The sequence below is a fragment of the Silene latifolia genome, chromosome Y (assembly GCF_048544455.1).
Source record: "Silene latifolia isolate original U9 population chromosome Y, ASM4854445v1, whole genome shotgun sequence".
Lineage (NCBI taxonomy): Eukaryota > Viridiplantae > Streptophyta > Magnoliopsida > Caryophyllales > Caryophyllaceae > Silene > Silene latifolia.
In genome coordinates, this window is record NC_133538.1 from 367458114 (window position 1) to 367530202 (window position 72089).

Consider the following 72089-nt stretch of genomic DNA (forward strand, 5'->3'; position numbering starts at 1 on the left):
GAGTTTGTCTTAGCTCCTAGGACTCCTAATGTCCCACTCAAGGTCCTCTTTCCACTATTTTATCACAAACTTGTGGCTGCTTCAGGGGCCGAGTCAACTACGGTTATCCCCACTCCCATGGAATGTAGCAACCTGAAGCTTGTTCCAGGGGCCAGCTCCTCTGCTGTGTCGCTTCTGACTGCCCATGAGATGTCTGTTCTATCCGAGCTTTTCGCTCAAGTCGACTTAATGAACACTAAGTTTGCTTATGACTCCTCTCATTTTAACTGCAATGCAATTCTGAACGAATATGAGGAATTTGACTTGAGTGACTACCTACCACACCTAGCCAAAGAACTTGACAAACGAGAAGATATAACCTCCATCATTGAGGAGACCGAACCTATTAACGTAGGCACCGATATCACACCTCAAGAACTTAGGATAGGGACAACCCTTGAACCCTCGGAAAGACGGCAGTTCATCGACCTCCTGCACGAATACAAGGACGTATTCGCTTGGTCCTACAAAGTCATGCCTGGGATCGACAGAGAGATTGCAGAACACAGGATAACCATTAAACCCGGAGCTAAACCCGTCAAACAAAAGCTGCGCCGAATGCGCCCTGAATGGGCCGTGAAAATCAAAGAAGAGGTAGACAAGCCGTTCAAAGCTGGATTCATCAAAGTGTCCGAATACTCTGACAGGGTGGCCAACATTGTTCTTGTACCTAAGAAAGATGGGAGAATTCGGGTTTGCATCGAATTCAGGGATCTAAACAAAGCAAGTCCACAAGACGACTTCCCTCTTCCACACGTTGACATCTTGGTGGACAACACCGCCGAGCATGCCCTGTTATCATTCATGGACGGGTATGCTGGGTACAACTAGATCAAAATGGTTGAGGAAAACATTCACAAGACTGCATTCACTACACAGTGGGGTACATACTACTACACTGTCATGCCCTTCGGTCTAATCAACGCCGGAGCAACTTATCAAAGAACCGCCACCACACTCCTACATGATATGATGTACAAGGAAGTGGATGTATATGTCGATGACATGATCGTCAAATCAAAAGAGCGGGACGGCCACATATGCGCCCTTCGGAAATTCTTCGCTCGCCTTCGAAAATATAACATGAGACTAAATCCTCAGAAGTGTGCATTTGGGGTCACCTGCGGAAAACTCCTAGGACAAGTCGTCAGTAAAATGGGCATCGAGATTGATCCTACCAAAATCAAGGCTCTTCAACAAATGCCTTGGCCTAAGAACGAGAAGGAGATTCGGGGATTTCTCGGTCAAGTTCAATACATCAGCCGTTTCATAGCCAAACTCACTATGATTTATGAACCAATCTTCAAGAAGCTTCGCACCTCCGATCACACCAATTGGGACGACGACGGTCAAAAGGCCTTCGACAGGATAAAGGAAATCCTATCCAAACCTCCTATCCTCATGCCACCACAATAAAGAATTCCCTTATCCCTATACCTGACTGTCACCGACACAGCCATGGGTGCAATGCTAGCACAAACAGTCGATGGCGAAGAACAAGCCATCTACTACATCAGCAAAAAGTTCATCGAGTATGAGACAAGGTACACCCAACTGGAAAAGACATGCCTTGCCCTGGTCTGGTCAACAAAGAAGCTGCGACACTACATGCTCAGCTACACGGTTCATATCTATTCCAAGATGAACCGGTCAAATACATGTTCGAAAAACCCGTACTAAACGGAAGGTTGTCTTGATGGACAATCATGCTATCTGAATTTGATCTCAAATTCGTACCCCTCAAGGTTATCAAGGGAATGGCAGTCGCCGATTTCCTAGAAAAAAACCCCGTCAATGAAGATCGAACGACCGACACATGGTCACTTCCTGACGAAGACATCCATTGTGCCGACTCCGACGCATGGGACCTATACTTCGACGATGCATCAAATCTGAGAGGCTTCGGGGTAGGAATCCTTCTAATATAACCAGAGGGAGAACATGTTCCAATCTCAGTCAAGCTAGACTTCGCCGTCACAAACAATGCCGCCGAATACGAAGCATGCCTCATCGGCCTACAAGCAGCCATAACACTTGGCATCAAGAGACTGAGGGTCCACGGCGATTCCTCACTCATCATCAATCAGGTGTCCAGATCATGAAAAATCCGAAGCGACAGCTTAGCACCCTACCGAGTAAAAATCAATCAGGAGGCCGAGTTCTTCGACCAAGTCGACTACTTCCACTTGCCACGGGAGGAAAATCAATTTGCCGATGCCCTGGCAAAATGATGTGACCATAATTAGATCATATTTAGTCCCCGAATTAGCTTTGTTCCCATGCTTTTTAGTGCATATTTGGGTCATTTATTGTCTTTAGTTCTTTGTTTTGCATATTCTTTGAGGTTTTGATCCCTTGGTAGAAAGGAGTGCAAACCTTGCATTTTCATGGCAAAATGAGGCTAAATTGATTGAATTCGATGACCAAGCATCAAGGAGAGACAAGATTAGAAGGCCTTTGTATATACTATAGTAGATGGGCAATGATGAGAAAAGATCCTTACATCCCCGAGGAAATCCTCAAGGATTTTATGAAGAAAAAGGAAGAAAAGAAGAAAGAACAAGACTGCCTGACAATCCTTGCGGATTGCCTTGAATCCGCCCGTCCACTAAGCCACAATCCAAGCGGCTTCTCCAGAAGACGCCCGGGCAAAAGCTCCAGAATCCGCCCGTCTTCACCCCCTGGACGCCCGGGCAGAGACCGCCAAATCCGCACGTCCCGTGCTAAAGACGCCCGGATTCCCAGACAGTCCCATTTCGTCTTCTTCAAGCTTCAAGGAAGGATACACATCTTTTTCTAGAGACCGGAGTCTTCCAAAAGAGACCGGCGTTTCCTCAACAAGGGACTTAATCGTCATTTAAGCCCTTAGTTAACCCTAATTCATACACCTAATCCCCACTATAAATACCCCCATTAGTCTAATTAGAAGAGCATGTTATTCTTAGCAATCCTTAGAGTAGTTAATATCAATCAAATCTATCTTTAATCTTGTAATTAACATTTAATCAAGTTTTAATACAAGTTTTATTTCCTTAATATCTCTCTTGTTCATCCTTTATTTTGGGTAATTGAAGATTATTTGGGTTATTATTGGGAGATTGGCAACCTCTCAATCAAGCATTCAAGTACTTCTTTTATTCTTTGCTTTATTATTGGAATCATTAGTAGGTATAATTCTCTTAATCCCTCTTTAATTATTGTTAATCACTTTCATTTATTCATCATGTTTCACTTTGTTGGTATGATTGACAACCTTGCTAGCATGTTCAACATGATAATGACTGAGTAGTTTCCTTAGCTAGGGTTAATGGGTGATTAGGGGAAACCAACATGGGGGATGATTCATGCTTAAATTAATATGCTTTCATAGTTTATTTGCTTGCTTGTTGTGATCTCAACTTATGCAAATGTTATGTTTGATGAAATGTGAGCCTATGAATCCTTGCATTTTTTATCCATCACCTATCTTTTCAATGAGACTTGTAAGACATAAACCAACTCGAGTCTCATTAGACCATGCATATTGTTGAGTAGGGAAGATTAAGTCGGCTTCTAGGTGTTGTACAATCTAATCGATTCGGCTCCGGGACCCAAACTTTCCTAGGATTGTAAGATATAAACCAACTCGATCCATCACAACAATAATTGCTTGCTTATAACTTGAGAATATGTTTATATGATCAATTCCCAAGAATCCTCTATGACCCCATGACACCCTAGTACCTTTTATCAATTGTTTACATCCCTTTTTATTCATCTTGCTTGTTTACTTTCATTGCTATTTAGTCTAGTGATCTTCTACATCAAACCCCAATTGTGACACCCCTTAAGACACCACTAGCTGCAATAGAAATCTCATCTCAATTCCCGTCCCTTGGGATCCGACCTTTACTTGCCTCTTTACTAATTGTAGAGTTGTTTGTGAAGTTATAAATTGTGTTTTGGTCTAGGTGCTCCTAACGAAAAGTAACCGAAAAATATAGTCCGACCAAAAATGGCGCCGTTGCCATGGACGGTGTTAACTTGATTTAGATTTTCTTGTATTGTTATTAGTTGTGTCTTTCTTTGCCTCGGGGAAGTAAAACTCCTCGAGGTTTGTTCTAACTATTTTCAAGTTGTTTGATATTTTGCAAGATGGACCTTATAGATTGTTTTGTAGAGGACCACTTAAGTATACCTTTCTTCAAAGATCCCATGCAAGCATTGGAAGCCTTGGAAGCAAGTGAGGCTAAAAATATGTATTGGGAATTGGAGGTAGATCTTTTTTAGGCCGCTCTAGCTAACAAAGAACTCACTCATGCACAATCCGAATTAGTGCATAACATCCTTGTGGAAGCATGTCAACCTATAGAAGATGAGCAATCCATCCTAGAAGACATCTTACAAGCTCAAGAGCAAGAGGAATTCGTCATGGAATTCGAAGGCGATGAGATTGATGAGAATGAAGAACAAGTTAAATATGCCATGAGAATGGAATGCCTAATGGAGATGGAGCAAATTCTCAATGAAACTCTAAAGGAGGAAAGTGAGGTACAAATCCCTACTCTAAAACCCCTTCCCCCAAATTTGAAATATGTTTACCTTGATGAATCAAAGACCAAACCCGTGATTGTTAATGATAGACTTGATGAGAACCAATTGGGAAAATTGCTTGATGTGTTGAAACAACATGAGAAGGCTATAGGTTATAGTGTAGATGACCTTAAGGGGATAAGTCCCAACTTTTGCATGCATAGAATTCATATAGAGGAGGACCATAGACCTACCATTCAACCTCAAAGAAGATTGAACCCCCACATGCAAGAAGTTGTCAAAGGAGAGGTTATGAAATTACTTGATGCTGGAATCATATATCCCATATCGGATTCTTTGTGGGTTAGCCCCGTTCAACTGGTACCTAAGAAAGAAGGTACCACGGTGGTGACAAACGAAAAGAATGAGCTAATACCCACAAGGAAGATCACCGGTTGGCGTATGTGTATTGACTATCGAAAATTGAATTCCGCAACAAGAAAGGATCATTTCCCCCAACCATTCATTGACCAAATGCTTGAGAGGTTAGCCTCCAACAAATTCTTTTGTTACCTTGACGGGTAATCAGGATTATTTCAAATCACCATACACCCGGACGACCAACATAAAACCACCTTCACATGCCCTTATGGTACTTTTGCATATACGAGGATGCCTTTTGGCTTATGTAATGCCCCCGTCACTTTCCAAAGATGCATGATGAGTGTCTTCTCCGACTACCTAGAGACCATAATGGAAGTTTTTATGGATGATTTTAGCGTTTATGGAAAGGACTTTGACTCATGTTTGCATAATATTTCTCTTGTATTGCAAAAATGTGAAGATGTTAGTCTTGTTTTAAATTGGGAAAAGTGTCACTTCATGGTCAATGAAGGAATTGTTTTGGGTCATTTAATTTCGGAAAAGGGCGTCGAGGTCAATAAAGCTAAAGTTGAGGTGATAGAGAAACTCCCACCTCCCGTGAATGTTAGAGGAGTGAGGAGTTTTCTCGGTCACGCGGGTTTCTATCGCCGTTTCATAAAAGATTTTTCAAAAATAGCGAAACCCCTCACTCAACTCTTGCTTAAAGATGCCCAATTCCATTTCACTGATGAGTGTGTTGAAGCCTTTAATAGAATAAAGGAAGCACTAATCTCGACACCGATCATTCAACCTCCAAATTGGGAACTACCGTTCGAGATTATGTGTGATGCTAGTAACTACGCCGTTGGAGCGGTTCTTGGCCAACGGGTAGGAAGAGCTCTTCATGCCATCTATTATATAAGCAAGTCTCTTGATCCCTCCCAAGGGAATTATGATACCACCGAGAAAGAGCTTCTTGCCATTGTTTATGCTTTAGACAAATTCCGTTCCTACTTACTTGGATCCAAGGTGATTGTCTTTTCGGATCACCGTGCTCTCCGGCATCTCTTGATAAAGAAGGTGGCAAAACCAAGATTGTTGAGATGGATTTTGCTCCTTCAAGAATTTCACTTAGAAATAAGAGACAAGAAAGGAGCCGAAAATGTAGTGACGGATCACTTGTCAAGGATCCGGTTTCATGATGAACATGGAGAAACACCGATCAATGACTCATTTCCCGATGATATCTTGATGGCCATTCAAACACAACTTGAAAGGCACATCACCCCATGGTTTGCCGATTATGCCAACTATATTGTTGGAAGAGTATTCCCTCCAAATTTAAACCACAATCAAAGAAAGAGGTTCATATTCGAAGTAAAAGGGTACTTTTGGGATGACCCAAACCTCTACAAGGAGTGTAGTGATATGCTCTACTGGAGATGCATCCCTCAATGGGAGGTCCAAGGAGTCTTGTAAGGGTGTCACTCATCACCCTACGGTAGGCACCATGGAGCAAGGAGGACCATTGCAAAAATTCTTCAATCGGGCTTCTATTGGCCTACAATGTTTCAAGACACAAGAGAATTCATCATTCATTGTGATTCTTGTCAAATAACGGGGAATATATCTTGGAGGAACGAAATGCCACAAAGGGGCATTCTAGAGGTAGAGATCTTCGATGTTTCGGGGATCGACTACCAAGGTCCGTTTGTGACATCCAATGGGAATAAGTACGTCCTTGTGGCCGTAGACTACGTCTCAAAGTGGGTGGAGGCAATTGCCACTCCAAATGATGATGCAAAACCGGTCACCAAACTCTTCAAGAAAATAATCTTCCCAAGATTTGGAGTTCCTAAAGCAATCATAAGTGATGGAGGAACGCATTTTCATGAAAAGAAACTCGCATCTCTTTTGACCAAATATGGTGTTCAACATAGGACCGGCTTGGGATATCATCCTTAAACAAGCGGTCAAATTGAAGTTTCGAATAGAGAGATCAAGCAAATACTTGAGAAAGTTGTGAAAAAGACCCGAAAATATTGGAGCACAAAGCTTGATGACGCTCTTTGGGCTTATAGGACGGCCTATAAGACTCCCATAGAAGCCTCCCCTTACAAGCTTGTCTATGGAAAAGCATGCCACTTGCCAATCGAATTGGAGTACAAAGCTTTTTGGGCAATCCGAGCACTTAACCTTGATCTCAAATTGAGTGGTCAAAAGAGGATGATTCAAATTCAAGAGTTGGAGGAATTCCGACTACAATCCTACGAAAATGCCAAGATCTACAAGGAAAGGAAAAAATTGCTCCATGACAAGAGGATTAAACAAAAAGCCTTGCACAAAGGGGATAAAGTCCTTCTATTCAATTCCCGCTACCGACTCTTTCCGGGAAAGTTGAACTCTAGATGGATGGGTCCCTATGTGATAACCGAAGTTGGAAAATATGGGGATTTTGAAATCAAGGCGGATGATGGAAGCAAGTTCAAGGTCAATGGTCAAAGCTTGAAGCCATACTATGAGGGAGCGTTTGTTGGAGAGGTCGAGGTCACCTACCTCGGGCCTTCTCATCCTTGAAAGAACAATCAAAGGGAGAGTTTGGTGGAGTCCTCCCTAAACCACCACTTGTAAATATACTAACCCTCTAACTTGTATTTATAATTTTATTGCATTCCTTTAATTATAAACATAAACTCTTTCCATGAGAGTAAGTGAGGGAGGGTCACTAACGAACTCTGAATGAAGGAAGGAACCAATCTTCAAGTGTGGGGGAAGCATAAGTCAAAGTTAAGGAAAACAAAGAAAAATCCGCAGCAAGGAACCCAAGCGTCTTCCCTGGAATACGCCCGTCTTGCTGCAATCCGGGCATTTTAGGCAGAATTCGTCCGTCCTTTTAGGCTGTGAAATTGAAATTTTGGGACTGTTGAAGAATCCGAGCGTCCTGAAAAAGAAGACGCTCGAACTGAGTAATCCGCCCGTCTTTGCAAAAAGACGCCCGTCTTTTTGCCCGTCTTTTTGCCAGTACATTTCAAGAAACGATACTATCTCAGAATCCGCCCGTCTTTGGGAGAAGACGTCTGTCTCCTTTCAGAAGAATCCGAGCGTCTTGGGGTCGAGACGCCCGTCTTGGCGGCGTCATATTTTTGGAAAGTTAACTGTGACAGAATCTGGGCGTCTTCCCACAAAACCGCTCGTCCCGAGATGCTTGAATCTGAGCGTCTTATGCTCGAATCCGCTCGTCTTCCTACGGTGAATCAACCACGATTTTTCCTATTTTTATTACACCCCACCACACAATTTGTTTCATATCACCCTTCCTTCCACTTGTATTATAAAAACCCACCTCCTTATGACTCCAAAGCATATCCCAATCACTCTTTTACCCCACAAAATCAAAAAGCCCCAATTTTCTAGGTTTCCAAAGACAACATTCAATCCACAAGGAGCATCTTCATACTTTAACAAATCAAAATTTCCAACTCAACAATCAAAGAATGCCACCTAGGGGATCTTCCTTTAGGGAAAGGAGAAGACCAAGGGTAAGAGGAAGCTCTTCTACCTCCCATATCAACACATTAAGAAGGGAGCATGAAGAAATTATGGATCTCACAAGACTTGATGATTTCTCAAATGTTGAATTCGTCAATGATGTACAAAGACTCGTCTTCCACCGGCTTCTTCGTAAGAACATTCTCCCTACTAAGTTTTTATGTCATGATACTTTGAGGAAACTTGGGATTTATCACCAAGTGGAAGCTCTTTTTGAGTTGTTTGGTCTCTCTACCCTTTTCCACATGCATGAGCAAACTTACCGATCCCTTGTGCTTGAATTTTTGAGCTTCTTGAAGATTACAACTTTGAATAGAACAATATGCATAGAATTTAGGTTGGAAAGTGTTTCAAGAATGATGACTCTAGTGGAATTTGCTAATGTGCTTGGTCTCGATGTCTCGCCTACCCGGACATCAAAACCGAAGAGATATAGTGTTTCACCCCTATGGAGGGCCATGACCGGCCGAGATTTCATGTACATCAAGGAATGTCTAGCTTTCCACATTTAAATCCCATTTTGAGACTTACTTACCGGTTCCTTTCCGGCACTCTACTTGCTCGCCGAGATCCGGCAATAGTGAACGAACTTGACCTTGTGTTCATGGAGTCTTATCTCAATATCCAAGGATGGGGTGGGTACCGCTTCAATGCGCCTCTTGTGCTACTTGAAAAATGGGCAAAGTTTAGGAACGGTGATGATGATGGGATGAGACACATTGTTAATGGAGGGCTCATTACAAACATTGCAAAGCATTTCAATCCAAGATTCAATGAGAATAATGAGTATGCTCCTCTTTCCGGAAATACAAGGATAAATGAAGACCTTCTTCTTATTCATCATCATTGGACAACCCTTGAGGGGGTTGATAAAAGGATCAAGTGGATAACTAAAGGAAGCGATCCAATCTACCTACCAATGACCAGCCTACCAAGAATCTCACCAAGAAGAGGACATTTATCACCAATCCCATCCTACCTCATCCCTCCAAACCCAACCCAAGCAAGGCAAGCACCACCACCTCCAAATCCCCAACAACAACAACAACAAGAGCAACAACCTCAAGATGAGAAAATCAAAGTACCTCCCTACCCATTTCCTTACCAACCCTACAACCATCCCAACCCCTTTATCCTTCCCCGTGATGACTTTGTAACGGGAATTCTACAATATTTGCACTTCCGACAATATGAAGCTACCGTGGACAATTATTATACACTCTATCCTCAATACCACGATATGATTCAAAGGGGAAATATTTGTGAGGAGGGAGCATTTACCTCTTGGGCACAAATGGATTTACTCTACCCCAATTCGGAGAGAGCAAATGAAGGGGCAAACGGGCGACAAGAGGAAGGGAGCAACAATTCTTTTGGAGGGGACACGGTGGAGCTTGGAAGTGAAGAGGACGAGTTCATGGACCCAAATACAAGTGATGCATCCAAGGAAATATGGGATAGTGATCTAGAGGGAGATGACGACGATCTCTAGAGGATCTCTTCATAGCTAGATGGAGCGGGCGTGAGGCACCCATCTCAAGCTTAAGTGAAGTTTCCTCATCTCCTCTCTTTAGTTTCAATTTTCATGAAAGAAGTTTATGTTTTGTTAACTTGTACATTATTTGACTTTGTCATGGTTGGAAAGTCCTAGCAACATAGAGGACTAACACATCGGCCCCATTGAGGTGTTCTTATTTCATTGTTCCCATTTTTAAAAATCCAAAATGACAAATTTAGTTTCATGCATTGCATCTTGTGTGCATGAACTACCCCAACTTTAGAACATTAGAAATAATGTCTAACTCGGTTTGGGGAGGTACATGCATACGCAACGGGAGGTAATCTAAATTACGCTCTCCGTCATAAATAAAAAACCCATGCATCATGTAGTATATAGATTAGTATAGCTTGCATTTTGAGTAGAATTCATGCATCATGCTTGCATGATTTTCCATCATTTTGGCCATTGAGGACAATGCCCATATTAGTGTGGGGATGGGGAATTCTAACTTAACTTTTATTCAAAAATCCAAAAAAAATCAAAAAATTTGAAAAAACCATAAAAATTTGAAAAGTGTGAAATATGTAGTCATGTATATATTGTTGTATATATTGTGTTTGTTTTATCCTTGTTCACATTGATCGACTACGCCACATCCGAGACATGAGGATATTGAAGACCGCATGGTATGATCTTTCCAATCTCCTTTTTCCTCTTTATGTTAATGACTATGTGGCTTTATTTTGATTGATGCGGTATAACAATGTGAACTTGGGACTTGCATTTAGTTTATATGTCATATTAGTTGGTAGAATCATTTGCATTAGGATGTTTATATAGTAGTTGCATCATGGCATGTAGTTTGCATGTTAGAAAAATTTTGCGAAACCGTCTACTTGGGAAGTTTGACAAGTGTATATAGACCCTAGTAGATGCTTTTTCTTCTTAAGACTTTGCTTGTTAGAATACTTATAAAACACCCTAGGATGTGTCATGCTAGTATCCTTTGACCCATAGATTAAGGCCTAAGCAAGAGTACCTTGTGGTGTGATAACTCCTTGGCTACCGTTTATTCCAAGGTGACCCTTGAAACCATGCATCCATCCATCATCCATGTTCTACCACATTTTAGTCATCAAAGGGAATGGGCACAAAAAGAAATCAATTTGAGTTCAATGAAATGAAAAGTGAAAGAAAGTTTGCAAAATGCGTCAAATGAAAAGAGGAGCAAAAATAGAACTCCTAAAGCTTCAAATATAAGCCACCCTCACTACATATGGGGTGACTTTGAAAATGTTCAAAAGAAATGCAAAAAGTTGAAAAGTTGTCAAGTATTGAAATGCCAAAAATCAAAAAGAAATGGCAAGGAAGTGTTCTCAAATGTCAAATACCACAAGAAATTGGGGGGAAAAACAAAAACAAAAGCAAACTCCCAAAGTGAAACTCAAATATCTATCGATCCCTTTATCCATCGTATCCATTTTTGTTCATGGTAGAGAGGGACGACCCTTCTTCTTGTCTAGACAAGAGGGGGAATTCCACGATCCTCCAGTGTTTCTAACACCATAGGGAGTCTACTCTTGACAAAAGCATTTAACGATTGAGGAAAAAGGTACCCTAGCTTGACACAACTTGGAGGTGATTTATTGGTATCCTTCTAGGCTTAGTAGTTTGAAGAAATTGCATCTATGAAGGAGTGTGTACCCTTGAATTACTTCCCTTGTAGATAATTTCCGCCACTTAGATGAGGAAAGTGGTTGTTCTTTAGTAGATGCATCCATTACTTGATTTTGTGTGCTTAATGTTTGGATGTGTCGCCATTTTGGCAAGACCCACCTTGCCTTGCAAGAAGGCATCCTACCTCATGGTTGTCTTGCTGTGAGTTGAAGGGGCGGAGTGAGACCCGCTAATTGTCTCATATCGGCTATGTTATTAGGTTAGTTTAAATAATGGTCCTAGTCTTTGTCACCTCTTTACTCGGGACGAGCAAAGGTTCAGTTTGGGGATATTTGATGTGACCATAATTAGAGCATATTTAGTCCCCGAATTAGCTTTGTTTCAATGCTTTTTAGTGCATATTTGGGTCATTTATTGTCGTTAATTCTTTGTTTTGCATATTCTTTGAGGTTTTGATCCCTTGGTAGGAAATAAGTGCAAACCTTGCATTTTCATGGCAAAATGAGGCTAAATTGATTGAATCAATGACCAAGCATCAAGGAGAGACAAGATTAGAAGGCCTTTGTACATACTATAGTAGATGGGCAATGATGAGAAAAGATCCTTGCATCCCCGAGGAAATCCTCAAGGATTTTATGAAGAAAAAGGAAGAAAAGAAGAAGGAACAAGACTGCCTGACAATCCGTGCGGATTGCCTTGAATCCGCCCGTACACCAAGCCACAATCCGAGCGGCTTCTCTAGAAGACGCCCGGGCAAAAGCTCCAGAATCCGCCCGTCTTCACCCCCTGGACGCTCGGGCAGAGACCGCCAAATCCGCCCGTCCCGTGCTAAAGACACTCGGATTCCCAGACAGTCCCATTTCGTCTTCTTCAAGCTTTAAGGAAGGATGCACATCTTTTTCTAGAGACCGGAGTCTCCCTAGAGACCGGAGTCTTCTAAAGGAGACCGGCGTTTCCTCAACAAGGGACTTAATCGTCATTTAAGCCCTTAGTTAACCCTAATTCATACACCTAATCCCCACTATAAATACCCCATTAGTCTAATTAGAAGAGCATGTTCTTCTTAGCAATCCTTAGAGTAGTTAATATTAATCAAATCTCTCTTTAATCTTGTAATCAACATTTAATCATGTTTTAATACAAGTTTTATTTCCTTAATCTCTCTCTTGTTCATCCTTTTTTTTGGGTAATTGAAGATTATTTGGGTTATTATTGGGAGATTGAAACCTCTCAATCAAGCATTCAAGTACTTGTTTTATTCTTTGCTTTATTATTGGAATCATTAGTAGGTATAATTCTCTTAATCCATCTTTAATTATTGTTAATCACTTTCATTTATTCATCATGTTTCACTTTGTTGGTATGATTGACAACCTTGCTAGCATGTTCAACATGATAATGAGTGAGTAGTTTTCTTAGCTAGGATTAATGGGTGATTAGGGGAAACCAACATGGGGGATGATTTATGCTTAAATTAATATGCTTTCATAGTTTATTTGCTAGCTTATTGTGATCTCAACTTATGCACATGTTATGTTTGATGAAATGTGAGCCTATGAATCCTTGCATTTTTTACCCATCACCTATCTCTTCAATGAGACTTGTAAGACATAAACCAACTCGAGTCTCATTAGACCCTGCATATTGTTGAGTAGGGAAGATTAAGTCGACTTGTAGGTGTTGTACAATCTAATCGATTCGGCTCTGGGACCCAAACTTTCCTTGGATTGTAAGATATAAACCAACTCGATCCATCACAACAATAATTGTTGCTTATAACTTGAGAATATGTTTGTATGATTAATTCTCATGAATCCCCTATGACCCCATGACACAGTACCTTTTATCAATTGTTTACATCCCTTTTTATTCATCTTGCTTGTTTACTTTCATTGCTATTTAGTTTAGTGATCTTCTACATCAAACCCCAATTGTGACACCCCTTAAGACACCACTAGTTGCAATAGAAATCTCATCTCAATTCCCGTCCCTTAGGATCCAACCTTTACTTGCCTCTTTACTAATTGTAGAGTTGTTTGTGAAGTTATAAATTGTGTTTTGGTCTAGGTGCTCCTAACGACAAGTAACCGAAAAATATAGTCCGACTACAAAACTTGCCGCGCTCATCAACATACCTGACGACATGACGTCGATGCCCTTATGTGTCAAAGAAGGAGCGAGCCAGCTCACATCTGCGCCATCAACAACGACAAGGAAAACCATGTCGAACCTTGGTACCAAGCCATCCTCAACTACAAAACCAAAAATTAATTCCCTCTCAACTCTGATACATGAGGACAAAGAGCCATCTATTTACTTGCATCACAATTTGTGATAAACCAAGAACAACTATACAAAACAACACCCCAAAGGATCCTCCTCCTTTGCATTGACCACCACAAAGCCAAAAACTTCATGGGAGAAGTCCACGATGGAGAATGCGGCCCTCACATGAGCGCAATGATGCTGACCCGAAAAATCATGCGATTAGGCTACTACTGGACCACCATGGAAACCGATTGCAAAAACTATGTCAAACATTGCCACAATAGCCAAATATTCGCCAACATACAACACATACCACAATCCCTTTTATACACCATGACATCACCCTGACCTTTCTCGACCTGGGGCATCGACATCATCGGGAAGGTCAACCGGTGGGCACCAAAGGGCATTACTTCATCCTCGTCGCCATCGATTACTTCACCAAATGGGTGGAAGCACAGTCTTATGTTGTCTTGACTACCAAACAAGTGGCCAGGTTCATCCAAGACAACATATATGGGGTACTCCATGAAATCATCAGCGACCAAGGCTCCCACTTCCGGGCGAAAACACAAGCCTTGTTGGACAAATACAAAATCAAGCGGCATCGAGCATCCCCCTTTCGTCCCCAAACCAACGGAACGGTAGAGGCAGCAAACAAAACTCTTGTCACCATTATCAAGAAGATGCAAGATAATTACCGTGATTGGACGAGCAAACTCCCACTCGCACTCTGGGGATACCGAACCTCCATTCGAACACCCACAGGAGCCACACCCTTCTACCTGGCATATGGTATGGAGGCGGTTCAACCAGTAAAGTTGGAGGTCCCATCTCTATGTATCCTGCTGGAGAGTCAAGTACCTGAGGCGGAATGGACCCGTCGAAGGTTCGAACAACTCATGCTTCTAGACGAACGATAACTCAACGCCTTGCACAACGTCTAGCTATACCAATGATGTATACAACAGGCATTCAACAAAAAGGTCAAACCCATAAATATCAAAGAAGGCGACTTGGTCCTCAAGTCGGTTCAAGCACCATTACCCGTCGATCCGAGGGAGAAATTCAAACCCAATTGGGCCGGGCCATACCTGGTCAAGAAAATACTTTCGGGGGGCGCAGTGAGACTGAGTGACCTAGATGGGGAGGTTTCACAAACCCGACCAATCTAGAGCAACTCAAGAAATACTACCCTTGAACCCTGATAGCCAACAAACCTTGCCCTAGTTTTACAACTAATAACCACAATATCCCTTTCAAGTTAAGTTCCTCAACGCCTTCTGATTTGAAATTGCATGTTTTATCGAGTCTACGTTGCGGCACCTTGCCATGTTTCAAACGTCCTTTGATCTGTCAAAGGAAACATCCATTTGCACTCAAACCAAACACCTGAACTACGAGCATGGTTTGATTTCACCTTCTGAGGTGGATACGTAGGCAGTCCTTTCTTACACAAGAAGGATACAACCACAAAACCCAAATAAAACCTTACAAAATATTTCGAACTACGATCATGGTTTGATTTCACCTTTTTAGGTGGATACGTAGGCAGTCCTTTCTTACACAAGAAGGATACAACCATACCCACATAAAAAATAAATCACCCATACCAACTTCAAAAAAAAAAGAAAAGGGAAAAACATTCCCCTTTCCCTCACAAACACAAAAAAGAAGCCTTTCTCCCTTCCCACAAAAATCCCATTTCCCAAGTGCAATGTTTAGGACAATTCAAACCGAATTGCCTTTACAAAATGGATGGAAGAAACAAGCGTTCACAACTCTTTTAACACAAGTAATCCTCTTATTTAATTAATAATGGGAAGGGTTACAAATTTGACAACAAATAAAGCTAAGCAAGTCTACAATTTGTCAAAGCTAGAATGTCGACTAAGACATCTCACCTAGTAAAACTAGCACAAAATACACAATATATAGCTAGTACGACATAATAAAAACTCACAACACTAATACAACATAATAATAAAATGGGTAATGGAGGTATTCATTCTTGCATTCTACCCTTGACTTTTCCCTCGGGGTACATCTTCCCCTTGTTCTTCTTGCTGGCCCACCTAGCATGGACTTCCTCTTCGTAACGGATCCTCAACGGATCTACAACGGCGACGGCCTCCGGTCTCTTGCAAGACCCCAAACTCGGCCCAAGACGAGCCCATACATGGCCCACTAGCTCTTTGGGACCCAAGCTTCTCCTCTTTGATGGCCTCATTACATCCGGGCTAACATCATCGGCAAAATCGTCAAAGAAGGCACGGTTGGCCTTACCAACCTCTCTATGCTTCAAGTCGACGACCTCGTCCTTACGAGATTTAGACCTTTCGTCCAAGGTTTGAGCTCTTGACCACTTGACATAAGCGGGAGTCACTCATGTCGTGGCAACGGGGTTTGGTACCTCCCAAGTGGGACGAGTGGCCAACTACCTTTCGAATACCTCCATAACCTCGGAGTTTCGAAAAACACTCTCTTGGATGAGAGTATCTTGAGTGGGCACCTTTTGTTGATGCCCCATTTGCCTCATAAGCCTTTTGGGATAGATGAAGGAAACAACCTTCAAACCCACCACCATCAAAGAACAAGAACTAACGGCCGAAGCGGGCAACCCCGTGAAGGACCTCAAGTGCCACCATGGCACCACCCAACGGATTTGAGGACCACCCTTGATACGTCTGTCGTGTACCTATCAAAAATAACTAACTAAACTAACTATATAGCTCGGGAAGTCAGGTCGATCTCCTCAGGGAGGCAAGATGTCTGTAGAAGTCCGTCTATTTGGTCACAAATGGGGGGGTTGTTTAAATTGGTTTTCTAAACTAAAAGGTTTAAAGGAAAGAGAAGCAGAGACAAGAGCAGTAAAGGCAGAAAAATAGAGTTAAACTATCAAATAGAGAAGGGTCATATCAGAATTTCGGTTCACTACGGTAGTCCAGTGACTCAACTGTAAACAACTTAGACAAATTAATGCGAGACGGATATGGAAAGGTCCTTCCGGTCCACTTTCTACCCTAAACTTCCACTAACTTAACTTCCGTCCTCGCCAGGGTGGTCTACTGTTCATAGCAGGCCTATTTAGTCCAATCTTCCGATCCAGGATTAAATTTAGCCAGATTAAAGGGTGACTCAGAAGTGTGCACTCAACTAAGTCGGTAAAAATACAGTTATATTGCTATGGTGACAGAATCTCACAATTAATTCATCTAACCTATTTACTACATCGTCACATTTCTACCGTAGATCCCCTAATCCAAACATGAAACAAGTTTAGCTACTCATATCGCTATTTATACTAACAAAACTAACAGCAGATAAATGACCAGCATTCAACATATTAAAATGATAATTAAATTGCATAAAAGTGAATTAGGGCAGAAATTAAATGAAGTAAAACAAAGAATTAAAGCGAATGAAATAAAGATTATTATGAAGAAAGGAGGAAGACATTGCAATCGTGAGAATCCGGCGTAAAGAACGACAAAATCCGAGCGAAATAATCCCGAAAGCAAAGTTACAGAGAAAAGGGAAAAGCAACGTAATGTGTTTTTTGTCAAAGCTAAAACTGATGAATCATAAGATAAAAGATGATAAGGTCCTAATGACCTAGTTAATGAAAGTTTAAATAGAAAACAAACTAAATCCAACAACTAAAACACGTTCACGGGCTAATTAAAGCCCACGAAAGCCTAAACCACTCGATCGAGTAGAATAAATCCACTCGATCGAGTAACCTCTCTTTTAAGCACTTCTTGATCAAGTAAATAACTACTCGATCGATCAACCATGGCTATAAAAACCACTCGATCGAGTAATAAAACCACTCGACCGAGCCTTCTTCCTTCAAATCAGCCCAATCTCGTACCTGACTGCCTCGTAAACCATGCCTTCACGGATTCCAATGCACTATCTCACTCTGGAAAATCTCGTCTCCTCAAAATGCATGTAAAAAGGACGAAAAATGGTACGATTCCACTACTTTCACATTCAAAACGGACAAAACGAACCAAAGTAGCCAATTCGGGGCATAATACTATGTAAACAGTACAAAAATGCATGAAAATACGTGCTAAAATAGGCTAAAACGACTATACAATATGCACGTATCAAATCTCCTCAAACCGAACCTTTACTCGTCCTCGACTAAACTAAAATGCAACTAATGGAATGGAAATGAAAACTCAGAGCTAGCTTAACTTGTCTACTTGAACCAATTTAATGCAACAAAACTAACAGTTATAGCTAAGCAGTCAATATGCAAACGAGTTATAAGCTGTTCAGAAATATAGCCATCCTATCGACCTTGCAAGACTAACAAAATCGGACTCTCTCGTGGTCACTCTTCTCTCATGAAGAAAAGGGTGAATGCTATATGTAAAAGAGAGAAGGAAAGACAGTCACTCACCTAACTGCGACCTACATATCATGCATGCAACAAAAATGAAAGACAATTCAATTACTAATGCACACACTCCAACCAATAATGTTCGTCACAGCCGAGGGCTTACAAATAATATGGGAATAGTGAGGTTCAGGTGAGAAAAGGCAAAACAAGTTATGGTAATGTGGAGGTAAAAGCGTCAAGCTAGTTCCTAACAGGACCATAATAAACCATCTGAATCTCAACTGACTGAAAAATAGAGTACAAGTGCCATATTTTCATATGGCACACAGCTCACTAAACTCATACACAATCTCCTCAAAAATATGGAATAAGAATGGAGGAGTTAGACGGTCACAATCTTTCCTTTTTAACACCGTCTAAATGAATCAAATGATATAAATAAAACTTTTTCAGACTTCTTTTCTTCACTGTACAACGTGATTTCTGTTTTTTTTGTTTTTTGTTTTTTTTTTCATTTTTTTTTTCATTTTCACGTTTTTCACTCTTTTTTTTTTTCTTTTTCAATTCTTTTTTTTCCTTTTTCTCCTTCCTTCTTTTTACACCAACTTCATACAAAAAGATACGGGCCAAACTGCAGACGGAAAATCATACCACAAAAGGACATACTAAACTAGCTTGACTAGGCAGGCTCAGTTTGGGATGTAGCTAATGGGTCAAAAAGGCAAGTTTTGGCTTAAGTGGAGCTAAATGGGTGAAAAATATAAGAAAAGGGGAAATTTGCAAGCACCTCCCTGCATGTGACACCAACCACAAACCCAACTGTGTTCATTTGACAAAAAATTGAATGTCATAAAAGTGCAAAAACGATGAACATGCTATGCAAGGAGTACTACTCTCAATTCCTAATGAAACAGTCATGAATGTCACCAGTTATGGGCTCTAAAACTCAGAATTTATGGAGTAGTTTGCCAATTTATCAGGTCAAGTCTAAACAGTCAGCTATATTTGAACAGAAACTCGTAGACTATGCGTATGACAAAGCTAATAACTATCAACAGAAGTGCAAGGCTCAAGTATAAATGACAAGTTATAGTGCAGTTTCATCACGGAAATCTACCGTTCCGAATCAACCTATATACAAAAATAAACGTGAATATTTTTGAATTTTTGAAATTTTCTAATTTTTTTTTGGTTTTTTTTTTATTTTTTAATGAAATAAACAAACAATGCAAGCTGAAATAAATAAACGTGAATGCAAAACAAATGCAAATGCAGACTCAAAAGGATGCAATACCCTCCCCAAACCAAAACGGACAACGCCCTCGTTGTCCTCCAAAGATACACCAAAGAGATATATACAGGGGAACGGGAATATACAACCAATAAAGAATAAAAACAATAAAATAAAAAGGAGACAAAAATAAAAGAGCAAGATGTATATACATAACACGAACTTCCCCAAACCAGCCAGAAAACTGGGGAAGTGAGTAGACCAGTAGCTACTCATCAGCCTCCTCGTCGCTGTCGCGCACGTCCTCCACCCGCACTCTGTAGTCCAGGTCGACCTCCTGCTCTCTCCTCCTTCTCTGCTCAGCTCGAGCTCTCTCCGCTGCCACCTCCGGGTCCTCGTCCTCCTCCTCCTCCTCAGCAGACTCTGGGTACCCCTCAGCTGGGTACCAGTAAAAGGAAGGGTGTGGCCAACCCTCTGGGATCGGACGGTGTTGACTCAAGTGGTACTCGTATAGAGGGAACAAAGTCAAAGCTAAGTCCCGCTCCATACGACCCTGTCTCTCTGCAATCTCAACTAACAAACCGTCACGACGCCCTTGGTCCATGACCGAGGACGCCTCAAAGGATGGTGGAGGTACAAAATTAGCCGGTAGGACCGGTTGTGCCTGTGTCTGGTTGGCGGGCGCGGGAGTAGGAGTAGTAGTCGGGATGGTAGTAGCCGTGGAAGGCTGGACACTCCCAGAAGGTGTAGACCCCTCTCCGGTGTCAAGTCTACGCTGCTTCTTAGCGGCGGGTAAAGTGGGAGGTGGTCGGAGTGGAAGGTGGTAGTCCGGTAGAGGTGGCAGTCGGTCGCCCCTAGCGACAGTAGGCAAAGGGGCTAGATGGGGGAGAGTGTCACAAGGTAGGTCCACAGAAAAGGAACCGTCTATCTTCCATGTCTGGTAGTCTGTGGTCAGCCAATGCTGAGAATGCATGGCATCCAGACTCAGATACCTCTCTCCCTCGAGGTACTGTAAGTCACGAGGCCAGACGGGGAAAAGGGAACGGGCAAGAATGGTGGCTATGCCACCGCAAGCAATAGATCCCGTGACCTTCGCCCCCTGGGCCTGGAAGTACTGGGCGGTCAAATAGGCAATGTTGAGGGTAAAAGGACCCTCGCAGTCGATGTTCAGGTAACCGCCTAAGATGGAGAGCTCGTTGTTGTTGATGTTGTTTGGCTCCTTTCGGCCAAAAATGGTGCTCCCCATCAATATAAGAAATTAACGGGCAGAGGGAAGGTGGACCTGTGCGAGCTTTTGCTCGGGAAAGGTGATCTGGGCCAAGGTCCGCCAAAGCTGACGAATGACCCTCCTAGGGGCGGTAGCGTCGCCCGTAGAGGAAAGTCCAAGTCTACTACCAAACTCCCCCAAAGTCATCGAAAAAGTCCGGTTGAACAACCAGAAAGACACAGAAGAACTAGTGGAGGGCAGCGTCGTGTGCCTCGGAGGAGAAGGTGAAGGAGATGAGGAACTCAAGACTCAGCTCAAGAAAGGTACGACCACTCATAGTAATGAGTCCAGCCATCCCCGTGTGGAAATCATATTTTAAATATCACATATTTTAGTTTAAATTTTTAGTCATAAAAACTTAAAGATCTTATGCATGCAAAACTAGAATTAGAGTAAGGAAAATTGGTTTCATACCATATGAATATTTCGGCCAAATGGGCACAAATGAAGTCTCCCACCTCACTTGTTCTTGAGCTTTCCATATGTTAGGATGATCCTCCAAAGACCTCAAGTATAGAAGCCACTCCTCTTGATTGCACCCAAGATTATCCCTTATACCCACTAAATAATATTAGCTAGATATTAGTTTAGTAGTTTACCTTAAAATTGATTACTAATACTCATATATTACATTAATAATATTAGTAATTTCTATGAACAATTTGAATCAAAAATCTCATGTTTTGATGAAGGAGAAATGAATATGTAAAAGAGAATATGCATGTGAATGAATGAACATGCATAGAGAGATTAATAAAGAACAAAACGTGTCCTTGTAGTGTGTAGGGTGTCACGGTTTTCGAGGGTTGGAGGACCAATATATGGTCCTTCACTTTTTCTTTTGTTCTTCTCAAAACCTTAGGCATGTAAGGCTAGTGTAGTGTAGGCTTATTATTTAAATTCTATCACATAAAATAATATAAGCACAACCCACTACATAGTCCTCCAATTCGGTCCACCTACTTAAAATGGACTACCATTTTATTTTGTCAATTTGTCATTTATCACACAATATGTCACATGTAGTATGTTACATGTTATTAATTAATTTAATGCATATTTATCATATAAATATCATTTTACAAATTAATTAAATTGCATACAACAAATTGACTAGTGATACTTGATCACATAAATAAAATGGGTCATATAATTAAAATTCACAACATTTTATAATTATAATTAACCATTTATTCTTATCTCTATTGTTTCTCAAACAATAAAAAATTTTAGTAAAAAAGCATTTTATTACTAAAATAAATCTTATTTAATCTCATTACAATAAGATGATTATTCTCTCTCACAAATTGAATTGTTTAATTTTAAGAAATTGATCAACTTGCATTGTCATACAATTAATCAACTTTACAGATTAGGGCATCATCCTTTAGGTGTGACCTTAAGGGATCAACTGACCACCACCGTCCCACAACAGTAACGTCAAACTCTAGCAAGCCAATCGTTACCGATTAATGTTGATCAGTTGACTATAAAATGAATCATCCCTTACGTATTCTTAAAAATGAGATTTAAACATGTGATCATCATGATCGACAATTGTGATCGCATTATTGTCGGGGACACTCCAACAATCTCCCACTTGTCCTCGACAAGTGTGTGTCACCAATTCTCTTGTCCTATTACTATCTCCCACTCAATGCAAGGTGTCTTTCAGGTCGTACTTACAAGTGATCACATCGAGAGTGGTTTCCTCGATCTGGAGAATAACTGATTGACCCGAATTATCTACCATAGATACCTTCTGAGCGTGGCCACGCATTTCTAGTTCATTACTCCTCGAGTGGCCCTGAGATATTGTTTTAACCCTGAAAAGAGGGTAGACAATTCCTATCGCACTATTCCCTTCGACTAGCCACAGCCATCATAACCCAAAATATGCCCATTTGACCCCATTTACGAAGGTCGTAGTAATATAAATCAAAGCTAATCTGAAACTGTGCCATCTTAGGCGAACAGTCTTTAGTCAAAAAAATCTACTCATTTGAATACTATAGTAGCTCTTGCCACGACCGGGCTTTATAAATTTGCCAGAACTCTATAAGCGGTCACTGCCCGACAAAGTGTTCCTAACAGTCTGCCTATGTGATCGACTAGTCATCTCACATGACTCTATGGAACTTGAACTTCCCATCAATCACATCACACTCTAGCCACTTCGAGACGTCACCTCATACAAGTGACTATGGGCAAATACCATGTCAATCCGGGTTCACTTTAACGGGATTCAACATTGACATACAACCCGTTTGGATGTAAGAAAGTACAAGAAAAGATTTTTTAAAGTAAAAACTCGAACGACAAATGCGATTATCACATATGAATAGTCAATGCCTAATTACTATTTCATATTCTATAATCTAATTTGATCTTGTATGTAGCTGTTCATTTCAATTCAATTGAAATGACATGACTCATCATGTTTAGCCTATGATTAGGCCTTGCTAAGTAGGTTTTAGCAACTCCCTGCTCAACCTTGCTACATACTTGTTTTCCTTTCGTAATGTATACATTTGCATTACAAAACTTTATGAGTACGTGTCTAGATCCAATCTAGACATAGGCTTTCTTGCCTTAAAATAGCTCCCACTATTTTCACAGTGTGCGGAACTCATCCCTCTTGCACATTCCATGATTGCAAGTGTACTCAATTTCCGTTGTAAATATTTCTCATTATTCTTTATTGCCTAAAACGATTCTAGAAAATCTATTTCTTAAATAACATAGCCACAATGGTATCTTAACCATCCTAATGTGTTTTGATTATGGTTTTGTCGGAAACCATGCGCAATCTCAATTGTCAATTTTCATTTGTGTAACACCCTTACACAAAATTGCATCAAAAACACTTTGCTTTACATCCTTAATGCTTCTGCAAGCACTTAAGGATAATCTTTATGGCTTACTTGGTAACTATTACTTAAATTCGATTTGAAACAATTCATCATACTAAAAGTATATGAAGTGTTATACATCATTTCCTATTTAATTGATTCGGTAGCGGAAGCAAATGGAATCAATCAAATATGTTCAATTCGATTGAACTAGTCATGAATCTTATCAACATAAGACTCCTTATTTGACATTAATATCATGTAGATTTATCTCCATAAATCCGGATATTAAAGATGTACTATATTTCTCCAAAGTCTTAAATCATTCGCAATGATCAATATGTCATCCACATATAAGACTACTAAAATTTCCGTAACTCCCACTAAACTTCATGTATAAACACAACTTCTCGACTTATCGGGAAAATTTTTATACCATGATCAAATCATTGATTCCAACTCATTGATGTCCCACTTAAGACAATCTCTTAAGTTGCACATTATTTTAGGATTGCAAGAATCTACAAAACTCAAGACATGTATTGAATACATTACTTCTAATTGAAGAAGTGGGTTTTAGATTCACTCGCTATATATATCTTATAATGAAACACAATCCCTAAGAAGATCCAAATACAATTAAGCATTTCATCTAGTGCAAAACCCTTTGCTACCAATCAAGCTTTGATATCTAACAATTCACTTGGAATTTATTTCGGATTTTCATGGCTCCAAGCCTTGTATTGAGTTGTGACTTAAACACTCTCATGTAAGTCATATGTTCATTACTTTCCAGAAGTAATTAACTTGAATCAAACAATTTCTTTGTAAGTTGAAAGCTCTTTACTTTCTAAAAGTAACACTAATTCATCATCTTCAACAAGTGATGACTTTAACCTCCTAGGTTTTGAAGAAACAACGTCTTACACAAAACGTCTCATGTAGCCAAGAAAGACCAGTTTCTTGCGACATAACATCTTACACAAAACGTCTCGTCTAGCCAAGAAAGACCAGTTTCTTGCGACATAACATTCTTTGTGGCTCTTGAACAATTTCTCCCACTCTGTCTTCTAGAAATAAACTTGTATTCTAGAAAGACAGCTTCACGAGCCACAAACCGTTATACTCGTGATTATATTTAGGAAAAATGAGCATTTGTTTCTTTTGAAAACTTACAAACATGGTACCCTACCATTTCATATCTCATATGATTCGTTTTAGATTTAATGAAAAAATAATTTAGACAAAATGATAAAATCCCCAAAAGGATCAAGTAACTCAAAGTAACTTGATTGAAGTCCAAACCATATCGAATAGTGTTTTATTTCTTTATCCAACCACACATTATCCCATAATGCGTGCTAAGAGAGATTAATTTGTGATACTATATCACATTTCCTTTGGCTTATATCAAAGTCTTCATTTTGATAATCCCATCACGACTAAATCGTGATTCCTTGAACTCTTTGAACTTCTTCAAAGATTTCTCTATTTACCTTATTAAGTGAACACATTAGCGTTAACTTAAATCGTTGGTAAAAGAAAATGATCAACCTATTTTGGATCAATGATTTACAACCTCGATCTCCTTTTCAACCAAAAGGCACGAGGCATCTTGCTTTGAATACAAGATACGCATATACCATAAGATCTAATGGTTTCAAGAGTTCTCGATAACTCTTTGCGTTCATCATTCCAGGATCTAAGGTTTAATCTTGGGTTACCAATTTGAGTCTTGCATCATCTTCATGATATGTCATTCTAGTTTGGTTTAGAATATAATCACCTTGATAATGGGCTAGCCATACATCAAATCATGGTGTATAGGGTCACAAAAGTGAAACCTCTTTTGTGTCTTAACAAGTTTATATTCTTATTTAGAGTTTATGCACTTAATAGTCACAATTAAGTACAACTCTAAACCCAAAAACTAGATTGAGTACACAATGACTCTATCTCTCAACATCAGTGTTGCTAGTCGTCATATTCTAATCATCCTATGTATCAAATACAATGATGAAAACCACCACCGGTTTCTAATATTGACGAAGTAGTACTAGCAAAATTTAAGTCAATCAAATAAACATTTAAAGAAGAAGGTCCCATTCGATGTCCCACAACTAACTTGTTGATTCTTCAAAAATTTGGGGCAGTTTCCTTTCTACCGTCCAACAATTAAGACAATGGAAACTTTTATCAGTCAGGATTGATAGGTTTAGTATCATTATTCTCAATAACTTTATTTTTAACATTACCTTGTATCAATTTCATTCTAATTTTACCTCTTTGAACTTCGTCCTTTTCTTAACGGTTTAAGAGAATGCTCCCACTCATTTCAATGAGTCTATGCTTAGAGAAGCAAAGTTGAATTTCATGAAGACTACTCTTCAATTCATTTGTTTAGTCTTAAAACTTTCATTGAAGTGGTTGCGGTATTTTGGTCAATTTTGATTTCAAACAAATCTAGTTACCAAAATGATGTAACGTTTCAAAGTACTTAACTCAATTAAGCATATGAGAAACAATTCATCGTAAGTAGATATGTTAGTCAAGAATCAAAAACCCTTTTGATCACGAATAACTTTTATCTATACTCTTCACAAGAGATCCTTAGAAATGGTTCATATGAGGTTTTAGAAGCAAATTCATATTTGTCTTTAGTTACGATGTTTTAATGGAGATTTGAATCAAAAAACGAAATGATATCGTATATGAATTGTGGTAAAGAAATAGAACATTATGATAACGGAATAGTGGAAAACTTAACATTTATCGTTTTATTAATACTTGTAAATAACAAGTAAAGGATTTACATAGTGACCTCTACCCAACTATGATAAATGATTCCAAGATCCAAATTCATGTTAACTTCGGGCACGGTGTGCCGAAATACCCTTTATTAACATAACTCGGTGGATTAACTCTTTAATCGATTCTACTTTTAGAACTCTTGGTCGATAAAATTACATTAATATTTATCTCTAGCCCGAAACACATCCGGAAATCGTCGTGAATACTTTCATTGAGTTCAACCCAAATTTCGAATAAATGTGTCCATGATCCAAATTCATATCAACTTAAGGCACGGTGTGCCAAAATACCCTTTATTAACATAAAATCGATGGATAGACATTTATCACCCACTTCCCCTACGTAGCAAGGTTTGTACCCCGGTAAGGCCGAGTGCACTCCCTCACGAAATAGGTTTTCATGGTTTCTACTTTTTGGTAAGGCTAAGTCTCAATTGTTTATTTTAGCGAGAGGTCATGTCAATTTATTATCTATCACGTTTTAAGTGAACTAAAGCGGTGAACTACGATAATTGTAATTGACACGGTCGATAAACTCGATAAAATGATAATGCATGTTTTAGTAATGGCGATTTAGCGATGCATGCAACATATAAATAAAATGCAAAGCATAAATAAAATCCTAGTATAGCCTTCCTAAAATAGTAAATCTCATAAACTATTACAAATTCGGAAACCAACTCCTTTGGTCCCTTGAACTTCGGTCTTGGCACGCACTTCAAGGCAACACTTTCTTTAATGGATCGCCTTCTCGAGTGGCACCGTCTTCAAGGAACTCCGGAATAATTAAATTACAAAATGAATTACATAATTTCATATTATACATTTGTAATAAAATAAAATAAATCTATTAAATTACAAAACGGTGATACGAGATCACAATAATTACAACCGAATCGATATTCCCATACATTTCGGGTAATACCAATTAAAACTAAGGTCATACTAAGTAAAATTACATAATTCAAAAATTACATAAAATTAAATTATGACAATCATAAATAAAATGCAGCATTAAAATATGTATGAACATGCTAGATTTTATGCTAAATCGCCTTTTAAGAGCCAATATCATATATTTACCGGATTTGCGTGATTTAACCTTTTAAAATCACAATAATTACATAAATTCATATTTATGTACAAGTTAATTACCCTAACCATCTTAGGACTCAAAATTAGTCTCTACTAACATTTGAAAATAATTAAACTTGATTTCTTAATATTGTTCATAAATGGACTTAAAATACAAAATTTTGCCATAAACTTCAAATTAAATCATAAAAATTTCAAATAATTTCAAAATTTGAAATTTAAACTCATGAATATTCTGGAAAAAAATACCATGATACTCATAATGTTCAAAACTTAGGTTAAAAATTTCGAAAATTTATCGACAAAAACAATGTTGCGGTTTATAGATTTTAACAATTATCACAATAAAAATATGAGAAACATTATATTCATCAAATTTTCACCTTTAGATCTGAAAAATATGATATAATGCAACATGTGACGTTTTTCCTTAGTCATGAAGTATGTTTTAGCATTATTACTAATTATAGTCACTATTTATGTGATTTTTCATCAAAAATTCATAAATCATGCATAAGGACTTCACTATAGCCAATTATTTTACACAGATCTTGTAAACTTTCATGTGACAACATACTAAATTTTTATGACCAGATTCGAAATATAACTCATATTAAACTATTTACCCATTTTAATTCGATTTAAACTTGAAAAATCCATATTTCGAGCAAAACAACTCATTTTAACATGAAAATTTATATGCCATTAGTAGATAATATATATGAAAACATATCCAAAAATCACTGAAAAATTCGAAGTTTAGCTATTTTTCATCCAAAAATGACATTTTTATCATAAAAATCATATTTTAATGCCAATAATATATAAAATGAACAATAAAAATCCATAAATAAAACAAAATGTTCTAAAAATCACTTAGGACCAGAAACTTTTAACATGCAAAATTATTTCATGATTTATCTTCATAAATCCTAAATAACAAGTTTTATATGTTAATTAAATTAACTCGGAAAAACTAACCCGATCTTGCATGCAACAACCATAATGCTCTGATACCACTTGTTGGAAATCATATTTTAAATATCACATATTTTAGTTTAAAGTTTTAGTCATAAAAACTTGAAGATCTTATGCATGCAAAACTATAATAAGAGTAAGGAAAAATGGTTTCATACCATATGAATATTTCGGCCAAATGGGCACAAATGAAGTCTCCTACCTCACTTGTTCTTGAGCTTTCTATATGTTAGGATGATCCTCCAAAGACCTCAAGTATAGAAGCCACTCCTCTTGATTGCACCCAAGATTATCCCTTATCCCCACTAAATAATATTAGCTAGATATTAGTTTAGTAGTTTACCTTAAAATTGATTACTAATACTCATATATTACATTAATAATATTAGTAATTTCTATGAACAATTTGAATCAAAAATCTCATGTTTTGATGAAGGAGAAATGAATATGTGAAAGAGAATATGCATGTGAATGAATGAACATGCATAGAGAGATGAATAAAGAACAAAACTTGTCCTTGTAGTGTGTAGGGTGTCACGGTTTTGGAGGGTTGGAGGACCAATATATGGTCCTTCACTTTTTATTTTGTTCTTCTCAAAACCTTAGGCATGTAAGGCTAGTGTAGTGTAGTCTTATTATTTAAATTCTATCACATAAAATAATATAAACACAACCCACTACATACTCCTCCAATTCGGTCCACCTACTTAAAATGGACTACCATTTTATTTTGTCAATTTGTCATTTGTCACACAATATGTCACATGTAGTATGTTACATGTTATTAATTAATTTAATGCATATTTATCACATAAATATCATTTTACAAATTAATTAAATTGCATACAACAAATTGACTAGTGATACTTGATCACATAAATAAAATGGGTGATATAATTATAATTCACAACATTTTATAATTATAATTAACCATTCATTCTTATCTCTATTGTTTCTCAAACAATAAACAATTTTAGTAAAAAAGCATTTTATTACTAAAATAAATCTTATTTAATCCCATTACAATAAGATGATTATTCTCTCTCACAAATTCAATTGTTCAATTTTAAGGAATTGATCAACTTGCATCGTCATACAATTAATCAACTTTACAGATTAGGGCATCATCCTTTAGGTGTGACCTTAAGGGATCAACTGACCACCACCGTCCCACGACAGTAACGTCAAACTCTAGGAAGCCAATCGTTACTGATTAATGTTGATCAGTTGACTATAAAATGAATCATCCCTTACGTATTCTTAAAAATGAGATTTAAACATGTGATCATCATGATCGACAATTGTGATCGCATTATTGTCGGGGACACTCCAACACGTCGTGCCCCGTAAAAGCTCACAAACTGACTCGTAGATGCCGAGTCTCTCAAGTGCCGGTTTATCTAAAAACCGGGAAGGTACAAACTCACAGCCAAGGAGGTTATAAAACCTCTTACAATGTACACCGTTAATGAAAATTACCTACGGGTAGTCGGGGTGAGAGTCGAGGGTGTTGTCCCCTCGGATAGTGACCGTGCCAGAAGGAGCAGCTGAAGTGGAAGTGCTAGAAGCTCGCGTAGAACGGGAACGTCCACGACCTCGGCCCCGACCTCTAGAACCCGAAGTAGAAGCCCGTCCAGTGACGGTGCGAGGAACTAGGGCCGCTCTAAAGGCAGCTGCAACTTCAGGTGAGTCCGCCACAGGTGTGCTCACCGTGGCTGGAGTAGAGGTTGTGGCTGTTGTGACCACCACTGAGGAAGAAAGACTAGCAGCAGTGCTAGCAGTGGTGGTGGTGGTTGTGACTAGGTAGCAAATAAATGAGCTAGCTAAGAGGTGCTAGTCGGCGTAAAAACAAAAGATCTGGCTGAAACTAAGAACACAGAGTGTTGGCGGTGCGGAGGACTAGTAGTAACAAAGAGGGAATACCGTCTCAGACAGAGACAAAGACAGACTAGCAGAAGAGCTCGATGAAGGCATCGAACGAGAATCCATCCTGAATAAATAAGGCAGGGAAATTGATAAGAAAACAGCGGCTAAACAGCATGAAAACAACGTGATAACAGCATGACAATTCCCAATCAGTCGAAAAATTCGACTACAACCCATAAATTCCCAATTTTCCTCAAAAATTCGAACAAAAGCATGTAAACAGCGATAGGTGATGATAGCAAATTACAGCAGCAATAATTTACACAACAATGTGGATATATTGAGCAAAAGACAGCAGCGAAACCAGGTGACATTCGAAAACCAAGTTTCAGTCGAAAATTTCGACTGTAAAGACCCCTAAACGCAAATTTCGCGCAAAATTCGAATTAAACATGTAAAAAAACAGTGAGGAGACGGGAATGAGCATCAAGTAAGCAAGACTAAGCATTGAATCAAAATTATAGTCGATAATTTCGACCCAAAACAGATCGAAACCCTAGTTCCTATTCACTTCATAAAAGGCAAAATAAATGAAATCAAAATGCAATGAGGTGTAGGAATTACTTACTTGATGCTAGAGATCCTACAAAGAACAATTAATCGACAAGAAATAAGCAAATTAGGCGATTTTTTGAACGAAAACCGCGGAACCCTAATTCCCTCAATAGACCGTGTAAATAGGCGTGAATCAAAGGGAAAACAGAGGGCAAATAACGATTAATCAACAATAAGCACAATGTAGGTGACGAATGTGGCAAAAGGGCAAGAAAAATGAGGGATTTGGGGGTTTTTTATCGCAAAATAGGAAGGGAGGTCGAAATATTGGGGGTAAAATGAAATAAGAACCAAAAAGAAGGAAGTTAAGGAAAAACTCCCTGCGTCTCTTGCGATTTCACTCGATCGAGTGGTTTAGAACTGCTCGATCGAGGACTTTATGGATCCATCTACTCGATCGATAGAAATTTACTCGATCGAGAACTCCCCATTTCTGCTTTACTCGATCGACTGATATGGCATTACTCGATCGAACAGAATCCACTCGATCGAGTACAAAAAGTACTCGATCGAGCTCTTTTTCTCGTGTAAGCTCTTGAATTCGTCATTCTTCCTTTAAATTTGCGTAAAATTACCCAAACCTGCATAAAAACACTTGCAAAAATATCCCAAAATACCAAATACGCAAAGAAACAGTCTATTGTCTCTATCTACGCTAAAAATTGTCTAAATTCTAATGGTCCTAATTAAAAGCAATAAAAGAAATTAAACGGAAATTCAAAAATTGTTTATACAAGTTGGTACACGGGGCATTTCGCCGCTCACTTCCCAAAGCAATTCAGTAGCCCCTCGGATGGCTCCTGGCTGGAGGACGTCACCTCAGCAACATTGATCGTCCTCTTCAGCTTCCATGAGCTTGAACTTGAATCATTAGGAGGAGAATAGTTCACGTCCACATATGCGCGAATTTTTCTCACCCTCGCTCCTTTCTCACCGGCTTTAACACTGTCACTCCCACTTTGACTGACATTAATTGCACAATGCCCTTTGACCGCCCCTTCATTGTTTTCATCTGTACCTGCAGCAAGGAAAACAGACGAACTTTCCTCCTTTTTGCTCTCAACCTGAGGCGGAGGGGTCACAATAGCAGCACAATGCTCCAAATTTTCATTTGGAGTGTCAATAATAGAGTCAATAGAAGAGAGGGCATTGCAAGGCTGAGCTTGCATGGGAGCCCTCCGGAACTTAGACTGATGGAATATCAGCTCCTCGTCCCCAACCTGAAGAAGTCAATGTCTTGCCCCCGACGTCTATTACTGCACGGGCAGTAGATAAAAATGGTCTCCCTAAAATAATAGGGGTATGCGCATCTTCAGGGATGTCAAGTACAACGAAGCCAACGGGAATAAAGAACCTCCCGATCTTAACAGGTATGTCTTCTATTACACCTAGTGGCCATCATATGCTATGGTCGGCCATCTGAACAGTCATGTTGGTATAATTAAACTTTGCCAAACCAAGTCTCTTAGCCAGAGACAACGGTAAGACACTCACGCTAGCGCCTAGATCGCATAACGCGTTATCAATCAAATGGGTACCAATATGACACGGAATTGAGAAAATTCCCGTGTGTGACTGTTTGGGAGGTAACTTATTCTGAACTAGGGTCGTCCCTACCTCAGTCAAAGCTACCGTCTGATGATCATGAATGTGCCTCTTACGCGATAAAATTTCTTTCATAAATTTAAGGTAAGAGGGTACATGTGTCAGCAGTTCGACGAATGGCACAGTGACCTGCAAGCTTCTCAGGATCTCGGCAAATTTGCCGAATTGTTGATTAGCTTTAGTACTCTGCAGACGCCTCGGGAAGGGAACCGTGATGGGTATCTCGAGTCCCTTGTTTCTCTCTTCCAACGTGTCAGCCGGATCAAGCTCTGTATCCTTTGGACGCTTCTTTCCTCTCGAACGAGGTCTTTCAGGCGATTTCTCACTCGATCGAGCACTTTCTTCATTAAATATACTCGATTGACCTCCAGAAACTAGTCGATCGAGTACTTTCTTAGCCGTCAGCTCATTTCCTTTTGCAGAACATTGTTCATCAGCTATATTTTCCTTCCTCGGGTCTGATTTCAACACTTTTGGTCCCTCATATGAACGACCGCTTCTCAAATTAATTAAATTTACCGTCTCATGTGGATTTTTGTCAGCTTGTGACGGTAAATGACCCGGTTTCCTTGTGGACTGGTTCGTAGCTAACTGGGCAACTTGAGTTTCAAGTGCCTTGATAGAAGCATCTTTTTATTGGTCGCTTAACTTCCACTGCTTTGTCAAAGACTGCAACATCGTCTTCATCTCACCTAACTCACTTACCCCACCAGAAGACGAGGCACCTTGATTAGATGTAGAAAAGGAAGGAGGCTTCTGAAAGCCTTGTTGAGCCTTATGTGGAAGGACATATGACTGCTGCTGGTGCGGAGGAGGGGTAGGATTGAGCACATTTTGACTTGTCCACCTCAAATTGGGATGGACTGCCCCTTGGTTGTTATAATAGGAACCCCCTCCTTGCCTATATTGTTGAAAGGCAAGGACCTGTTCCTTCTCTGTAAGACAGCCAACAACAGTATGGCCATCGTTGCTACCACACCTCTCACATGTGACAGTCTCCCCTCTAGTAAGTATATGGACCGTCTGAGGCTCCCCAGCAGAATGTAACTCCAACTTATCAAATCTAGTATTCATGGCTTCCAGCTGAGCCACAACTTACTTATCGACTGCATGAACTGTTCTAATACCATCCCTCGGGTTTTCATATTCAACACTGTGGTTCGCCATCTCTTCAATAAGGGCACATCCCTTATCATCGTCAGTATTCTCTTGGAATCTCCCATTAGATGACGCATCAAGTATGGCTCTATGATCATCATACAGCCCATTGTAGAACTGGTTAGACAGAAACCACGGGTCAAAACCATGGTGAGGAAGAGACCTCACCAACTTCTTGAAACGGGACCATGCTTCATAAAGAGTCTCATCATGTGCCTGCTTAAAACTCGTAATCTTTGCCCTCAGCTGATTGGTGCGTTGTGGAGGGAAATATCTCTTATAAAAAGCAAGAGCAAGGGTCTCCCAGTTTGTAACCCCCGCGGTCGTACGGTCCAAATCAGTCAACCACTCCCTGGCTGCATCAGTCAAAGAAAAAGGAAGCAGAACTTCCTTAATCTTGTCTTGAGTTACCCCCTTTGTGGCGGGGATAGTAGAACAGTAGTCCGTAAAGACCTCCATATGCTTCCTCGGGTCTTCACCTGCCACACCTCTATTGAGATTTCTCTCCACCAGATTGATATAGGAAGGACGGATGTCAAATGTATTCCCATCCTCAGTCTGGAGATTGAAACCTTTAGGAATATACGATGCTTTAGGCTCCGAGTGACTAGCAATGTTCGGCATCTTTACTGGTTGATCGGCAGAAATAGGAATGTCTTCTTCTAAAGACTGGTCTTCTGCGAAAACAAAATGATGTAGCTCTGGCTCAAAAGTACTCAAGTCTTCCTTTCGTGATTTTCTCTGCAGACGGAGTCTATGCCTGAATAGTCTCTCTGGCTCTGAATCAGCTGAAACTAACTCAAACCTGTCTGACCTGGACATAAACAACACTGAAAGAAAATAAATAAGAACTGCCTCAAGGAATAAAAATTCCCTGAGACGGATAAAATAAACGAAACAAAGACAGATAGGGCAATTGCCTCGCCGGCAACGGCGCCAAAATTTGATACGTCTGTCGTGTACCTATCATAAATAACTAATTAAACTAACTATATAGCTAGGGAAGTCAGGTCGATCTCCTTAGGGAGGCAAGATATCTGTAGAAGTCCGTCTATTTGGTCACAAATGGGGGGTTGTTTAAATTGGTTTTCTAAACTAAAAGGTTTAAAGAAAAGAGAAGCAGAGACAAGAGCAGTAAAGGCAGAAAAATAGAGTTAAACTATCATATAGAGAAGGGTCATGTCAGGATTTCGGTTCACTACGGTAGTCCAGTGACTCAACTGTAAACACCTTAGACAAATTAATGCGAGACGGATATGGAAAGGTCCTTCCGGTCCACTTTCTACCCTAAACTTCCACTAACTTAACTTCCGTCCTCGCCAGGGTGGTCTACTGTTCATAGCAGGCCTATTTAGTCCAATCTTCCGATCCAGGATTAAATATAGCCAGATTAAAGGGTGACTCAGAAGCGTGCACTCAACTAAGTCGGTAAAAATACAGTTATATTGCTATGGTGACAGAATCTCACAATTAACTCATCTAACCTATTTACTACATCGTCACATGTCTACCGTAGATCCCCTAATCCCAACATGAAACAAGTTTAGCTACTCATATCACTATTTATACTATAAAAACTAACAGCAGATAAATGACCAACATTCAACATATTAAAATGATAATTAAATTGCATAAAAGTGAATTAGGGCAGAAATTAAATGAAGTAAAACAAAGAATTAAAGCGAATGAAATAAAGATTATTATTAAGAAAGGAGGAAGAGATTACAATCGTGAGAATCCGGCGTAAAGAACGACAAAATCCGAGCGAAATAATCCTGAAAGCAAAGCTACAGAGAAAAGAGAAAAGCAACATAATGTGTTTTTTGTCAAAGCTAAAACTGATGAATCATAAGATAAAAGTTGATAAGGTCCTAATGACCTAGTTAACGAAAGTTTAAATAGAAAACAAACTAAATCCAAAAACTAAAACACGTTCACGGGCTAATTAAAGCCCACGAAAGCCTAAACCACTCGATCGAGTAGAATAAATCCACTCGATTGAGCAAAACTCCAGAAAATCTACTCGATCGAGTAGAATAGTTACTCGACCGAGTAACCTCTCTTTTAAGCACTTCTTGATCAAGTAAATAACTACTCGATCGATCAACCATGGCTATAAAAAGCACTCGATCGAGTAATAAAACCACTCGATCGAGCCTTCTTCCTTCAAATCAGCCCAATCTCATACCCGACTGCCTCGTAAACCGTGCCTTCACGCATTCCAATGCAGTATCTCACTCTGGAAAATCCCGTCTCCTCAAAATGCATGCAAAAAGGACGAAAAATGGTACGATTCCACTACTTTCGCGTTCATTTCTACAAAACGGGCAAAACGAACCAAAGTAGCCAATTCGAGCCATAATACTATGTAAACAATACAAAAATGCATGGAAATACGTGCTAAAATAGGCTAAAAAGACTATACAATTTGCACGTATCAACCCTCCTTCACCAATATCGAGGTCCAATAGGCCTCGGTGGATGCAAAACTATCCGAGTACAACTTCTTCCTCATAGTAAGTTGATGGAAGGAGTAAGAAGAAGAATCGGCCGGAGGCTCTACATACGTTAGCCTCTCCAAGAGCCACACTTGGAGGATCCTTGGAGATCCGAACGAGGGAGCTTCTCCACAAGAGCCCTTCTTATCCAAGGCTTCGATATTCTCGCCAAGCACCAACCATGATGGATCCCTACCATGCTCCATTTTCTCAACTATATGCACAAGGGTCATACTACCATAACACTTTGACCCCTCCTTCTTCAAGGCATCGACAAGTAGGTATGCATGCACTAGGCAAAAGGCAAGAGCCCTTCTCCTAGCCACCTCAGAAACATTAACATCCAACCGGTTTAAGAAAATGTTGATAAGAGCCAACATATCCACACCATGGGGAGCAAGGAGAAAGTTCACTCGACTTGTTGACAAGCCCAATATTGAACGAAACTTCTCTTTATAACACAACCAAGTCAGGGGAAGCACCGGAGTACAACCCGGCCATCCACCAATGGCGCCGACTTCTTCGGCAAGAGGACAAATTTCACTTTTCGGGAAAACGAAAACATGATGTTTTGAATCCCAAAACCGAGAGCATGCTTCAAGGAATGAGGATTGCACCTTGACTTGACGAAGCACCAACAATTGACCAACTCCCATTACAACGAGTTGATATTTCTCGGGAGGCGAAAAATCCCAACACCAATGTCGCAACCTATTTTCGAAAGCATCCATGACTTATTTTGTGGAAGAAGAAGAAGAAGAAGAAAGGTTTTCGTAGAGATATTTTTCGTGTTTCGGATGATGAAACAATGAAGCACAAACTTCCCTATTTATACAAAACAATCAGCGCTTTTTTCCGAAAAAGGGGAAGCTCCCTTCCATCGCTCATGGCCTCGCGCCTCTTTGGGCTAGTTCCCAGGATCCGCACCTTGATTTGTCCCTATCAAGTTGTGTTTCTTCCTGACACCTAAACACTCCCGCCATAGGGCTCGCGTCTCTTTGGGCCTATCCAGGAATTTTTGTGTTTTCTCACACTCACATTTCCTTGTTTTCGCGTTTTACGAAATCCGGCACGGTTTCCATAGCGCAGCTTTAAACAAACGGGTTTTTCTCTTCTTTTTTTAGAGGGAAGAGCTAGTTGCCCCGATCCGCGAAGGATCGTTTCCATGTCGGTCGAAATTCCAAAAATTCCGAGCTAGTCGCCCCGATCCGCGATGGATCATTTCCATGTCGGTCGAAATTCCGAAAATTTTTCGCTTTTTTGTATTTTCCCACAAAATTCGAGAATTGATAACCCGACGTCAATTTTTTTCAAAAATTCAAGCTCTTGCAAATCCAATTCTTGATCTCACAAAAATCAATTCAAATACACTCGCAAAAATCCCTTTTGAAATTCATCCGTGACGGTTTGGGTTTTAGTTTTTCGAGTTACAAATCAATTTTTAGCAAAATTCGATGCATAATTCAAACACGAGTTAATTGCCTAAAATTTTAAATCAATTTCTTTTGAAAAATCCAAACGTAATGACCTGTCGCGGAGTTTTCAAAATTTAATTTTCAAATTTTAATTTCGAGTCATCGTGGTTATTTTTGTTTTTCTCAAATGCTTTTGCGTGTTTACGTTTATGCGTACATGTTACCTATTGCTTGTTTTCTACACTAACGATGCAGGAACAAATGCAAAGCAAAAAGGTAATCAACAGCTAACCGCGCTTCTCCAAAACACAACACAAAAAAGCCAAAAACAAATAAACCACAAACCAAAAATATATATATACAACCCGCCTCACGCAAAATGTAAATATGTACAAACAAAAGTCCAAAACACAGGCAAACAACTACAACTACTCAACGCCTCCCGGTGGGCCAGTCTCAGTCTCACGAGGAGTCGCGAGCAAAGCAGACACCACCTCCTGCTCGGGCCCCCTCTCCGGAGAACTCTTCAACGTCTCGTACTACATGGTGACGCGAAGCTCCTCCGTCGCATCCAACTGAGCCCTGAGAGAGGCAATCTCTGCATCTCGGCTCCGCAACCCGTCCTTACGACGCCTCAGCTCCATGTCCCGACTGATGATCCCCAGCTTCTATGCCTGGATCGTCGACCTCGCTGCGTCCAAATCAGCACGGACCCGAGCAAGCTCCGCCGATCCGCAGTACCCTGCAAAATACAATACAGGTCATTGAGATCTAAACGTGAAAGGCAACGCAAAAACACAAAAACAACCAACAAAAAGCACCTGCGCAAGTCGAGACTCCCTCGCAGCCAGGTCACCAGCAAGTACCCTCCACCGGTTAGCCATCTGCCACAAAGCTTGATGACTAGCGATCGACACCTACAACCAGAAATGTCCTTCAACACAACAAAAATGCAAGGCAAAATACAAACGAGGAGGAGTATTCAAATAAGTCAGAACTGTCAACCTCCACTCCATGACAGCGTCGATCACCTCAGCGGCCGCAGGCTCTGGCAGACGCAGCTGTAGCTCCTCAACACCCGGCCCCTGAAAGGTGGTCTGTGTCGAGAAAACTGGGGGCTGGGTCCTCATCAACGCGTCGACACCCTACAATATGGATCCGCATCGAAGGTAACAAATCCTTCTATCAAAAGGAGGCAATGAAAACAAAGAACAGAGGAAAACATATTTCAATCGGGTACCAGGCAAGCCTCGACAAGCGGAAGGTGTCGTAGTCGGCCTCCCATAACAACAGCTCCTCACCTCCGCGACCGTCAAGGTGCTCCTCAACCTCATCGGGTGTCGACTCCTGGAACAACACCCTAGGCGGATCGACTGACACCACAAAGGTCTCACTAAAACACTAACGAGCTAGACGCTCGCCCAGGTACCGAACCGGCTCGATTGCCATCTCGAGGTACAAACGCTGGGAACTGCCAGGTCGTAGATGCTCCCTGACAGCAGCCGGCACACCTGTGTAGTGCTCCCAATGCCACACGACAAACTGCACTTAAGCCAAAGCTAATCAACTAGCTAGGGGGGGTCTCTAGGCTACCTAGTCATCTTATCTCTATCCATTTCTACAAAACAAAAGAGATAAGAAGCAACGACTTACGTCACCAACTCGGAGGGCGTTCATCCGATGCCTACAGTCCTCATAAGTCGACTTGGTCGACTTCTTCCGAGCCACCGTCCAAGCCCTCATAGTAGGGTAAGCTGAAGGAACGTCACCAGTTGTCCTCAGGCGCAAGGGGACGAAATAAGCATACAACCAAGCCTGTAACAAAACACAGCAATCACAAATCAGCCAATTTTTTCAAAATTTGCCAAAACTCAAACTCAATCCAAAAATCAACCACAAAACAAAATCAAAACCAAAACCAAAGTCAACAAAAAACACAAAAATGCTCGTACCTCCAAGATGAGGCCGGGACCAACCAAAGCCGGAGAACTCCCATCCCCCATCACCTCCGGACGAAGTGCAGCATGCAGGTAACAGGTAAAACTCGCCAAAGCCAGCGTCACCCAGTCAAACTGACCCAGGGCGTCCAGGTGAGCAAGCAAAGGAAGTACCTTGGTCGACAAGCGCTCACTCTTGTCACCAAAGTACATGGTACCCAAGAAGTACCACAACCACAATTGTGCCTCCTACGCGTCAGACTCAGCCTCCGGACTCGCCAACGGCGCCGGAACATAGCCCGCCACTCTCCCCCTGAAGTGGTCCCTCACATATGTGTTCGCGATCAGGAAAGGAGTGATGTCAGTCGGCGCAGGCAAAACCTTGTCGATCAAATCCATAACCACGGCGGAAGACACTCTGTCCGGCGTTTCTGGCAACTCAACAGGCATCTCGCCACAGGGAAGGCCTGATATCATGGCAAAGTCCTCCAAGGTGACATCGAGCTCCCCAAACTCCATGTGGAATGACAATGTTGTGTCCCAGTAACGGTCCAACATAGCACGGATCAAACACAGGTTCGACCTAATCGAAGCCCTGTGAATGTCACGCCAAATAGCCACCAACGGCCCCATAGCCGACCTCTCTATCAACGCCCCCGTACCGACCCGGAGAACGTCGTAGAAACCCAAATAAGTCGAGAAGCATGAGAAGGTCCTCATGGTAGCAATCTCCTGAATTTGGGAAACAAACAACATCAGAATACCTATTCAGGTCTGAAACAACAAAAACAGCAAAATCTCAACAAAGCGGCAAACTCACCAAATCCTCGTGTGCACGGTAGGAGATGTGAGTGTTTTGCCGCAACAACAGCTGGCTACCGTCAAAGCCCTCAGCCCAAGCAGGCGCCGGCCCCAGGTTCTACCCCCGGGGAGCCGTAACCCGTCTAACATCCCAGCTTGCGACGAAGGCGTCATCCGCATCCACCTCAACTCTCCGTCTCTTTCCTCCACGAGACTCCACGCGGCGAGAAGGAGGCCTCTCAACGGCCCTAGCGACCTTCTGAATCTCCTGTCTAGTTTGTCGAGGACCCCTCCTCCTAGTGGTACCAACCCTCTGCCCAGAAGTACCGTCCTCAGACCCTGTTTGAGCCCTCCTAGCACCAATAGCCTCAACAGCAGGCTCCTCCCGAGCCCCTATGGCTCCCTCAGCACCAACGGCCCCAACAACGGGCTCCTCACGAGCCTTCGTGGCTCCCTCGGCTCTAACGGCCTCCTTAGTAGGCCCCTCCTCATCGGAAACATCCTCTACCACCGCCTCAGGCGCACTCGCCGGTGTGCTAACCGGCCTGGTCCCAAAAAAGACCTCTAAGGTCACAGCAACTGACCCATTGGGCCCAGAACACTCCCCTGCCATCAGGACAAAACAGAAAACGTCAGCCGAAATCTCGACATTACGACGGCACAAAATGGACAAATCCAAAAAAAAAAAAAAAACTGCAAATGCAAAACAAAATTAAGGGCAAGCCCGCCCAAACCCAACCAACAAAAACACTTCACAAAAACCGCACAAAAAACGACTTGCCCTTCTTTTCAATCAAAAGACGAGTCAAAACAACAACAAAAAATTTCAAAAACCACCCAACACCTCAAGGCCCACACAAGGCCCGCAAAACAACAACAAAAATTCCCGACACAACTGGGTATTTTTCACAGCTTAAAAAGGCAATTTTACGCCAATTCACGCACAAACAGGTCAAAAATTCAAAATACGACCACAGCAAAGCAACATGATTTAATCACGTCTCAAAGTGACCTAAACTACCGTTAAGGTCCATCTCAAGACAAACTTACTCAATTTGACCCCAAGCGGACGCTTATTTCATCAGACATAAGACCGTCACAAAAAGGCAAAAACTCAAATTTTGCCCACAACACCCAACGAAGGTTCAATATGGCAAAGACGGTCTTCCCCGACTACAATACAACCTAGTGGGGCCCACAACTCAAGCAAACAAACTTGGCATTTGCGAAATAAGACGATTTTTTCGTTTCATTCACGTTTTTCGAGCCTAGGGACCGGGAACGGGGACCAAAATGCAAACTAAAAGTACCCTTATACTCCTAAACAGGTTTCTAACCTAATGCAATCATCAATTTCACTCGAAAGTGGGTTAAACAGAAACGCCAAATTTAATTTCCGAAAGTTTAGGGTCTCGCCCTAATTCAATTAACCAAAAGACAAACAAATTCAAATGGATTCAAAAGGATTTACATATCTTGAGAAGACATGATGACAATGGCACAAATGCAAGCGATAAAGCAAGGTCGAAAATGGCGATTTTTTGTGATTATCGTGTGTTGTGTCGAAGAAGACGATGGGAATGGGGAGCTTCCTATTCTTGCGTCTTTTTACAGAAAATAGGGAAGCTCCCTTCATCACTCAAAAACGAAAACGAAGTAGCGAAAAATCAAATTCGCTATTTTCACAAACTTTCAACGACGGCAATAAAAACCGTCATCTTTCAAACACAAAAGTCAATAGTGAAATTCAAATTTGCTATTTTCACAAATTTTCAACGACGGCATTAAAAACCATCATTTTTCAAATACAAAAACAAAATAGTGAAATTCAAATTCACTATTTTCACAAATTTTCAACGACGGCATTAAAAATCGTCATCTTTCAAATACAAAAATAAGTAGTGAAACTCAAATTCGCTTTTTTCACAAATTTTCGACGACGGCAATAAAAACCGTCATCTCTCAAAAATGAAAACGAAGTAGCGAAATTCAAATGCAAGCGATAAAGCAAGGTCGAAAATGGCGATTTTTTGTGATTATCGTGTGTTGTGTCGAAGAAGACGATGGGAATGGGGAGCTTCCTATTCTTGCGTCTTTTTACAGAAAATAGGGAAGCTCCCTTCATCACTCAAAAACGAAAACGAAGTAGCGAAAAATCAAATTCGCTATTTTCACAAACTTTCAACGACGGCAATAAAAACCGTCATCTTTCAAACACAAAAGTCAATAGTGAAATTCAAATTTGCTATTTTCACAAATTTTCAACGACGGCATTAAAAACCATCATTTTTCAAATACAAAAACAAAATAGTGAAATTCAAATTCACTATTTTCACAAATTTTCAACGACGGCATTAAAAATCGTCATCTTTCAAATACAAAAATAAGTAGTGAAACTCAAATTCGCTTTTTTCACAAATTTTCGACGACGGCAATAAAAACCGTCATCTCTCAAAAATGAAAACGAAGTAGCGAAATTCAAATGCAAGCGATAAAGCAAGGTCGAAAATGGCGATTTTTTGTGATTATCGTGTGTTGTGTCGAAGAAGACGATGGGAATGGGAGCTTCCTATTCTTGCGTCTTTTTACGTAAAATAGGAAGCTCCTTCATCACTCAAAAACGAAAACGAAGTAGCGAAAAATCAAATTCGCTATTTTCACAAACTTTCAACGACGGCAATAAAAACCGTCATCTTTCAAACACAAAAGTCAATAGTGAAATTCAAATTTGCTATTTTCACAAATTTTCAACGACGGCATTAAAAACCATCATTTTTCAAATACAAAAACAAAATAGTGAAATTCAAATTCACTATTTTCACAAATTTTCAACGACGGCATTAAAAATCGTCATCTTTCAAATACAAAAATAAGTAGTGAAACTCAAATTCGCTTTTTTCACAAATTTTCGACGACGGCAATAAAAACCGTCATCTCTCAAAAATGAAAACGAAGTAGCGAAATTCAAATTCGCTATTTTCACAAACTTTCAACGACGGCAATAAAAACCGTCATCTTTCAAATACAAAAGTCAATAGTGAAATTCAAATTCGCTATTTTCACAAATTTTCAACGACAGCATTATAAACCGTCATTTTTCAAATACAAAAACAAAATAGTGAAATTCAAATTCACTATTTTCACAAATTTTCAACGACGGCATTAAAACCCGTCATCTTTCAAATACAAAAATAAGTAGTGAAATTCAAATTTGCTATTTTCACATATTTTCGACGACGGCAATAAAAACCGTCCTCTCTCAAAAACGAAAACGAAGTAGCGAAATTCAAATTCGCTATTTTCACAAACTTTCAACAACGGCAATAAAAACCGTCATCTTTCAAATACAAAAATCAATAGTGAAGTTCAAATTCGCTATTCTCACAAGATTTTCAGCGACATGTTCAAACCTCAAACAAACGGCATTAAAAACTGTCAAACCTTCAAAGAGGGGTGGTGAAATTCACTACCCTTCACAAATCTCAAATCATGGGAAGACGAAATTAAAATCGTCCTCCCCAAACACACGTCAGATGGCAGAATATACATCTGTCCTTTTTCCACAAAATAAACGGCAATAAAAACCGCTATCTCTCTTCGAGATTCAAGATCACCGCCAACCACGGGAGTCAAGCTCACCAGCCTACCCCTTTCCGACGCCACAGACATCTGATATAAACGCCGAGATTCCCCAATAGGATATCGGAGGCTCCCTCACGAAGCCCGCTAACTCAAACAACTTCTCGAAATAGGCCTGTCCAACGCGGCTATTTCCCACAATCGATCAGTCGACATTCAACATAGCTGGCGAGCCCCAAAACGCAACACATTCAACATGGCTGGCGAGCCCCCAAAACGCAACACATTCAACGCGGCTAGCGAGTCTCGAAACGCATCGCATTCAACGCGGCTGGCGAACCCCTTCATATCTGCAACGCTGCTGGCGAGCCCTTTCATATCCGCGATGCGGCTGGCGAGCCCCTTCATATCCGCCACGCGGCTGGCGATCCCCTTCATATCCGTGAGCGGCTGCCGAGCCCCTTCATATCCGCAACGCGGCTGGCGAGCCCCTTTATATCCGCTAGCGGCTAACGAGCCCCATCATATCCGCAACACGGCTGGCGAGCCTTTGTCCGCAAATAAGAAACAACTCAAGGACATATCCTGAAGATGCCTCAGGTATGACTCCTTCTTATGGATGGCGAGCCTTTGTACGTAGTCTAACGGACTTTAAACGACCGGCACGCACAGTCGACTGATTCTAAACTGTTCCCGATGATAGGTCCTTGACTCATATCCCCGAGTAGCCTTGGCGTCGCCCTTCCCGACGGCAGGTCCTCGGCCTGAACCCTTTTGAGCAGCCTCGACGTCGCTTCGGTCTCCAGGTTATAATCTTCGATTGACCTGGGGGCTATACTTGACTTTCACTCTGTCCAAGCCTCAGTCAAAGTGGGGGCTCTATAGATACCCAGTATCTTTCAAGTTTCCAACAAACACCCGATGATTATCGGACTAAACATGCTTAGGAATCGCAGCGTTTAATCGACAGTTTTGTACAACTACACGTCGGAAAACTTAAAAAGATTTCGAAAACAAAATATTTCAAAACTTTTTAAAAGTACCTGGAGTGTTTAATGCATGACGACGGGGTCACAATGACACTAACTACAGTTAAAACCGACACCGGACCAAAAATCAACTCAAAATTCAAATCCAGACACCAACAACGAGTCAAACCGAGTCAAACACAAAAAACACAACTTTTCAAGACTTACATGTTTAGTGTTCCCGGAATACTTCATGGTCAAGTACAAATCAAGTCATCCAAAACATAGGATAGAACAAATCATGATTTCAATTACGTGATAGTGACAAGACACCTCGAAGACCCGCGAATTAGCTCGCGCCTCCTCGAGCAGCCCATGCGGCCACGTCGCTCAAAACGCACACAACCACCCATTTCTCTATAAATACCCATCTTCACACACCATAACACCTGACGCGAGTGTCCGCCCCCTCATTTCTCCCTTAAAATTCTAGACTCAACTTCTCAAGTCACAAACCGACACGAGTTTTTGACTTGCCGATCGAAAACACAAGCCTTACACATTGTTTGGTACCGTCATCGTGCATTAAATCACTTGACCGACTATCTCGACCAACTACACCACCACTAAAATTAAAACACTCTTTTACATTGCTAAAACGGTTTTCAAACCGAGTTTTCCGACCAAGCAAGTTGATACACTTTCGTCGATTTCTCGTCTCAAGCCTAACATGTAAGTTTGAGGGTGTAAAGATCCTCGTCTATCATGTTGTTCATCTGTTTTATGACTATAACATGCTAAAACATGCATAACATGATTCAAATATGGGTTAAATGAGCCAAAACTGGATTTTGGCCGGAGACAGGAGCTGCTTGTATAGAAGTAGGGCTCGCGCCTAAAGCCCCTCTCAGGCCTTAATACAGCCGTGTTTGATTTCGTCTTCCCCTTTAATTCATTTCTTATTTGTAATCGGTTTTTTACCATTTCAAATATTTCAAATCATTTCTTTCATGATAAACTTTTAACCATAAAACATTTTCACCCTTGGTTCCTAATACCATGACGGTTTAATCCATGTTTCGGTGATAATATATGGTTAAATACATTTTAAAAGGTATTTAAAATCTTTTATTTCATTTCTTTACATTTTCAAAACAAATGCATTAGTCATAAATACAAAATCATCCTTGGTTTTACATACCATGTCGGATTTTAACCCGAGTACGATGATAAACATTGACTAATCACAAACAAATGAACTTAAAACAATTAGTTCATAATCATTTTCAAAACTATTCATGTCAAACTTGCAAAACCGAACCCGACATCGAATATTGTCAAAATAATGTTTCAAGTCTCGTTCTTCACATCAATATAAAAGCGGTCTAAACGATCTTTTCAAATAAAGACGGGTTCAAACACCCTCTTTTCAAACCATTTAACAAACTTTTTAATGGTCAGAAGACGTCCTTCAATCGTCTGTTGACCCGCACCTAAACAAGCTAATCATTTTCCCATTTTCAAACCAGGACAGGCCTGTTTGCATCGCTTGATGGCTCGCGCCTATATAGGCTGCCTGATGTAGACCTTGTTTCCTTCCAGCACTTGTAGGACGATCCCTACTTCGGTTAACCCGAATACAGGATGGATCAGATGACGAATCTGCCCATTTTACATTGTATTTTCAAAACGCCTTACTAAGACAAATGGATCACATTATGCACCATAAACCTAACTCGGTAAATGGATGTTTAATTTCCGTCGTGCATGCAAATCAACATTAAATCCAACTTGACATCAAATGCTTGATACTTGGATTAAACAACCGACATAGAAAGCTCACATGTTAGGTTCAAACTTATCGATGCGCATTCATGCATTTACCCGTTTTATCAACTTTTGCATTTAACCAACCAAGATCGATCAGTAGAGGCCGCTACCGTGGGCGGGATTGGGTGTCCGATTAAAGGGCTTCCCAATATGTACCTTCACCTCTTACTCAGGAACTTTGGATAGTGTACGACCTTATCCAGGGCGTACGAGAGTCATTCTAGAGATAGGAGGCTGAAGAGGAACGACTCCTTTTCTTTAGTACCTATGTCAAACACCGCTTTTTGCCTTGGTTAACCTAGGTATAAAGTGGATTCGAACGGGTTCCAAGCATCCCACAAATGCTTGGTGGCGACTCCTAAGATCTCTTTCATCGTTTCAAGACCCTCGCCGAGACGAAAACGACGGATCTAAAACGATCCGGTCGAAAGCATTTTTACGCCGCCGAGCATGGCTTTCAAAAGACCGCTGCATGTCCACAAATTGGCTGGGCGTTGCAGGTGGCTATGTCCACAGAATGATACTGCTAGGCCGAGTTATACCCTGGCGATAGTGTAAAATATAAGGCTCAACATGAGCCATGGTTTCCCCGTTGGCACGTTTTCCAAGGTCTAGTATGACGCCTAAGTGGGCGTGTGTCGTAGTGTTGTCTAGACAATTGTATATAGATCGAGTTGTATATATTTTCACTTGTGTGCGCATCAAGTCGGCAAGAATTTCCTGGGTAGAAATAGTTAGCTCCCCAACGGCTCCCTCATTCCCATCTGAGCCATGTTATGAATGCTTATTTAGATAGTTCAAATCAACCTCACATGCTAAATCACTTTGACAAAGTAGTTTAGTTCCATTAAACGATTAGAAACCAAATTCACATGCTAGGCTCAAACAACATGGTTGCACTTCATATAACGATCAACCATCACGTTCCTTAGTAAAGGCCGATTTTTCAAGCGAGGGTGGGTGTTTTATTAACAAACTTCCCATCACGTACTTTCACAATGAACCCATTTTCTTAAAAGGATTCCGAGTTTTCCTAAGACTTGGTTGTGACTCTTTTCAAATGAAAACCTTTCCTTTTTTGGACCCCGGTTTTCCACATCAACACTAACCTGACTTGCCCGTTTACCAGGTCTATTAAATAGTATATTTAATACAGTCTCCCACTGCAACACACGTCTTGCTCCAGGTAAGGACTTGAAACCACCACGTCTCCACCTGCGGTTGGACGTGGTTTCATGCGTGTATTTTATATAAGGTTTTTACCTTCTTTTTACACGCATTTCTATACTATTTTACGTGGCATCTAGCTACAAATACCCCCGAATAGTCTACTTTGGTTCGTTTTGTGTAAATTGCAGGAATAGACCGAAGAGAAGATAAATCGAGCCTAAACTCATTCCATTTGCATGCATTTATGGAGAACAAGGAATCGAAGCTTGGAGTCTATCACTTTGAGGACGCGTGAGCTGGTTTCAGAAGGTGTCTTAGTGCCTAAACGTGCCAAAATAGCTCGATCGACTACTTTTCCAGTCGATCGAATGCTTTATTTCATGAAGATTACACGATCGAGTAACATATCTACTCGATCGAGAAGGCATTACAAGGAGTTACTCGATCGAGTGGTTTATTTCCACTCGATCGAAGCGATTGTTGCTTAATTACTCGATCGAGCGGTTTAGTTCCACTCGATCGAGTGGTTTACTTTATATTTGTATTTTTCCGCCTATTTTCGTATGGTTTTTTGTAATTAAGCTTTGGATTAGGTTTAAGGGGGAGAATTTCGTGTGCTAATAAAAGGGGTAGACTGCGTAACTCTTCCGCATTCACTTCTACTTCATCTTTTTCCACTGCTTCTTTCATTTTACTCTTCTACTACTCTTTTCTACTCGGATTCGGAGTTGTAATCGGTATTATTACTCCCTTTATTTCTTAATCGTAATTGCTTCTTGAATTCTCCTTTTCTCTTATTGCTTTTATTATTGCCTTATTTTATCCCCTTGTTTTCATTATTAACATGTTTAATTTTCATTATCTATATATTATCGTTGTTGATTCGATAGTAATGTGTAGCTAATTCCCTTTTGCTAAGGCTAGGGAATCCATAATTATGAAGGAAGAGTAATTGAATTATTAGGTTAATGCTTGTGTAGTCCTTGTTGTTAATCGCTGCACTTAAATGTATCTGTCTAATTGAGTCGACGCAATGAGGCATTTAAATCATAGTAAACCTTGACCTGGACCGGAAGGTTGGAAAGGGTGAGACTCGTAGCGAACATTAGGGCACCGTAGTGAGGGCGGAAGCTAAGCTATTTGTGCTTTAGGGCGAATTGAGACCGGAAGGAGATATTCACTGCCCCTTTGACCATACTTGCTTTGACCTAAGACCTACATTGCTTGATTGAATGATCATGGTGAACCGACTGTCTTAGCTGCTTTTTCCTTGTCTGCTTAATCTTTATTCTGCTGCCTTTTTCTCTTTCTCATTTTCATTAGTTTAGAACAACTCAAATAAAACCCCCCAAATCGATTATCGTGAAGAACTTAGACAAAGTTAACATTTTCCCATCTCCCTGTGGAGATCGACCTGACTTCCCTAGCTATATTAGTTAGAGCCTGTTGGTATTTTTGATAGGTATACGACTGCCCTGTCAAATTTTGCCGCCGTTGCCGGGGAGCTGGCGCAATTTTGTTGCTTAATTTAAGTTTGTCTTTCGTCTCAGGGAATTTATTCCTTGAGACTGATCTCATTTTTGCAAAGTTTTTGATTAGTTGCAGGATATCTTTTCTAGAAAGAGAACATTGTCATACCTGTTCCAGTCTGTAAATTCTATCTGCCAGGATGCCGAATATAGCCAACCATTCAGAGCCTAATGTGGATTCGCTTCCAAAAGGTTTCTTACTACCCACTACTGAGTCGGGAACTTTTGGAATCCACCCATCTTACATACAGCTGGTCGAGAGAAATCTCTTCAGGGGGGGTACCTGAGGAAGATCCGTGCAGGCATATAGAGCTATTTACAGAGTATTGCTCTACCATTCCTCTTGCTGCTGGGGTGACACAGGACAAAGTGAAGGAAGTTCTCTTTCCCTTCTCTTTAGCTGATGATGCCCGGGACTGGTTAAGGGATTTAGATAGGGAAGCAGCCGGTGTGACCGACTGGAGTTCTCTTGCTTTGGCCTTTTACAGGCGATATTTTTCACCGCAACGCACTAATGCGTTGAGAGCTCAGATTACTTCATTTAAGCAATTTTCTACCGAAGACTTGGATGGGGCTTGGACTAGGTTCAAGAAGCTCGTCAATTCTGTGCCTCATCACGGCTTCAAGCGCTGGTTCCTATGTACCCAATTTTACAACGGGTTATATCGAAATCAGAGAGTTATCCTTGATAGTGTAGCAAAGGGGAGATTCACGAAAAACGTGGAAGATGATCAAGGGTGGCGTCTTATTGAGGAGATGGCCATCCATGTTACTGAATATGGAAATCCCCGAGGAAGTGGGCAAGCTAACGAGTTGGTAGCAGCTGAAGTGGGAAGTCCTAGCAAAAGTCTAGGTAATGTGGAGATTACGGAGGCTATGGGTGAGCATGCACAAGTTTGTGCAATTACTAAACATGTGGAGATATGTGGTAGGTGCGGCATGGAGGGGCAGGATGCCGTTGATTGTATGGCGAGGATAGAGCGAGTCCTTGCTTATCATAAATACAAGCAGGGCGTTCCTTTTTTTCAATTATATGAAGAAATGGCAAATGTTTATATTCCTTCTACGCTAGTGCCGCAGCCAAATCCCCCTTCTAAAAACGAGGAAATTGCCGAACTGAAGTCCTTGATGTTGAACTTAACACGATAGTTTGGGGAGAAATGCAACAAGAATGAAACTGTCATAGTGAAGTTAAGAAAACAAGTCGCGCAAGTAACACTCACGGAAGACCAAGCTAATCACCCACCGACATGCGACCCAGTTAACGCAATCAATCTCCGAAGTGGCCTTGCTTATGAGGTGTAACACCCCCATACTCCGAGTGCCTTACCAGGACCACTCAGGTATGAAGACATCACCATCTCGGTTGCCCGAGGTATGATAATCAAATAGACAAAACGGAAACAACATTTATTATAAGTAATTTAATGAATAAGTACAATCCTCGAAACCAAACTGAAAGTACAATACATTATTCCAAACTATCTGTTCTCAACTGAAATGTAAATAAATACTAAACTACAAATGCGAAGACTCTATCGTCATGTCGTGGCCATCCCAGCTATCCCAAAGATCATCTCTATACTGTTCAATATCTACTCACCATCCCCGAATGGATCACCGCAGTTTTACAAAACAACACCGGGGTCGATAATCACACAATCAATATAGATAACAATAATAAGACAAACAGACAAATTTGAATCACACACACACACATACACCACCAACTCCCATCATCTCCATACTTGACCGTCCACTTTGGACCCACCTCGCGATGGGGGACCGCAGCCGTTCCCACCTAAGCCCCGCTCATCGTACGAGCGATAACCCCGTCCATTAATGTGCACATCCCCTTCCGTGGCGGGTTCCACGAAGGGCGAAACTAGGGCGTGAAGTCACTCCCGCAAGTGACCCCACTCAACCGAGAACGCATCTCGAGAACCATCAACAACAATCACAACCACAAACACAATACAATCACCATATCAAACAACTAACTACAAGACATCACCAATATCCCATTATGGGACTAATACGAGTAGGAAATCCTACCGGAAAGCACAACACGCAAACGGTATCTACAAAGTGTCTCAAAACGCCTCTTCTACGAATTCTCCTCCTAACATATAACACATAAAGACTACCAATTACTTACTATTCACAAAACCCCAAATCCTAAATTAGGGTTTGACCAAACCTAGCAAAACATTATATAAATTATATTAAAAGCTTACCCTCGACGCAAGAAATCCAACGACACGAACTACGACACGAACCGACCGTCTGAACTCCGGAATTGTTAAGGATGCGATTAGGAAGATGATGATCGCTTTCTCTCTTAAACAGGTTTTAGGTTTTGGTAAAAGTGAATTAAAACAACGACGATTATGTTTAAATACCCTAATCGCATAATTAACAAAACCCGCGAAAAACTCCCCGTAAACTGGACACTCGATCGAGTACCCAAGGTACTCGATCGAGTACCTACTCGATCGAGTGCCCCACTACTCGATCGAGTGCCCAACAGTCGAAACTATTTTGTTTCGCCACTTACCCTTACTCGACAGAGTAAGGCCTACTCGATAGAGTACCCCCAAGACTATAAATACGGAGTATTACAGTCTTCCCTCCTTAAAAGGAACTTCGTCCCCGAAGTTCAAACCACCACTAAACAAAGGTACTCCCATAAGCTTCCCGACTCGAAGGTCAAACAAAATTCAACGTAAAACATGATACTAACCCCAACCTATCCCGACAATCATACCGACACAACATATAAAAGGTGTATATAGAACTCTTAAAAACTCTCGCGATCATCTCCTACCCCCCTAAAAGAAACAAGGTTACGTCCCCGTAACCATACATACCTGATCAAAAAGGAAAGGGTAACGCTCTTTCATGATATCCTCTGCCTCCCATGTAGCTTCCTCAGTCTCGTGGTTAGACCAAAGGATCTTAAGCAGAAATGTCTCACCACTCCTGGTCTTTCTAACCTTTCGGTCTAGGATCTGCTTAGGCACCTCCAGATATGATAAAGACTCATCCAGCTCTAAGCTCTCTGCCTCCAACACATGTGACGGGTCACTCACATACTTCCGCAGCTGCGATACATGAAACACATTATGCACTCTCTCCAACGCAACCGGTAAAGCCAAACGATAAGCCACTTCCCCAACTCGCTCTAAGATCTCATAAGGCCCTATAAACTTCTGACTTAGCTTGCCTTTCTTCCCAAACCTCATAACCCCACGCATAGGAGACACTTTCAGAAGAACCTTGTCCCCAACCTGAAACTCTATGTCCCGACGATGTAGATCCGCATAACTCTTCTCGTCGATCCCGGGCTCGCTCTCATCCGTTTTCTGATCATCTTAATCTGTTCCACCATCTCATGTACCATCTCGGTCCTAAAACCACCGCCTCAAAGACTATCGTCCCAACAGATCGGACTCCTACATCTCCTCCCATACAAAGCCTCAAACGGTGCCATACCAATACTTTGGTGTGATAGCCGTGTTGTAAGAAAACTCTATCAAGTCCAACCTCTCGCTCCCAAATACCACCAAAATCCAACACACAAGCTCGCAACATATCCTCAAGAGTCTTGATTGTTCTCTCGTCAGTCTGCCCGTCTTGCGGGATGAAATGTCTTTGTACTCATCTTCAAAGCTGTTCCCAACGATTCCTGCAACTCCTTCCAAAACCTTGATATAAACCTCGCATCTCTGTCAGACACTATGTCCTTAGGGACTCCATGTAACTTAAGCACGTTCTTTCGATAGGCCATAGCCAGTTGTGCCTTAGTCCATGTATCTTTCATTGGAACAAAGTGAGCTGACTTGGTCAGACGATCCACTACCACCCAAATCATATTGTTACCTTGTTGACTCTTCGGCAAACCCACAATGAAATCCATGGAAATGGATTCCCACTTCCACTCCGGCACCTCCAAAGACTGAACCTTACCTTGTGGTCTTCTCTGTTCCCCTTTAACTCTCTCGGCATGTCAAACAACGGACACAAAATCACTGTCTCTTTCTTCATCCCATGCCACCAAAACGTTTTCTTCAAATCTTTGTAAAGCTTGTCTCCACCGGATGCACCGAATATGGTGTGCAATGCGCGTCATCATGATTGTCTTTTTCAACTCCTCGTCATTAGGAACACACCACCTACCATCAAACCTCAAGCTACCATCTGTATGAATGGAAAACCGGGACACTGTCCCTTTCTCTACTCCAGCTCTCCACTCCACTATCTTAGGATCCAAAGCCTGCTTATCTCGAATATCATCATAAAACTCCATGTGTACTGTCATATCACCCATAGCATCTCCTTTCTGCATCATATGAATCCCAAAGCTCGCTACCTCATCCCTCAGCCTCATCAAAGATAGAGCTGTACACAAGGAATGTACACTCTTTCTACTCAAAGCATCAGCAACAACATTGGCCTTCCCTTCATGGTAGATGATTTCCATATCGTAATCACCAATCAGCTCCATCCACCTCCTCTGTCTCATGTTCAACTCCTTCTGCGTGAAGATGTACTTGAGACTCTTGTGATCAGAAAATACCTTAAAGATTGCTCCATAAAGGTAATGTCTCCAAATCTTGAGAGCAAACACCACTGCACCCAACTCCAGATCATGAGTAGGGTAGTTCTCCTCATAAGGCTTCAACTGCCTAGAAGCATAGGCAATCACTTTACCATTCTGCATCAACACACACCCCAACCCATTCTTCGAGGCATCTGTATAGACCTCAAAATTCTCGCTCCCTTCAGGCAATGCCAAGACAGGAGCTGTGGTCAAACGCTCCTTTAAGGTTTGGAACGCCGTCTCACAACTCTCATCCCAACGAAACCTGTTCTCTTTCCTCATCAACGCTGTCATCGGTCTAGCTATCTTGGAGAAATCTTTCACGAACCGTCTGTAGTATCCAGCTAAACCCAAGAAACTCCTCACCTCAGCAACATTCTTTGGTGCCTCCCACTTTGTCACTGCCTCAATCTTCGCCGGATCCACAGCTACCCCATCTTTAGAGATTACATGCCCCAGAAAGGCAACTTTCTCCAACCAGAACTCACACTTGGACAGCTTAGCATACAACTCATGATCCCTCAAAGTCTGCAACACGATCCTCAGATGCTCCTCATGCTCCTCCTTAGTCTTAGAGTAAACCAAGATGTCATCGATAAACACTACTACAAACTGATCCAAGAACTGTCTGAAGATCCTATTCATCAAATCCATAAACACTGCCGGCGCATTAGACAACCCAAACGGCATCACCACATACTCATAATGGCCATACCTCGACGTGAAAGCTGTCTTCGGTATGTCCACATCTCTAATCTTCACCTGATGGTACCCCGACCTTAAATCAATCTTAGAAAAGACTGTTGCACCACTCAACTGATCAAACAGGTCATTTATCCTTGGCAAAGGATACTTGTTCTTTATCGTCACACGGTTCGACTCCCGTAATCTATGCACAGCCTCAAACTCCCATCTTTCTTCTTCACGAAAAGAACTGGTGCTCCCCAAGGCGATACACTTGGTCTAATGTACCCCTTCTCTATCAAATCATCCAACTGTCTCCTAAGTTCCTCCATCTCCTTAGGACCCATACGGTACGGTGCCTTAGAGATTGGCCCCGTCCCTGGCTTCAACTCAACGGTGAAATCTATCTCCCTCTTCGGTGGCAACCCCTAATCTCCTCCGGGAAAACATCTGCAAACTCTCCCACCACTGGTATCTCATCAACTGCCGGGCTCTCTATCCGGTCATCTCTCACATGGCACAGGATCAAAGGACATCCCTTCCTCAGATACGACTTCAAAGTGACAGCTGCAATCAACTTAACTTTGGGTTTGACTAGAAACCCACGATAAGACACACTTACGCCCTTAGGACCTCTAAGGGACACTCTCTTTTGATGACAGTCTATCTTAGCCTTATACTTTCCTAACCAATCCATCCCAACTATCATCTCAAAACCATTAAAAGGAAACTCTAGCAAGTCTACAGGGAAATAGACTTACCCAACTATCAAAGATACATCTCTAAACAACCTCCCACACGATACAGACTCACCTGAAGGTATGAAAACTTGCTCCCTAACAGACTCATATACTCTCAAACCCAACTGTTTTACATGACTCGAAGACACAAACGACTGAGAAGCCCCCGAATCAAACAAAACAAACGTAGGAATACCATTAACAAGGAATGTACCGGTGATAACGTGCGCATCCTCCTCAGCTGCCCACCTCCCTGGACAGTACTAGCTGATGCGGTCGGCTTAGCACCCGACCCTTGATTGTTGTTGTTGTTCATCGGTGTCTTCTGATAAGAATTACCGCCGTTGCGGTTGCCTCCACTCGGTAGCTCGACCTCCCTGTTTGGCCATGATCCACCGGTCCGTTGCTCGCAAAGCTCTGCGCAGTCTCGAAAGGATCCCGGTGCACTCGTGCACTCATGTCTCTTGTGGCCTACGCCACCACAACCAAAGCAGGTCACTCCCCAGCTATTGCTCACACTCCCACGACCTCGCCCAAAGGAAGTTCCAAAGACTAAACCCAGACCCAGAAGAAAATCCCTTAGATTGATTGTGGTTGCCTTTCTTGAAATTAGATTGGCCACCACCCTCGCTCTTCGACTTCCTCTTCTCTCCACCTGACCTCTCCTGAGCCATCTCCACTAGTCTCTCGGCTCTCCCAACCCTCTCATACGCTTCCTTCACATCGCAAGGACTCCCACGGTAACTTATCCATAATTTTCGTGGTTAGCCCTCTCTCAAACCTCAAAGCCCGATTCTCCTCACTCAAACCCATATCCTCGGATATCTGGATTTCTCATTGAACCGCTGTAGTACTCACCACGGACATCTCACCGTCATCTTAAACTTGTCGAACTCCTCTCTCAACTTACTTCTCACATGTTCGCACGAACTCCTTCCTCACACCCCTACGAAAACTCCTCCCAAGGTATAGCAGGTAACCCCTGGTTGGTATATATCTCCTTGGCACTCACTTTCACTCGAATCCCACCATTTGCCAGCGCCTCCCTCGGATAGAATGCGGCTGATCCACTCTCATCTCATCGGACAGACGAACTAAATCTAGTATGTTCTCCATCTCCCTCAGCCAACTATCAAGATGGTTAGGCTCCTCAACTCCCTTGTACTCCTTTGGGTTAAACCTCGCAATATAGAGGCTGACTTTAGCATGGTCAACCTCCTTCTCCTTACTCTTATCCTTGTCCTCATTCACTCTCTTCAGGGTCTCGGAAGAGCGTCACTGGTGTTCCAACATCTTAACGATGTCATCCGTAGTCATAAGCTCAGCTCTCGCGTACAAAGCATTTCTCTTGGGCGGCATCTTGAAGCTATATAAGAAAGGGATAAACATAAACACGCGTACTAACCTCAAAACACGAAAACGCGCTGCACAGAACCTACTCGATCGAGTATCCAAACCCACTCGATCGAGTAACGGGCTACTCGATCGAGTGCCCCCATGTACTCGATCGAGTACCCAAACTTCAGAACCAAACAGACCTTCTGATCTCTAACCCACTCGATCGAGTATCTAGGCTACTCGATCGAGTGACCCCCTACTCGATCGAGTACCCCTAGTTACTCGATCGAGTGCCCCAAAACTCGATTCTGGACTCAAAATCGCCAAAAACCTACCCGATCGAGTCAGCCTCACTCGATCAAGTACCACCAATACGTAAGAGCTACCCGCATATTACGTCGTATACTAACATGCTAACTTTATAAATCACATTATATCATAACAATCATGCTATTAATTGCCACGTTGTAAAACATTCCATCATGCTATCATTTCATCAACAATGTCTATATATATAACATTACTTTTCTTTCATCTCATCAACTTCCAATTCGAACATCCAACCATCAACACATTCCATCACATTGTTACGCAAGTTACTAAGCACACACATGACTCAACACACATTTCCCCATGTGACCGGTTCAAAGTTGTAAGGCGATCCCCGCGACTTTAGGACGTCTCCCAAGCCTTTGCACTAGCTCCTACAACTTTTACCCCGGGTTCATTTTAATTGACTCCCTATGTTCATTAAGTTCATTGGTTACAGGTTTCGGGATCGTCGCTCGATACCATTTGTAACACCCCCATACTCCGAGTGCCTTACCGAAACCACTCGGTATGAAGACATCACCATCTCGGTTGCCCGAGGTATGATAATCAAATAGACAAAACGGAAACAACATTTATTATAAGTAATTTAATGAATAAGTACAATCCTCGAAACCAAACTGAAAGTATAATACATTATTCCAAACTATCTGTTCTCAACCGAAATGTAAATAAATACTAAACTACAAATGAAGACTCTATCGTCATGTCGTGGCCATCCCAAATATCCCAAGATCATCTCTATACCTGTTCAATATCTACTCACCATCCCCCGAATGGATCACCGCAGGTTTTACAAAACAACACCGGGGTCGGTACTAATCACACAATCAATATAGATAACAATAATAAGACAAACAGACAAAATTGACGTCACACACACACATACACCACCAACTCCCATCATCTCCATACTCGATCGTCCACCGGACCCGGCCACGCCATGGGGGACCGCACCGTTCCCACCTAAGCCCCGCTCATCGTACGAGCGATAACCCTGTCCATTAATGTGCACATCCCCTTCCGTGGCGGGTTCCACGAAGGGCGAAACTAAGGCGTGAAGTCACTCCCGCAAGTGACCCCACTCACCGAGAACGCATCTCGAGAACCATCAACAAAGAATCACAAACACAAACACAATACAATCATCATATCAAACAACTAACTACAACACATCACCAATATCCCATTATGGGACTAATACCGAGTAGGAAATCCTACCCGAAAGCACAACACGCAGACGGTATCTACAAAATGTCTCAAAACGCCTCTTCTACGAATTCTCCTCCTAACATATAACACATAAAGACTACCAATTACTTACTATTCATAAAACCCCCAAATCCTAAATTAGGGTTTGACCAAACCTAGCAAAACATTATATAAATTATATTAAAAGCTTACCCTCGACGCAAGGAATCCAACGACACGAACTACGACACGAACCGACCGTCTAACTCCGGAATTGTTAAGGATGCGATTAGGAAGATGATCTGATCGCTTTCTCTCTAAACAGGTTTTAGGTTTTGGTAAAAGTGAATTAAAACAACGACGATTATGTTTAAATACCCTAATCGCATAATTAACAAAACCCGAAAAACTCCCCGTAAAACCGGACACTCGATCGAGTACCCAAGGTACTCGATCGAGTACCCTACTACTCGATCGAGTGCCCCACTACTCGATCGAGTGCCCAACAGGTCAGAAACTATTTTGCTTTGCCACTTACCCTTACTCGACAGAGTAAGGCCTACTCGATAGAGTACCCCCAAGACTATAAATACGGAGTATTACATGAGGGGCCAAAAATGCCAAATGATGGGGTTGTTACAGCTGATAATGCCCCGGAAGAAGAGATAGACGAGTTTGTGGACGATATCCCTGCTGTATGTTGTCCCGTCACTTGATCGAGTGAAAATACTACTCGATCGAGTGAAATTACCCACCAAGACAGTCGATCGAGTAAAAATACTACTCGATCGAGTGGTGCTCAATTTGAAGAACTCGATCGACCAATAACTTCTACTCGATCAAACAATTTAGCTGATGAAGTTACTGTTGGAGTAAGTGTCCTCCGACAATAATTCGATCACAATTGTTGATCATATTGATCACATATTTAAATCTCATTACAAGAATACGAAAGGGATGATACATTACATATATATAGTCAACTGGTCCACACATATCGGTAATGATTGGCTGGCTAGAGTTTGACATTACTGTCGTGCGACAGTGGTGATCAGTTGATCCCTTGAGGTCACACCTAAAGGACGATTCCCTAAATTGAAAAGGTGTTAATTGTATGCCGATACAGATTAATTAATTCCTTAAAATTGAAAAAATTATTATCATAAGAGAGAAAATGACATCTTATTATAATGTGATTAAATGAGATTTTATTTAGTAATTTAAGAAGTTATATTACTAAAATTAATCGATGTTTGCGAAACACGCGAGATGAGAATGATAAGTCAGTTATAATTACAAGATGTTGTGAATTATACTAACTAGTAATTAAATGACCATTTTATGAGAAAGTAATTTTAAATTACTAGTCAATTTGTTAAATATGATTTATTTAATTTGTAAATGATATTTAATTTGTTAAATATGCATTTTAAATTAAAACATGACATAAGACATGTCACATGTCACATGACATACAATTGTACAATTGACAAAAATAAAATGGACTCCATATTACACTAGATAAACCGAAATTAGGTGGGAGTTATAGTGGTTTTTGGTCTTATTCATTTATTTTATTCATTTGTCCATGACACTTGATAGTGACTTGACAATGACAAAGTCTTACACCATTTGTCTTGTGAAGACAAAAAGAAAAAGAAAAATTGTCCACTACTCTAGTGCACCAACCGGTTTTGGTGACACAAATAAGAGAGGATTTTTCCTCTATTATTCATTCTCTTATGTTTTTCCATAAAAACTATTTTCTCTCTCTTGTTCATCATAAAAATCAAGTTTGATAAATCTAATTTGTACAAATCAAATACTAATAATACTAGTAGTAGTATATGAGCATTAGTAATCAATTTTAAGGTAAACCACATTACAAATATCTAGTACATATTAGTTTGTGGGATTGAGGGATAGTTTTTGGTGCTAGTAATTGGAGGGCTTCTAATTTGAAGTCATGAATGTTCATCCATTAATGGAAATCTCAAGAACTAACAAGAAGGAGATCTTGTTGGTGCCCATTTGACCGAAATTTATATGGTGAGAAATTGATTTTCTTATCTCTTCTTATTTAAGTTTGCATGCATAAGATTAGTAATTAATTTTATGACTAAATTAATTAAAACATATATGAATATGTTGTTTAATGAGATATAGATTTCCAACAAGCAGTATCAGAGCACAAGGTTGTTTGCATGCAAATCGGTTATAGTTTTTCCGAGTTATACGATTAACATATAAAACTTGTAAATTTGTGTTATTATGATATATCACGAAAATAATTTATGCATGTTAAAGTTTCTGGTCCTAAAATGTATTTAGGATATTTTTGTTAATTTATGGATTTTATTGTTCATTTTATATTATATTGGCATTAAAATGTGATTTTTATGATAAAAATGTCAATTTTGGAAGAAAATTAGCTAAACTTCGAATTTTCAGGTGTTTTTTGGATATATTTTCACATATAATATTTTTGGATGATCTAGAAATTTTCAAAAATTTTGGAGTTCTTATGCTCAAAATATGGATTTTTCATGATAAAAATCGAATTTAAATGAAAAATAGGTTAATATGAGAAATATTTCGAATCTGGTCATAAAAATTTAGTATGTTGTCACATGCAATTTTACAAGATGTGTGTAAAATAATAGGCTATAATGAAGTCTTCATGCATGATTTATGGATTTTTGATTAAAAATAGCATAAATAGTGACTTAATTAGTGAAAAATTGCTTAAAACATATTTCATGACTAAGGAAAAACGTCACATGTTGCATTTTATTATCTTTTTCAGATTTAAAATTAAAAAGTTGATGAATATAATTTTTCTCATGTTTTTATGATTTTAATTAATAAATCCGATAAACCGCAACATAGTTTTTCCGATAATTTTACGAAATTTTAAACTAAGTTTTTTGAACATTATGAGTGTCATGGTATTTTTCCAGAATGTTCATAAGTTTAAATTTTAAATTTTGAATTTATTTGGAATTTTTGTGATTTATTTGAAGTTTATGGCATTTTATTGTAATTTTGAGTCCATTAATGAACAATTTTAGAAATATGAGTTAATTATGGTCAAATAGTTAGTGGAGACTAATTTTGAGTCCTAAGAGGTTAGGGTAATTAACTTGTGCATAAATATGAATTTATGTATTTTATTGTGAATTTAAAAGGTTGAATCACGCAAATCCATAAAAACCGTTTAATATACGATATTGGCTCCTTAAAGGCGATTTAGCATAAAATTGGGCATGTTCATACATATTATAATGCTTTATTTTATTTATGATTGTCATAATTTTATTTTATGTAATTTGAATTATGTATTTTTTTACTTAGTATGGCCTTAGTTTTTAATTGGTATTACCCGAAATGTATGGGAATATCGATTCGGTTGTAATTTATTGTGATCTTGTATCACCGTTTTGTAATTTAATAGATTTATTTTATTTTAATTACAAATGTATAATAGGAAATTATGTAATTTGTTATGTAATTTATTTATTCCGGAGTTCCTTGAAGACGGTGTCATTCAAGAAGGCGATATTTAAAGACGGTGTTACCTCGAGATGCGTGACACAACCGAAGTTCAAGGGACCAATGGAGTTGGTTTCCGAATGTGTAATAGTTAAATAGTTTTTCTATTTTAGGAAGGCCATACTAGGATTTATTTTTATGCTTTGCATTTTATTTATATGTCGCATGCATCGCTAAATCGCCATAACTAAAACATGCATTGTCAGTTTAATCGAGTTTATCGACCGTGTCAATTAAAATTATCATAGTTCACCGCTTTAGTTCACTTAAAACGTGATAGATAATAAATTGACATGACCTCTCGCTAAAACAATCAATTGAGACATAGCCTTACCAAAGAGTAGAAACCATGAAAACCTATTTCGTGAGGGAGTGCACTCGGCCACACCGAGGTACAAACCTTGTTACGTAGGGGAAGTGGGTGATAAATGTCTATCCACCGAATTCATGTTGATGAGGGTTTTATCGGCCACACCGTGCCCAAGTTAATGTGGGTTTGGATCATGGACACATTTATTCGAAATTTGGATTGAACTCAACAAAAGTTTTTCGATAAGGGTTTTATCGGCCACACCGTACCCTTGTTGAATGTGTTTTGGGCTAAAGATAAATGTTAATGTAATATTATCGACCAAGAGTTCTAAAAGTAGAATCGATTAAAGCGTTAATCCACCGAGTTATATTGATAAGGGTTTTATCGGCCACACCGTGCCCAAGTTAATATGAATTTGGGTCTTGGAATCATTTATCATAGTTGGGTAGAGGTCACTATGTAAATGCTTTACTTTTTATTTACAAGTATTAATAAATCGATAAATGTTAAGTTTTCCACTATTCCGTTATCATATTGTTCAATTTCTTTACCAAAATTCATTTACGATATCATTTCGATTTTTGATTCAAATCTCCATTAAAACATCGTAACTAAAGACAAATATGAATTTGCTTCTAAAACCTCAAATGTACCATTGCTAAGGATCTCTTGTAAAGAATATAGATTAAAGTTATTCATTATCAAACAGGTTTTTGATTCTTGACTAACACTTCTACTTACAATGGATTATGTTTCATATACTTAATTGAATTAAGTACCTTGAAGCGATAAATTGTTTTGGTAATTCGTAATTGACCAAAATAACGCAACCACTTCAATGAAAGTTTAAGACTAAAACGAACAAATGAAGAGTAATCTTCATGAATTCAATTTTGCTTCTCAAAGCAAAGACTCATTGAAATAAGTGGGAGCATTCTCTTAAACCGTTAAGATGAGGACGAGGTTCAAGAAGTAAAGATTATAATGGAATTGATACAAGGTAATGTTAAAAGTAAAGTTATTGAGAATAACGATACTAAACCTATCAATTCTAACCGATAAAGTTTCCACTGTCTTAAACGTTGGACACTAGAAAGGAACCTACCCCAAATTATTGAAGAATCAACAAGTTAGTTGTGGGACATCTAATGGGACCTTCTTCTTTAAATGTTTATTTGATTGACATGAATCTTGCTAGAACTACTTCGTCAATATTAGAAACTAATGGAGGTTTTCATCATTGTACTTGATACATAGGATGATTAGAATATGACGACTAGCAACAATGATGTTGAGAGATAGAGTCATTGTGTAATCAATCTAGTTTTGGGTTTATAGTTGTACTTAATTATGACTATTAAGTAAACTCTAAATAAGAATATAAACTTGTTAAGATACAAAAGAGGTTTCACTTTTGTGACCCTATACACCACGATTTGATGTATGGCTAGCCCATTATCAAGGTGAGTATGTTCTAAACCAAACTAGAATGATATATCAAGAAAATGACGCAAGACTCAAATTGGTAACCCAAGATTAAACCTTAAATTCTAGAATGATGAACGCAAGGAGTTATCGAGTACTCTTGAAACCATTAGATTGTTAATGGTTTATGCGTATCTTGTATTCAAAGCAAGATATCTCGTGCTTTTGGTTGAAAAGGAAATCGAGGTTGTAAATCATTGATCCATAATAGGTTAATCATTTTCTTTTACCAACAATTTAAGTTGATGCTAATGTGTTCACTTAATAAGGTAAATAGAGAAATCTTTGAAGAAGTTCAAAGAGTTCAAGGAATCACGATTTAATCGTGATGGGATTATCAAAGTGAAGAATTTGATATAAGCCAAAAGAAATGTGATATAGTATCACAAGTTAATCTCTCTTAGCACGCATTATGAAATAATGTGTGGTTGGATAAGAAATCAAACGCTATTCGATATGGTTTGGACTTCAATCAAGTTACTTTGAGTTACTTGATCCTTTTGGAGAATTTATCATTCTTGTCTAAATTATTTTCCACTAAATCATATGAGATATGAAATGGTAATGTACCATATTTGTAAGTTTTCACAAGAAACAAATGCTCATTTTTTCCCTTTCAATTATCATGAGAACGACGGGTTTGCGGCTCGTGAAGCTGTCTTTCTAAAATACAAGTTTATTTCTAGAAGACAGAGTGGGAGAAATTATTCAAGAGCCACAAAGAAAGCCACAAAGAATGTTATGTCGCAAGAAACTGGTCTTTCTTGGTACATGAGACGTTTTGTGTAAGATGTTGTTTCTTTAAAACCTAGGAGGTTAAATTCGTCACTTGTTAAAGCTGATGAATTCATGCTACTTTTAAGAAAGTAAAGAGCTTATAACTTACAAAGAAATTTTTTGATTCAAGTTACTTCTAGAAAGTAATGAATATATGACTTACCTAAGAGTATATAAGTCACAACTCAATACAAGGCTTGGAGCCAAGAAAATCCGAAATTAAAGGCTTGATTAGTGACAAAGAGTTTTGCACTAATAAAGAGAGAATCTTAAGTAGGACATCAATGAGTTGGAATCAATGTTTTGATCATGTTATAAAACTTTTCTCGATAAGTCGAGAAGTTGTGTTTATACATGAAGTTTAGTGGGAGTTACGGAAATTTTAAATAGTCTTATATGTGGATAACATATTGATCATTGGAAATGATTTAAGACTTTTGGAGTAATATAAAACATCTATAATATCCGGATTTATGAAGATAAATCTACATGATTTTAGCGTCTAATAAGAAGTCTTATGTGGATAAGATTCATGACTAGTTCAATCAAATTGAACATATTTGATTAATTGCTTTTGCTTCCGCTGCCGAATCAATTAAATAAGATATGATGTATAACACTTCATATACTTTGAGTATGATGAATTGTTTTCAAAATCGAATTTAAGTAATCTTTACCAAGTAAGCCATAAAGATTACCCTTAAGTGCTTGCAGAAGCATTAAGGAAGTAAAGCAAAGTGTTTATGATGCAATTTTGTGTAAGGGCGTTACACAAGTGACAATTGACAATTGAAATTGCGCATAGTTTCTGACAAAACCATAATCAAAACACATAAGGATGGTTAGGATACCATTGTGGCTATGTTAATTAAGAAGTAGATTTTCTAGAATCGTTCTAGGCAATAAAGAACAATGAGAAATATTTACAACGGAAATTGAGTACACTTGCAATCATGGGATGTGCAAAAAGGATGAGTCCCGAACACTGTGAAAACAGTGGGAGCTATTCTAAGGCTAGAAGGCCTATGTCTTGATTGGATCTCGACACGTACTCCGAAAGTTTTGTGATGCAAATGTATACATTACAAAGGAAAACGAGTATGTAGTAAGGTTGAGTAAGGTACAAGAAGTTGATAAAACCTACTAACCAAAGCCTTCTCATACGCTAAACATGATGAGTCATGTCATTTCAATTGAATTGAAATGAACAATTACATACAAGATCAAATTAGATTATAGAACATGAAGTAGTAATCAGGCATTGACTATTCATATGTGATAATCGCATTTGTCGTTCGATTTTTACTTTAAAATACTTTAATTATACTTTGTTACATCCAAACGGGTTGTAGAGACAATATTGAACCCCGTTAAAGTGAACCCGGATTAACATAGTATTAGCCCATAGTCATTTGTATGAGGTGACGTCTCGAAGTGACTAGAATGTGATGCGATTGATGGCAAGTTCAAATGCCATAGAGTCATGTGAGATGACTAGTCGATTACATAGGCAGACTGTTAGGAACACTTTGTCGGGCAGTGACCGCTTATAGAGTTCTGACAAATTTATATAGCCTGGTCATGGCGAGAGCTACTATAGTATTCTAATGAGTCGATTCTTTTGACTAAAGACTATTCGCCTAAGATGGCACAGTTTCAGATTAACTTTGATTTGTGTTACTACGACCTTCGTAAATGGGGTCAAATGGGCATATTTTGGGATATGATGGTTGTGGCTAGTCAAAGGGAATAAGTGCGATAGGAATTGTCCACCCCTTTGTCAGGGTTAAAACAATATCTCAGGGCCACTCGAGGAGTAATGAACTGGAAATGCGTGGCCACGCTCGGAAGGTATCTATGATAGATAAATCCGGTCAATCAGTTATTCTCCATATCGAGGAAACCACTCTCGATATGATCACTTGCAAGTACGACCCGAAAGACACCTTGCATTGAGTGGGAGATAGTAATAGGACAAGAGAATTGGTGACGCACACTTGTCGAGGACAAGTGGGAGATTGTTGGAGTAAGTGTCCTCCGACAATAATGCGATCACAATTGTTGATCATATTGATCACATATTTAAATCTCATTACAAGAATACGAAAGGGATGATACATTATATATATATAGTCAACTGGTCCACACATATCGGTAATGATTGGCTGGCTAGAGTTTGACATTACTGTCGTGCGACAGTGGTGATCAGTTGATCCCTTGAGGTCACACCTAAAGGACGATTCCCTTAATTGAAAAGGTTAATTAATTGTATGCCGATACAGATTAATTAATTCCTTAAAATTGAACAAATTATTATCATAAGAGAGAAAATGACATCTTATTATAATGTGATTAAATGAGATTTTATTTAGTAATTTAAGAAGTTATATTACTAAAATTAATCGATGTTTGCGAAACACGCGAGATGAGAATGATAAGTCAGTTATAATTACAAGATGTTGTGAATTATACTAACTAGTAATTAAATGACCATTTTATGAGAAAGTAATATTAAATTACTAGTCAATTTGTTAAATATGATTTATTTAATTTGTAAATGATATTTAATTTGTTAAATATGCATTTTAAATTAAAACATGACATAAGACATGTCACATGTCACATGACATACAATTGTAGAATTGACAAAAATAAAATGGACTCCATATTACACTAGATAAACCGAAATTAGGTGGGAGTTTTAGTGGTTTTTGGTCTTATTCATTTGTCTTATTCATTTGTCCATGACACTTGATAGTGACTTGACAATGACAAAGCCTTACACCATTTGTCTTGTGAAGATAAAAAGAAAAAGAAAAATTGTCCACTACTCTAGTGCACCAACCGGTTTTGGTGACACAAATAAAAGAAAAATTGTCCACTACTCTAGTGCACTCGATCGAGTGAAGAAAGTGGTCAATCGAGTGCCAGAGCCAGCGGAGATCCTTTTTTGACATCCAATTTCGCTAGCGTGTCATCTTCCCCTGCTGTGAAGATGTCACGAGTCGATAAAGGTAAAGAGAAAGTGTCGGGTCCACTCATTGCTACCAGGGTACCCTTCCCAAGTCGTCTGAAGGACGCGAAGGTCGAGCGACAGTACGGTAAGTTTGTGGACGTTGTGAAGAACCTCTAGGTAACTGTCCCTTTTACCGAGCTTATTACCCACGTACCCACTTACGCTAAATTCATGAAAGATATTGTGACGCGTAAGAGAGAGCTAAGTGAATTTCAGACCGTTTCATTTTTGGAAGAGTCTAGTAATTTTCTTTCAAATAAGGCTCCACCTAAAATGAAAGACCCGGGTAGCTTCTCTATTACTTGTGTTATAGGCAATGTAGTTATTGATAAGGCTCTTTGTGATTTAGGAGCCAGCGTCAGTGTCATGCCCCTATCTATCTACAAGAAATTGAATATAGGTCATCTTAAATTGACTAATATTACCCTACAGATGGCTGATAGATCTATTAGGAGACCCTTAGGTGTCTTAGAGGACGTGCCTGTGAAAATAGGCAAGTTCTTTATACCAGTAGATTTCATTGTTTTAGACATAGCTGAGGACACCCGAACCCCAATTATATTAGGAAGACCGTTCCTTTATACAGCTGGGGGCATTATTAATGTCAAACAAGGGCGCTTGACTCTTACAGTAGGGGATGACGCGATTACTTTCAGTCTGCCTAGCACTTTAGCTCGGCCAATGATAGAGGACACATGTTTTTCTGTCGATATTATTGACGAGTCTATTTATGACTTCTGGGCGGGTTCTTTTACAAAGGACCCACTAGAAGCTCTTATGCTTTTGGATGAGTGTGCAGATAACCCAGATGACGATGATGCTGTGTTGGATTTGCTTAAGAATGATTTAGAGGAGCGCGAACTCACCGATGCTGAGGGAGAGAAAGTGGAACAGATGATCAGTATCCTTTGCTCCATTGAGGTAAAGGTGCCTGAGCGTAAGCCTCTTCCCTCTCATCTAAAATATGTCTTCTTAGATGATACTGAGTAATATCCAGTCATTGTTAGTGCTAAGCTTGATAATGATCAGCTGATTTCTTTGTTAGCTGTACTTAAGAAAAACAGGAAAGCTTTGGGTTATTCCCTGGACGATTAGTCCCGATATCTGTATGCACAGGATAGAGCTAGAGGAAGATCACAAACCTTGCAGACAGGGTCAGCGTCGGCTGAACCAGAAGATGCAAGATGTTGTGATGGCTGAGGTAATGAAGCTGCTTGATGTAGGTATTATCTATTCTATTGGTCATTCTAAGTGGGTGAGTCCAGTGCAGGTATTCCCTAAGAAAGGAGGGACCACCGTGGTTAAGAATGACAAAAATGAATTAATACCTACTAGAGTAGTGACTGGATGGCGGATGTGTATAGACAACAGACAGCTAAATGCCGCCACCAAGAAAGATCACTTTCCCCTTCCTTTTATTGATCAAATGGTAGAAAGGTTCGCTTCTCATAAGTTTTTCTGCTATCTAGACGAGTATTCAGGGTTCTTTCAGATCCTTATTCACCCAGATGATCAAGCTAAGACTACTTTTACTTGTCCTTATGGCGTGTTTGCTTATCGCAGGATGCCTTTTGGTTTATGTAATGCCCCTGCCACCTTTCAAAGGTGCATGATGGGGATATGTTAAGAGTATATTGAGTCTATTATGGAAGTTTTCATGGACGATTTTAGTGTTTATGGAAGTGATTTTTCTAACTGTCTGTCTAACCTTGATAAAGTGTTGCAGCGCTGCATTGATGTTAATCTCGTTCTTAACTGGGAGAAGTGCCATTTTAAGGTCAACGAGGGAGTTGTCTTAGGGCACTTAGTTTCTGATAGGGGAATAGAAGTTGATAAAGCAAAAGTGGAAGTGATTCAGCAATTACCCCCTCCTATTAATGTTAAGGGAGTGAGGAGTTTCCTTGGTCACGCCGGCTTTTATCGCCGGTTTATCAAGGATTTCTCAAAAATTGCTAAACCACTTACACAACTGCTACTTAAGGATGCCCCTTTTGTATTTACTGACGAGTGTCTTTCTGCTTTTAACAGGTTAAAGAAGGCTTTGGTCTCTACGCCGATCATACAGCCTCCCGACTGGGATCTGCCGTTTGAGATAATGTGTGATGCCAGTGATTATGCACTAGAGGCAGTGCTAGGCCAATGGAAAGACAAAGCTTTAAATGCAATATACTATGCGAGCCGAATAATGGATGAGGCTCAAGTGAAGTACACCACCACTGAAAAGGAGCTGCTAGCTGTAGTTTATGCCTTAGAAAAATTTCGTTCTTATTTGATTGGGTCAGAAGTTACTGTTTTTACTGACCATGCAGCTTTGAGGCATCTCCTTGCTAAGAATGAGGCTAAACCACGGCTATTGAGATGGATACTCCTTCTCCAGGAGTTTGACTTGCAGCTTAAAGATAAGAAAGGAGCTGAGAACGTTGTAGTTGATCATCTGTCACGACTGTCGCGACAAGAAGGGGAAGATTCTTTACCTATTGATGAGTCTTTTCCTGATGATTCTTTATTTGCTATATTATCGTCTATTGTTAACCAAGAGCCTTGGTATGCAGATAAAGCTAATTACGTTGTCAGTGGCAAGCTGCCGCCTGACCTTTCTCATCAGCAGAGGAAGCGTTTTCTGTATAACGTTAAGCAGTATTTTTGGGATGATCCTTATTTGTTTAAGGAATGTGCAGACGGTCTTTACAGACAGTGTATCCCGCAGTGGGAGACCAAAGTGGTCCTGGAAGGCTGTCACTCCTCTTCCTATGGTGGTCACCACGGTCCATCGCGCACCGTGGCTAAGGTACTTCAGTCTTGTTTTTACTGGCCTTCTTTGTTTGCTGATGCTAAGTCTTTTGTTTCAACTTGTGATGCCTGCCAACGATCAGGGAACTTTTCAAAGAGACATGAGATGCCACAAAATGGTATCTTAGAGGTTGAGGTTTTCGATGTCTGGGGCATTGATTTCCAAGGACCGTTCCCGTCTAGTAAAGGTAACAAGTACATTTTAGTAGCGGTAGATTATGTGTCGAAGTGGGTTGAGGCAATTGCCTCACCTCATTGTGATGCCAAGACCGTGATAAAAATGTTTAAAAAGGTCACATTTCCCCGATTTGGTGTCCCTAGGGTCGTCATTAGTATGGGGGAATGCACTTTAAAGAAAAGAAACTAACTTCTATTTTGTCTAAAGTTGGTGTTCAACACCGGCGTGGTTTGGGGTATCATCCCCAAACTAGTGGTCAGGTTGAGGTCTCTAATCGCGAGCTTAAAGAGATCTTGTCTAAAGAAGTTTCTAAATCACGGAGGGACTGGAGTCTTAAATTAGAAGACACATTATGGGCCTACAAAACTGCCTTTAAGACACCGATTGGTGCATCACCTTATCGGTTAGTTTATGGGAAATCATGTCATTTACTTGTTGAGTTGGAATGTAAGGCTTGGTGGGCAATTCGTGAGCTTAACTTTGATCCTAAGTTGTATGATCAGAATCGTCTTTTGCAGTTAGATGAATTGGAAGAGTTTAGGCTCAATGCCTATGATAGCTCACGCATTTACAAGGAAAAGACGAAGAGATGGCATGACAAAAGAATTCTACCTCGGGAATTTAATGTTGGGCAAAAGGTGTTGCTGTTTAATGCCCGACTGCGATTATTTCCTGGCAATCTGAAGTCCAGGTGGAGTGGTCCTTATACAGTGACAGCTGTTACTAAATTTGGATTCGTTGAACTAGAAAGCCCCGAGGGAAATCGGTTCAAGGTGAATGGGCAGTATGTGAAGCGTTATCACAAGGCAAATGAAGCAGACAATCATGTTGAAGTCCTGTACTTCGACGAGCTTGACGAGCCACTTAATTGATGCCATAAATGGTCGTGCGGGACCTCTTAAACCTGCGCTCTCCGGGAGGCAGCCCGGACTGTTTTGTTGTATTTTTGTTGAACTTTTTCCTTCACATTTAGCTTTTTGTTGAACTGTAAACGCTGTTTTATGCACCCTTTGTATTTCCCTTGCTCTTTACTCGTGTTTTGCAGGTGCAATTTACTCGATCGAGTAGTTTTTCTACTCGATCGAGCACATTTGAGTTAAGAATCACTCGATCGAGTAACATATGTACTCGATCGACAAGCTGCAAATTCACGCCCACTCGATCGAGTAATAGTTCACTCGATCGAGCCCTTTTGACACCAATTCACTCGATCGAGCTGTTCCAAGCTACTCGATCGAGTTGTTTCGTCTTCCAGCTGCTTCTTTTCGTCTGTTGAGCTACTGCTAGGTTTCCTTTGACCTCCAATGTTCATGGTTGGTTTGGGGAGGTCCCTCTTCATGACGTTTTGTAAGTTTTCCGACTCCACTTATCCTTTTCTCCTTAGTTTGCATTTCTTTCCCTATTTTTGGTACAATGAGGGCATTTTACGGTTTGGTTTGGGGAGGTATGCATCCATATCTGTGTCTGCATGTTTTCTTTGCATTTCTGTTTGCACATTTATTTACTTCTGCATGCATTGTCGTTCTTAAATTCAAAAATTCACAAAATTTTCAAAAATTGTTTAATTTGAGTCGGAACGTTTGAACGTTGATGCTACATTGAATCCTTACCTCTGCCTTGAATAT

General features: G+C 40.2%; 1 non-coding gene across 1 annotated transcript; it reads left to right on the forward strand.

Annotated features, from left to right (window-relative positions):
• The first annotated feature begins 33882 nt into the window (after positions 1-33882).
• On the forward strand, positions 33883-33988 carry LOC141636659 (small nucleolar RNA R71). The gene has a single exon (XR_012541259.1). It is a non-coding gene; the product is annotated as a small nucleolar RNA R71 (small nucleolar RNA).
• Positions 33989-72089: the final 38101 nt, after the last annotated feature.